We start from the raw sequence: 68,021 nt of genomic DNA, 5'->3' as shown, positions 1-68,021 counted from the left end.
GATTCCATTCAAGATTTTACTGATTTGGGATAATGCTCTGGGACACCCACCACACCTGGACGACATGCACCCTGATGTTAAGGTAGTGTACATTCCACCTAACACTACCTCTATCATCCAACCCATGGATCAAGGTGCTATTGCTGCCTTTAAAGCGTATTATTTACGCACGACCTTCGCTCAGGCTGTTGCTGCTACTGAAGGTGAGAAAACGCTCAGACAGTTTTGGAAGGAGTACAACATTTTGTCATGTATAAAGAATATTAGTACAGCATGGGATCAGGTTACAAAACATTGCATGAATGGAATATGGAAGAAAATCCTGAAAAGATATGTGCACAGTTTCAAAGGATTTAATGAAAATGAAGTTATTTCGGATATTAGTAACAAGATAGTGGAGTTAGGTAAACAGCTGGAGTTAGAAATTGATAATGAAGATGTTGGACAGTTAGTTGAGAGTGTAGCAGAAGAGCTCAGTAACGAGGATCTTATTGAACTAGATGCACAGAAAAATGCAGAGGAAGAAGAGAGACAAGATGTAGAAGAAGAACCTGCACCCCCCCAAAAAGTTTTCAGTGAAACAAATGGCAGAGGCATTTGCTACAATTAATAAAGCAACACAAATGTTTGATGGCATGGATCAAAATTATGAGCATTATGCCAAAGTTGACAGAACGATCCAAGATGCACTTGCTTGCTACAGAGAAATTTATAATGAAAAGTAAAAGCAAACTGTGCAGTCTAAATTGGACAACTATTTCAAGAAGTCCACCAGTGCTGTCTCCTCACGCCCGACCAGTGCTGCCTCTTCACTCCCTCAAGATGAACCAATACCTTCAACCAGCAAGTATTCACAGCACATAAACCTGTCTGAAGAAAGCGACATTGATGACCCACCCAGCCGTTTCCTCTTCTGCTTCTTCCAATTAATATAGTTTCCATGTATCCTGTAAATAGAAAATTATGGGGGCCCTGTTTGCATTCAGCTGACTACATTTAAGGTAAGTGCTCAGTCACACTGTATCCAGTCCTCATTATTAATTACTTTTACTGTACTGTATCCATTCCTCATTATTTATTACGTTTAGTGTACTGTATTTCATTGTAGATTTTAAATTTTTTTTTTTTTTTTTTTTTTATGTCGGACTTACGACCATGTCGGACTTACGACCTGGATTTGGGTCCCTAACCCCGTCGTAAGTCAGGGTCTAGCTGTATATGTTAAATGCCTTCCCGTGATTCTATTTTGTTGGACGCTTGTACACTATGAGTAAACAAGTTTGTGTCTGTGCTAATACTTTTTGGATGCTGCTTTTGGCGGTTAACTCTGTGTGTAATAAACAAGAAATACCACACCATGGAAATATAAGTCATCCCGGGTACCTGATTCTCTACCAGAACGTCGGCAACGAGAATGGGATCATAATGCAGAGCTGTACGAGTCATGACAAGTGACAATAATCATTGTTGGCAGGTATCTGATGAGGCTTGGGTCATACATAACAAAAATATATGTCAAATTCATTTAAAACTCATCAAAAACCATAGGAAAAACATATATCTAATATACAAAGAAAGAACGGTGCACTACTATAAATTGACCATACGGTCACCGGTCAATATTTAGAAAATGACACCAGGCAACTGAATATTGAGTCATATTTGGGGCAATAGAGAATAAATAAAAAAATTATTCTATAACATTTCTGTCAAAAAATTATAATTTTTGAATAAAAGTAAATAAAAAGGGAAAGTATAATTGACCAATCAGCATGAGTGTTGATGTGACATCATAGTCGTGCACGCCAATCAGCTTGAGTGCTGATGTGACATAGTCAGCATGTGAGCTAATCAGCATTTGCGGCCAGTTGGAAGTCGGCGTCTGTGCGAGATAGATGTACACTGGCTGGCTGCCACATTATTCAACGCATTTTGGACAATGAAGCAGCAGCTGTTTTCATTTTTTGGGGTCGCAGTGATTTTATTTCATATGTAAAGTGTCCGAGATGTAATTCAGTGTCAATATTGTGTAGATTGCCATGCACGGTACTGTGATAACAGAGACACTGACGGCCACTTCCTCACTGAAGTCGCATCACTCTATTCTCCTATATCTCTTACTTAAGGTAACTTTCTTACACACTAGGGGTTAGGTAGGTTAGTTGAGGTTAGGTTAGGTTTTTTTAGTTTTTTTAGGTTTTTACACTGTTTGACATTCCACTTTTTTTTTCCAATATCTCAACTACTGCTTATTGCCGACGGCAATGAAGGTCATATTTGTATTTAACACGATGATTTACACTATAAAGACCTTTTTTCAATATTCAGTAGCCTGGTGTAATTTTTTAAATACAGACCTCACCGGTCACCTCTTTTATAATACTTACTATAATGATAAGAACATCTGTGGAACAAATGAACAAAACCAAACACTCCTGGTGGTACTAGTGTTCTCACACATTACCGTAAATATATTAAAAACTAAGCATTAGCACAATAAATGTTACTCTTATATACCGTATATGGATTAATGTTTTTGCTAAAAATAACATACTGTGCTTAATGTAGTCAGAAACACTAGATGAGGAGGGTATCATTTCAGTTTTGTACAACCAGAGGAAGAATGGGTTAAGGACAAGTATTACTCCTAAGTTAGTTTTTAAATGGGTCATTTTTCATTAGCCACCCATCACCTTTTTAAGATTATTTTCTCTTACTATTTAACAGATCTCTTCGAGAAACGAAAGAATAAACTTGAATTTAGCAGCGCATTCCAAAAATAAACACAATATCCAGAATCATCTAAAATAGCAACACAACTGGAGAAAAAATATATTTTTCATGTGAAAATAGGTGATGGGTGGTTAACGAAACATTACCTTTAAATGCATAACAAGGTTAGTCATACATAAGACTAGTAGTTCACAGCCTCAGGTCGCGACCCAAATCAGGGTCGCGGGGTGTCCTCCGTAGGGTCACGAGGGGCCCTCAGACAATTTTAAAAATAAAGTACTTATCATAAAGTCAAACAAATTTTTGCTTAACATTCAAGCTATATATTACAGTATATGCCTGAGGGTCACGACTCTGCATTGTTGGGAAATTTAGGGTCGCAGCCAAAAAAGGTTGGGAACCACTGCATTAGACCATCAGCAAATAACGTAAAAAATTTGAGAGCCACGTCTCAGTGAATTTATAGTAATACACCGGTCTTTCTCTCGCTGTTATTAATTTTGTAATGTTTAAACAATTTTAAGACATTTTTATTGTATGATATTTACGCAGGAAATTAAGGATAACCGAGATATAAATTTTTCAATATTATTAGATTTGGTCAGTCACAAGTGTCGCCATGTGTTGTTTACATCTCATGGAGAAGATCTGACCCCCCCCCCCCTCACCCAGTACTCTTTATCTCCATCTTCGCTTTTTATTAACATCTACAGCGCATGTGCAGGGGGTGGTGTGGGAGTTTCTTATTAGCTATAACGATAGGAGACTTATTATTGAGCAAGAGCTGGTATTATCGCCTAGTATCGTACCCAAAGAATTTAACGAATATATGTTTATACTGACAAAACCGATTATTACTGTTTTTTGAAACAGCTCGTAAAATAATGAAATAAACAAAAATGAGAATCCTCATCCAAATGGATATAATCACGATGTTTCTGTTACTAGTATTTACCAGCTGTAGAATTTACTTTTTCGTTAGGGTTAGGAAGAAGAAGCGAAGTGCATCACGATGGATTCTGTGTTATTCCTTGTTCACGAACTCTTGAATTTAATACTGAAAGTTTTCATAATTTTTTATTTCATCTACAAATTATTTTTTACAAATTCACACTAAAAAATATTATTATTCAAATATGTTTTGTGTATGTATAACAGATATCTGCTAAGATTTTACCCTTATTTGCTGCTACCTCTCTTGTACCAGTACATTTGGCACTTCATATCAGGTTCTAGAGCTGTCTTTAAAGGAACTTAAATTGCAACAATGCGTGAGGTTGGAGCAGAGAGATTTAAATCTTCAAAAAACAGATATGGCTGAACAGGGTGAAAGAGCTGTGAGACACGTGCTCCAACCTGATCTTTCTTTCATTATGTGATGCAAGTATGAAACAAAACCTATAATAACTGGGAGGGAGCAGAGTCCACCCTCCCACCCATCCCCTGCTAGGGTTTAGGGGATTTATGGCTGGTTGGCATTTATTTAGATTTACTAAAAAAAAAAATCAAATTTTTTTCCACATTAAGATTGTTGCGGGAGTCTAAAAAAAAAAAACTAGTGATTTTATAAATGAATATCAAATTGTTAGAAAACTCATCAAATACCACAGGAAAACATGATTTTAACACTAAAAGAATAGACAGGTGTACTACTATAAATTGACCGGTTTGCTGTAGCTAACATAAATTAAAAAGACATTTGTATTATTAAATTGGTATCTCATATATACCCAAACACTTATCACTCTTAAAACCATGAATAAAAAATTAGAAGGACGGCTCAACAACACTTCACCATTACGATCTAAGGTAACAAGTCCTTCTTACTGTTATTGGGCAAGTCAAAGTTTGAGTCCATAAGCAGAACACGAACGTGAATCCCAGCAGTAAATCACCACTAATATGCCAGTAAAGGATCACAAAGCAGTATTGTACTTCACTCACTCGAGAATTAACAACACTTAATAATGAACTTGTAGTTATATAATTAGTGCGATGTTCTACCTAAGAAGAACAAGCAGGAGCAACTACGTCCAACTCTGTAACTCAACAGTCAACTTTAGTGTCCTTGTGGGCTCAGCCGGTAAGCGTTCCCTAGTCACACCCAGTAGGTCGAGGGTTCGATTCCTTGCTGGTGAGGTCGTTGATTATATGTTCAAAGTCCGCGTGTTATATGGACTAAAAATGAAGTATATATATGTACCTCGCGTTTCATACCAGCTGGATTCGGTAAAATGCTACTGACACCACATAAGGGCACGGCAGTTTCCCAATGAGGTTCACGGCGCCATCAGCTCGATGAACAGGCTTTGTGTGAAATATAACCGAGTCTAGAACTGCTTTTAGTGTCCTTGTGGCCTAGCCGGTAAGCGTTCCCTAGTCACACCCAGTAGGTCGAGGGTCTGATTCCTTGCTGGTGAGGTCGTTGATTATATGTTCAAAGTCCGCGTGTTATATGGACTAAAAATGAAGTATATATGTACCTCGCGTTTCATACCAGCTGGATTCGTAAATGCTACTGACACCACATAAGAGGCACGGCACTCCAATGAGGTTCACGGCGCCATCAGCTCGATGAACAGGCTTGTGTGAAATATAACCGAGTCTAGAACTGCTTTAGTGTCCTTGTGGCCTAGCCGGTAAGCGCTTCCTAGTCACACCCAGTAGGTCGAGGGTTCGATTCTTGCTGGTGAGGTCGTTGATTATATGTTCAAAGTCCGCGTGTTATATGGACTAAAAATGAAGTATATATATGTACCTCGCGTTTCATACCAGCTGGATTCGGTAAAATGCTACTGACACCACATAAGAGGCACGGGCAGTTTCATGAGGTTCACGGCGCCATCAGCTCGATGAACAGGCTTTGTGTGAAATATAACAGAGTCTAGAACTGCTTTTAGTGTCCTTGTGGCCTAGCCAGTGAAGCGTTCCTAGTCACACCCAGTAGGTCGAGGGTTCGATTCCTTGCTGGTGAGGTCGTTGATTATATGTTCAAAGTCCGCGTGTTATATGGACTAAAATGAATATATATATGCCTCGCGTTTCATACCAGCTGGATTCGGTAAAATGCTACGACACAAAAGAGGCACGGCATTTCAATGAGGTTCACGGCGCCATCAGCTCGATGAACAGGCTTTGTGTGAAATATAACAGAGTCTAGAACTGCTTTTAGTGTCCGTGGCCTAGCCGGTGCGTTCCTAGTCACACCCAGTAGGTCGAGGTTCGATTCCTGCTGGTGAGGTCGTTGATTATATGTTCAAAGTCCGCTGTTATATGGACTAAAATGAAGTATATATATGTACCGCGTTTCATACCAGCTGGATTCGGTAAATGCTACTGACACCATAAGAGGCACGGCAGTTTCCAATGAGGTTCACGGCCATCAGCTCGATGAACAGGCTTTGTGTGAAATATAACAGAGTCTAGAACTGCTTAGTGTCCTTGTGGCCTACGGTAAGCTTCCTAGTCACACCCAGTAGGTCGAGGTCGATTCCTTGCTGGTGAGGTCGTTGATTATATGTTCAAAGTCCGCGGTTATATGGACTAAAAATGAAGTATATATATGTACCTCGCGTTTCATACCAGCTGGATTCGGAAAATGCTACTGACACCACATAAGAGGCACGGGCAGTTTCAAAGAGGTTCACGGCGCCATCAGCTCGATGAACAGGCTTTGTGTGAAATATAACAGAGTCTAGAACTGCTTTTAGTGTCCTTGTGGCCTAGCCGGTAAGCATCCCTAGTCACACCCAGTAGGTCGAGGTTCGATTCCTTGCTGGTGAGGTCGTTGATTATAGGTTCAAAGTCCGCGTGTTATATGGACTAAAAATGAAGTATATATATGTACCTCGCGTTTCATACCAGCTGGATTCGGTAAAGCTACTGACACCACATAAGAGGAACGGGCAGTTCCCCAATGAGGTTCACATCAGCTCGATGAACAGGCTTTGTGTGAAATATAACAGAGTCTAGAACTGCTTTTAGTGTCCTTGTGGCCTAGCTGAAGCGTTCTAGTCACACCCAGTAGGTCGAGGGTTCGATTCCTTGCTGGTGAGGTCGTTGATTATATATATATATATATATATGCATATATATATATATATATACATATGCATATAAATTTTATACTGAATTGGTAATTATTAAAATAAACAGAAAGCTACAATGGTTTTTATTTTTAATAATTGTAACGGTTAAAAAGGTGAATCCCAGGCTTGACAGCCTACGGAAGGGCTATCAAAATGGTTATAGAATCGGTAGAAAGAATTCACAAGACTAATCCCTGCATTAGGAACCTTCAGTACAAAGACAGGTTAAAGCATCTTAATTTGCACGCCCTAGAGAGACGTAGACTGAGGGGCGATATGATCGAGGTGTATAAGGGAAGTCAAAGCTAAACAAAGGTGATATCACAAGTACACAAACTATCCAACCAGGAGCGAACTCACGGGCAGTTTCATTGAGTTTGCTGGCAAGCCACTGGCCTGATGAACAGGTCAGTGAAGAGCAACAGAGTTCAGAACTTTTAGTGTCCTTGTGGCCCAGCCAGCACCCTAGTCACACCTGCAGGGTCGAGGGTCTGATTCTCGTTAAGAGGTCGCTGATTATGTTCCAAAGTCCGCGTGTTATGGCGGACTAAAAAAACGAAGCGCATAGGCACCGCATATTGCGCATCAGCTGACTGCAAAATGCTACCGACACCACATAAGAGTACGGGCAGTTTCATTGAGGTTCACGAAACACAAGCTTCCGATGAACAGGCTGAAACAGGAACAGAGTTCAGAACTGCTTTAGTGTCCTTGTGCCCAGCCGGTAAGTTGCCCCAGTCACAATTTCAGCAGGTCGAGGGTCTGATTCCCTTGCCGGTGAGGTCGCTGATTATATGTTCAAAGTCCGCGTGTTATATGGATCAAAAATGAATTATATATATGTACCGCGTTTCATACCAGCTGATCGGTAAAAATGCCACCGACACTACATAAGAGGCACGGCAGTTTCATTGAGGTTCACTGCGCCATCAGCCTGATGAACAGGCTTTGTGTGTATAACAGAGTTCAGAACTGCTTAGTGTCTTGTGGCCCAGCTGGTGTTGCTCCTGTCACACCCAGTAGGTCGAGGTCTGATTCTTTGCTGGTGAGGTTGTTGATTATATGTTCAAACTGGCAACAGGCGGGACTAAAAATGAAGTTTACAGGCATACCTCGCGTTTCATACCAGCTGATTCAGCGTTACTGACACTACATAAGAGGCAAAAAGGCAGTTTATTGAGGTCTGACGGCGCCATCAGCCTGATGAACAGGTTTTGTGTGAAATATAATAGAGTTCAGAACTGCTTTTAGTGTCTCTGTGGCTCAGCCGCAGCCGCTCCCTTAGTTGCCACCCAGTAGGTCGAGGGTTCGATTCCTGCTGGTGAGGTTATTGATTATATGTTCAAAGTCCGCGTGTTATATGGACTAAAAAATGAAGTATATATATGTACTCGCGTTTCCATACTACGCTGGATTCCGGTAAAATGCCAACATACCACATAAGAGGCACAGGCAGTTTCATCGAGGTTCACGGCGCCATCAGCCCGATGAACAGGCTTTGTGTGAAATATAACAGAGTTCAGAAATGTTTTTTAGTGTCCCGTGGTGGCTCAGCCGGTAAGCGTTCTTTAGTCACACCTTGTAGCAGGTCGAGGGTTCGATTCCCTGCTGGTGAGGCCGTTGATTATATGTCTGTTCATGTGTAATATGGATTTCCAAAATGAAGTATATATATGCCCTGCTTCATACCAGTCACCCGGTAAAAATGCCACTGACACCAAGAAGCAAGAGGCACGGGCAGTTTCATTGAGGTTCACGGTGCCATCAGCTGATGAACAGGCTTGTGAAAGTTATAACAGAGTCTAGAACTGCTTTAGTGTCTCTTGTACGCAGCCGGTGTAAGCGTTCCCTAGTCATAGGTCGAGGTTCGATTCCTTGCTGGTGAGGTCGTTGATTATATGTTCAAAGTCCGCGTGTTATATGGACTAAAATGAAGTATATATATATATATATATATATATATATATATATATATATATATATATGCAAATATATCACTGTAGGTGCGCGTGATCCAGGTATATGCTGATAACCACAAGGAAACAAGAAAACAAGAAGTTCCCAAGCGCTTTCGTGTAATTCACATCTTCAGGGGTGAGTACAGACTAAGGAAAAAAACATAACAAGGCATATAAATATATACAGTAGAGGGTGAGATCAAGTCCACAATGGTCTGGTCACTAGGCAGTGACCCTACTAATCTTCAAAAGCACCGCAGCAGTCGGAAGTCAGGTCAGAGGGTAAGATGACCCAACCTTCTCACCTGGTTACAAATCTTCTTAATTACGAAATTATCCAGTTTGTACAGTACATACCATTACTCAAATTCATGTTGACGGATTCGGTATGTTTAATGAGACTGGATTCTAATGTTCCTACTGTCAATTGAATTACAAGGTAATATTGAGGAGGCATTATCCCAGTCAATGCAATGCTTATTATCCCTCAAATGAACAAACAGAGCATTGGATTCCTGGCCTGTCCTAACACTATATTTATGTTGTTTAAATCTAGTTACAAGATCTTTACCTGTCTGGCCTAAGTAAAACATATTACATTCCTTGCAAGGAACCTTATAAATGCAGCCACTTGTATTGTTGGGGGAGTTCTTGATTAACATTTGTTTAACAGTGCATGAGTTTTTAAATGCCACATTGACGTTCCAGGATTTTAGTTGTAAAGGAATTTGAGAGAAATTTTTGTGAAATGGTAATACTAAGAGATTCTTATGGTCATGGGTGGGCTTGGGATCGGTTCTATAAAAAGATTTCTTAGTAATGTTAAGGCATTTGTCTATGAAAGATCTAGGGTATTTAAGGTTCAAGCCAATATTATAGATATATTTATATTCCTCATCAATGAATTCCGGGCTGCAAATTATCAAAGCACGTAAAAACATTGATGAAAATACTGACTGTTTGACTCTATTATGGTGGGCAGAATAATAATGAATGTATGAACACACATTAGTAGGTTTCCTATAAATACTGAACTTAAAGGTGTTACCTATTCTGTGGATCAGACAGTATATGAAAGGCAATTTACAGTCATGCTCTAATTCCACAGTGAATTTGATCGAGGGGGCTAAGTTGTTAAGTTGTGGCAGGAAAGCTTTTAGGTCCTCATTACATGGCCAGAGACATAATACATCATCAACATATCTAAACCAGACTGCTGAAGGTGGTAAAATATTACTTAATAGTTTCTTTTCAAAGAATTCCATATATAGGTTGCTTAATACAGGTGAGAGTGGATTACCCATTGCCATACCAAATTTTTGAGCATAATATTCTCCATTGAATTCAAATTTACAATCCTTAATACATAGTTTGATGAGTTCGATGAAGTCGTCTTTCGAGACGGGCAATGAAATATTGTCCAGGGAATCTATGAGGAACTCCAGTAAATCATCAACTGGGACCTTTGTAAAGAGTGATGTTACATCAAAACTGACCAGTTTAAAATCATAATTAATGTGTAAGTTATTGAGTTTATCAACCAGATCCATATTATTCTTAATATTAGAGTTGGAATTGTTGCCAACTAGGGGATTTAGTAAAGAAACTAACCATTTAGATAATTTATAAGAGATTGACCCAACTGAGCTAATGATGGGTCTTGCTGGGTTATTAGGCTTGTGAGTCTTGATTAAACCGTACATGTAAGGCAGTGGAGGGAAGGATAAGGTAAAATGTTTAATGAGAGTAGCTTGGCCTCTCCATGGAGACTTCAGTTTTTTGTTGAACTGGGTGTTAACTGTGTTGAGAGGATTATTTATGAGCTTAGAATATGTTGCAGCATCACATGAAAGGCCATTCATTTTAGAAATATAATCATCTTTGTTTAAAATCACTACTGTGTTGGCTTTATCTGCTGTAGTAACATGTAGATCCTTATTTTTCTTAAGGGCTTGGATTGCTTTGGTGAATCTTTCTGGACAGTTTGTAATTAGAAGATTTGTAACCAGGTGAGAAGGTTGGGTCAACTTACACTCTGACCTGACTACCGACCATTGCGGTGCTTTTAAAGATTAGTAGGGTCATTACCTAATACCTGACCATTGTGGACCTGATCTCACCTCCTCTGTATATATACACCTTGTTTTTATCCTCTCCTAGTCTGCCTCACACAAGTGAATTACACAGCAAGAAACTTTTTGTTCTTTTCCTTGTGGTTATCATATATATATATATATATATATATATATATATATATATATATATATATATATATATATATATATATATATATATATATATATATATATATTTCATGTAAATCACAATAAAACGTGATAAGTAAATCTTGATAAAATCACACGGGAAAATGAAAAAATTACCTTAGCTTTCGTCTTTATTCCATTTCCCGTGTGATTTTATCAAATATATATATATATATATATATATATATATATATATATATATATATATATATATATATATATATATATATATATATATATATATATATTTCATTAGCCCAATAAAGCACGCGGACTTCCACATACAATCAACACCTCACCCCGCCAGGATTTGGTAAAACGTTACTCTGACCACCTAAGTGATACGGGTAGTCCCCATTAGAGGTTCACGGCGCCATAAGCTCGTTGAACAGGCTTTGTGTGAAATATAACAGAGTCTAGGTCTGCTTTTAGTATCCTGGTGGTCCAGAGGTAACGCTCCCTGGTCACAGTCGTGGGCCGTGGGTTCGAATCCTGGCGGGGTGAGGTGTTCTATATATATATATATATATATATATATATACAAGTAAATCGTATGTACAAACTGGATAATTTTGTGATTATGAATATTTGTAACCAGGTGAGAAGGTTGGGTCATCTTACCCTATGACCTGACTACGGACAGGTGCTGTGCTTAGAGATGGCATGGTCAATTTTTTTATTAAGAAGATTAGTAAGGGTTGCTTAGTGGCCAACGCCAAGCGGTATGCTTCCGAGGGGCTGTCTCCACTTTTCAGTCACTCACCTGTGGCGTCCCCCAAGGCACCAAGATGGGATCGTTTTGCTTCCTTATGCTTTCAATGATGCCCTAAAAGAAACCTCTTCTCGCTGGAAATATCTCGACGACTCTACCATTGGCATCAGTGTTAAGAACTCGGCTCCACCAGGATTTATTGAAGTCTCCAAAATTGGGCCACCAACAACCAGTCACCATCAACCATATTAAGGCCATGGTTATGCACATCAACCTCTCCTCCAACCTTGTCCCACCTCCCTCCATTACACACTCCAGGTTGTGGACTCCAGAAAGCTCCTCGGCGTCACTATAGATAATAAACTAAATTGGAAAATACACGTCAGTGCAGTTGTCAAAAATTCCAGTTTTCGTCTCCACATTCATACTTACCGAGCTCACCTATGCCTCCCCTGCCTGGTTTTCCTCCCTAACTGCAATACAACAGAAACACCTAGAAAAGGTGCAAAAGAGGGCATGCAAAATTATTCTCTCCCCCCCCCTACTCCACATATCAAGAAGTTCTCAACAAACTGGCCCTCACGGTTCTCTCTGATCATCATCACGACCTCATCTGCAAATTTGGTGAGAAGCTTCTGCACCATCTTCGATACCGGCTCCTACTCCCTCCCCCCCCACCCCCGCGATCCCTCGTCCGTGAATTTATGTTCGACACCACAACCGCATCCAGCCCATACAAGCACGTACTGATCGCGATATGAACAGCCTAGCCCCAACAATTATAAAAATTATCAACAACTCGTAATCAACCAGTGTAATCACTCCCAGCCAATCTCATCTTTTTGCACTGTCACTATGCTGAAATGCCCTGTAGTATAACCTTCTCCCCACTTAGTTATTATATATCATATTTGTAAATCAAGAGACCCATTCCCCAATTATGTAACTGTATATATTCAGCATTCCGGCTGCCATGCTCTTTCAATAAACCGTTAATTATGCTATTATTTATTATTATTACACACGTTACACTACACATACGTTACACTACACATACGTTACACTACACGTTTTGTCTCTTTTGAATAAGATTTTATGTAATTGCTCCTGCCTTATTTTGTGTTGTTGTCTTCTTGCGTTTTTGACAGATGATTAGGAAAACAAAGTTATTTTGACAGGAGACACCCTTGCCTTACACACCTCCCAGAGCACCATTCATATAATATCTTACAGAACAGTATAGTCATTTTGACCTTGAGTTTTTACAAGTAATTCACAGCATTACCGTGGCAGTAATTAGCACAAATAACCAACAATTACCCTGGAGGCAGGAGCTCACCATACCTTTGTTCCTTCATAACGGGAACAAGAGTCGTCCCTCGAGCCACAAAATTACCTGGGAAAATGTCACAGCCCTTAAATGTTGGTCCCGTCTCCCCCCCCCCCCCACACCATTCCTTATTTACCAAATGGACTGTGTAGGATCCCTCCATTGGTGTTGATAATTTTGTTAACGGCTATTTTAATTCCAGTACAATTCGTGATTCCGAAGGGTGGGCTGGTAGACCGTTCAATAGGCCTATCACTCTCTGTGTGAAATGAATAAAAGTATTGAGTATCGAGTGTCTTAATTTACTTATGTCTGTGACATAACGGTGAAGGAAAAACAATATTGGAAAAGAAGTGTGATGGCGTGACCCTGGAGGAGTGTGGTCAAGGGTACCGTTGGCTCGGGTAGACGAGCCACGGTACTGTATACCTATACCTTATTGTCAGTCTGTGGTAAACTAGTCAGTTAACAAAATTTATGTGTGTAGAATCTTTCTATACTTTACATCACGGATGTTGGTAAATATATATATTTTACTGTATGTTCTTAGTTGTGTTCTAAATTACTTGTTTTTATGAGAGCCTCATGGCACACACACTGTAAAGACTCAGACGATGAATTTTCCCATAACTAAGGATAACAGAAGGCAGTTTGCAACCATAATGTTTCTTTAATGCGATTTCGATATCTGTCGCAGCCTCTTTCTGCCATTTACAGATGTTCTCAAATATATAATTAAGGGAAGCAATAACCTACGAAGTTTAAAGAATCAAGACCAGACAAAGAGTGGTGTGAGTGTGGGGCCTGGGAGTCGGTTGCACCACGATACGTGGCCACAGTTTCCGCTCACCGTTCCAATAATCATGTCGATCTAACCAAGGTCTGTACCTGGGATCTAACCTCTTGGTCTACATCTCCGTGACCTCACTGTCACCGCACACTCATAGTTATAGCTGACTTGGATTACATTTCTTCTTTAATCAGGAGAAATATTATTGCAAAACAAATATATCCTCGACTAGGGGAACTTTTGGGATTCCAAGTACTGTACATTTGAGCTAATTTTCAGGTTTTTGTCCACAGTTGAGGCAATTATGGCAAATTTTCCTCTGACTATAAGGACTAAGAGGCATCTCATCACCAGGGTAACCTTGAGGCAACGAGGTATAGATGGAGCATGGTGAAAGAGGCACCGATGAGTGGAACCGCGTAAGGGTGATGATGGAGGCAGTACTAGCTTTTAGCTACAGAAGGCAGTTTACTTATAAGAACATAAGAAAATAAGGAGTCTGCAATAGGCCGGTTGGCCTGTGCATGGCAGCTCCTGTCGAGAGTTACTACCACTCTCTATCATCCATGAATCTATCTAGCCTCCTTTTGAAACTTTCCAGAGTTCTCGCACTTACTACAAAGTTGCTAAGCTTGTTCCACTCGTCCACCACCCTATTTGTGAACCAGTTTCTTCCTATCTCCCTCCTAAACCTAAACTTATCCAACTTGAATCCGTTGCTCCGAGTCCTATCCTGCTCGGATATTATAAGAACTTTATCTATATCCCCTTTATTGATTCCTTTCACCCACTTAAATACTTCTATCATATCTCCTCGCACTCTTCGTCTTTCTAGGGAATGCAAGTTAAGTTTCTTTAACCTATCCTGATATGGAAGGTTTCTAAGTCCCGGAATCATTTTTGTCATTCTTCGCTGCACTGACTCTAGTGAATTTATATCCATTCTATAATAGGGGCACCAGAACTGAACCGCATTACCGAGGTGCGGCTTGACTAGCGCAAGATAGTTGCAATAAGACCTCTGCACTTTTGTTACTTACACTTCTAGATATAAAACCCAATACTCTGTTTGCCTTATTTCGAACATTAACGCACTGTTTTCTAGTCCGTAGGTCCGGGCTTACAAGTACCCCTAGGTCTCTTTCACAAGTCGACTTCTCTAGGTTGATGTTGTTAAGGCTGTATACATTATAAGTATTTGTTCTTCCAATATTAAGTACGCTGCACTTGCTGGTGTTGAATTTCATTTGCCATTTTTCAGACCACCCCTGCAGTTTATTTAGATCCTCCTGTAATGTATTTGCATCCTGCCCTGAATTAATTTGCCGCCCTATTTTGGTGTCATCCGCAAACTTGCTTATGTCACTGCTGATCCCAGTATCTAGATCGTTTATGTAGATTATGAACAAGAGTGGGCCTAGTACTGACCCCTGGGGAACCCCACTGGTTACACGGCCCCACTCAGATTTAACACCATCTACGCTGACGCTGACCATGATCGATTCCTGATTTACCATGAGCCTTAATTTTTCTCAGAAGCCTCTGATGCGGTACTCTGTCAAATGCTTTGCTAAAGTCTAAGTAAATAACATCGTAATTTTCGTCATTATCTACTACCTCGAAGACTTTCCTAAAAAACGTTAGCAGATTTGTTAGACAAGATTTTCCCTTTGTAAACCCATGTTGAGAGTCGTAGATTAATTTGCTTTTCTCTAGATGCAATCGGATGCTATCTGCTATAATTGATTCAAAAAATTTCCCCAATACTGACGTCAAACTGATCGGCCGGTAATTTGACGCTGATGCTCTGTCTCCATTTTTGACCATGGGTACTACATTTGCCTGTTTCCACAAGTCTGGCACAACTCCACTGTCTAATGATTTTGTAAATAAGTTTAGTGAGGAACCTGGAGAGGCCCACCACTGCCTTCACTCGCCAGAGATAACAGTTTTAATCTCGCCCAGTAACCTGGAGAAAGAGAGAGACAGTGCCGGCAATGTCATTACTTACTCCTAAGACAGATAATGGAACCTCCTTAACATAACTCTTAAGCAAAGGATCTCATTTGTTTGCGACACCCATGGTGGAATCTTATATTTCAATATCTGTCTCAAGGTGTTAGCATTTTACTTTCTGCAATTATTTTATTCAGTGTAGTTTTATTTGAAATTTATGCTTATTTTGCAATACACTTCCTTTTGTTTTTGATGGAATTTAAGTAGAGAAGTGGTGTGTAGGTGTGTGGCAAAGCACAATATATTTTGCTTGGCGATATTCTTGCCATATTACCGTATTCAGCTCTCACGTTCATGGTTTATATAGTATTTATCCTGCACTTGACCGTGGAGACTGCATGTTCAGTGTTACGCAACCCCGGACTTAGCTGACAGTGATCTATCTTGGTTTAGAAGCATCTCACGAATTTGCAAACCGTGTATAATTCTATTCTCCTTGTCATAAAATACTCTGACGTAGTATACCCTTTACTTACAGCGACTGCGTCAACGGCTCCAGAGCAAATACATCATACAGAAAGCGGCACAACAGGAGGAACACAGCGAGAACATCACACATCAATAATAAGGCCAGCATACAGAGAGCTGCACAACAGAGCGATAACACAAGAACAACATCATGAGAGGCTGGACTCCTCTGGTGGCGCTAGTGTGGCTGCTACAGGTACTGGGCTCTTGCGCCATCGGCGGGTATCCAGGTGAGTCCTTCTTGTGTTATCCAGAGACCTGTCTACATCCTATATATCAGTCCACATTCCATACACCTGATTACACTCTATGCACCTTTGTATATCTCCCACACCTGTTTATACCCGATACGCATGTTTACATTATATACGCGCTACATACTTATATTCGATCCATACACCTGTCTATCCCAACAAACATTGTCACATCCCATACACCTGCCCAAGTCACCTACCAGTTGTGTAGCAACACCCACCTGTAAGCACGTAACAGTTGTGTAGTATCAAACACACACGTGTAAAACATAACTGTTGTGTAACAACACACACCTGTAAACATCTAACAATTGTGTAGCAACACACACCTGTTAACACCAAACAGTTGTGTTGCACCCCACACCTGTAAACGTCTAAGAGATGTGTAAAACCTCAAATACGTGAACACCAAACAGTTGTGTAGCAACCCCACACCTGAAAACACCTACGATGTGTGTAGCACCTGATATGTGTTAACACTGACTGTTGTGTACCAACATACACCTGTACACACCTAACAGTTGTGTAACAACAGACACCTGTATACACCTAACAGCTATATAGCAACACACACCTGTAAACACCTAACAGTTGTGTAACAACAGACACCTGTATACACCTAACAGCTGTGTAGCAACACACACCTGTAAACACCTAACAGTTGTGTAACAACAGACACCTGTATACACCTAACAGCTGTGTAGCAACACACACCCGTAAAAACCTAACAGTTGTGTAGCAACACACACCTATAAACACGTAACAGTTGTGTAGCACTTCACACCTGTAAACACCTAACAGATGTGTAGCACCTTATATGTGTTAACACCTAACGGTTGTGTACCAACACACACCTGTAAACACCTAACAGATGTGTAGCACCTAATATGTGTTAACACCTAACAGTTGTGTAGCACCACACACATGTAAACCCCGAATATTAAGTAGCAACACACACCTGTAAACACCTGACAGTTGTGTAGCACCACCTATGTAAGCACCTAAGAGATGTGTAGCACCACACACCTGTAAACACCTATCAGTTATGTAGCACAGCATATGTGTAAACACCTAACAGTTGTGTGTACCCACGCACCTGTAAACACCTAACAGTTGTGTAGCACCTTATATGTAAACGCCTAACATTTGTGTACCCACACACCTGTAAACACCTAACAGTTGTGTGTACCCACGCACCTGTAAACACCTAACAGTTGTGTAGCACCTTATATGTAAACGCCTAACATTTGTGTACCCACACACCTGTAAACACCTAACAGTTGTGTAGCACTTTATATGTAAACACCTAACATTTGTGTACCCACACACCTGTAAACACCTAACAGTTGTGTAGCACCTTATATGTAAACACCTAACATTTGTGTACCCACACACCTGTAAACACCTAACAGTTGTGTAGCACTTTATATGTAAACACCTAACATTTGTGTACCCACACACCTGTAAACACCTAACAGTTGTGTAGCACCTTATATGTAAACACCTAACATTTGTGTACCCACACACCTGTAAACACCTAACAGTTGTGGAGCACCAAACGCATTTAAACACCTAAGAGTAGTCTAGCACCTCCTATGTATTAACATCTAACAGTTGTGTACCACAACACCTGTAAACACCTAACAGTTATGTACCACAACACCTGTAAACACCTAACAGTTATGTACCACAACACCTGTAAACACCTAACAGTTATGTACCACAACACCTGTAAACACCTAACAGTTGTGTGACAAAACACCTGTAAGCTCCTAACAGTTGTGTCGCACCTCATATGTGTTAACATGTCCACATCTCCAGAGTAACAACTGTGTCTCCGACACTTCTTTAACTTTCATTGTTGCTCCTTACTTTCGTATTTCTTATTGACCTCATAATATTCACTCCACATACTGTTCCGTTGCTTCATATTCATATGATAATGTTGATTCAACATTTGCCTGTACATTCCCATTTTTCTTTCTGCCATAATAGTCCGGCAGTGTGAGGGGCCAATAGTCCGGCAGTGTGAGGGCCAATAGTCCGGCAGTGTGAGGGGCCAATATTCCGGCAGTGTGAGGGGCCAATAGTTCAGCAGTGTGAGGGGCCAATAGTCCGGCAGAATGAGGGGCCAATAGTACGGCAGTGTGAGGGGCCAATAGTCCGGCAGTGTGAGGGGCCAATAGTCCGGCAGTGTGAGGGGCCAATAGTCCGGCAGTGTGAGGGGCCAATAGTCCGGCAGTGTGAGGGGCCAAAAGAGAAAAAAACCTATATCAAATATTGATGTTCAGGTCAAATATCCACTAACACTGCCGGATTATAAGGTTCTCTCTCTCCACATATTTCCCATCGCAATTGTCACATTTTCTCCTGCAACTCTGTGATTCATTCACCACTCAATATTCTACCCACACACCCACTTCACAAGATCTGATATTCATCCTCCCCCATTCTATCCCTATTCGAGCTCACATTTATTTGTTGCTGTCTTCCTTCTCTACTTATTTTCATCACCTTAGTTCACAGTCAGTAACAAACTTCTCCTAGTTCATTCATTCATTCTTAAAAAAATATAACTTCTCCCGAGTCGCTCATTTGAGCAGTGTCATCTGTAAATAACACTTGTACAACATTTACTTCTTCACGTCACGTCCTCCTCAGGTACGTTCTACCAGATCATGCTACTCCTGAACAAGGACCGCAAGTACGGACGCACAGCCCCGTCTCCCAGCCGCCTGTGGGCCATCCTCGACCCTGCCGCCTCCCTTGGCTCCCTAAGTCACGAGCCTCTTAACTCCAATCGCATCGTCAGGAGCACACTTCTGAGGTACCTCGACCGGTTCACGCTTCTTAGCAGTGTGTGTGTGTGTGTGTGTGTGTGTGTCCTCTTCTGAACTCTTTCCTTAAGGTTCTTTGCAGTCAAGACATTCGAGAGATTTTTTGTATTCCACTTTTATACCAGCACCAGTAAATGTATTATAAATCGTCAACTGCACAACCACTAGCAAAGGTTTTGGGTTCAGTGAGAGTTGGACTGTCACCACAGTCACTGGAAATCAACCGATATAATGTTGCGAACAATAGTTCGGTCTATACTTAAGTGAATACAATTGTTGTTCAGGGGTGTCAGTGTGGTGTACACGTAGGTGTGGAAACGCAACTAATTTAACTAAATTTTGGTGTTCATTATCTGATCTTTAAGTCAAGAAAATGTACGGTAACTTTTGTCAGAAGCTGTGATTGCGCACAGTATATGGCTGCGGCCTACTGATCATATTTTAGAGTTTCCAAAGGGACAAATCTAAATTATTGTTGGTATTGTTTTTTCGAGTCTTTTGATATAATTGTACTTGAGGGTTTGGTCAGAGTACCGTAAAATATTGCTGTTTATGTAGAAAGTTTTCTCCTTACATGTGATATAGTTTATTTTCTGCGGAACAAAACTGAAACGTAATAGTATATTGTAAACGAGGATTATTACCTTATTAATTATACCGGTAGTATAGTTTGTATAACGTTAGAAAACAAATATATGAAGGAAAAAATAAATTTTTATATAATACAGTATTGTATAACATCTACAGTAAGTATCGAATAAATAAAATGACCTCAAAATAGTTATGAGTATCGTAGGTAGTAGGTAGTAGGCAGCTACCAAACAGGGAGGTACTACGGCCTGGGAAGATATTGGAAGCATAAAGTATGGCAGCAGGGTCTAATGGTAGACCCTGCTGCCATACGGCATCACGAAAATTTTGACCAAGTCCCAGGTTGCTGATCTGTCTTTCTGCCTTATTTACACACAGTTGTAGGGTCTTACTCTTGATGTGTTCTATTCTTTCTATTCTTTTATTCGCCTATGTAAGTTGATATTGATATTGAAGCGAGACCTTCTCGGATGGGTCCCACTGGTCGGGAAGGTTGTGGACCCCAAGGCCGACCTGATCATCATCAAGCTACTGGGGCCTCAATTGACGTCACCGCAGTTGCTGGAAGATCGTCTTTTTTCACACTTAATTTTTCCAACATTCGCGGCCTGAGATCCAATTTTCTTTCTGTGAAGCACCATCTATTAACCTCTTCCCCCGACCTCTTACTACTATCTGAACTTCAACTAATCAAAGCAGCGTCACCCAAACCTTTTCAAGTCTCCAACTTCAACCATTATACCTCCTTCCGTTCTAAGGGAGGTGTATGCGCCTACTGCAACACACGTACACCTATAGCTCGACTCTCGGATCCTGAATCTTCTCTTTATGATATCATCTGGCTCAAAATATCTCTAGCAACCATGCCTATTTTTCTTTGTTTCCTATACTGTTCTCCCAACTCTACCAACTATTTGCAGCTATTTGACTATCTCACTTCTTGCCATGAGTCGTTGCTATCCACACACCCCAACACCGAGATCCTCTACCTAGGGGATTTCAATGTACATCACAGAGAGTGGCTTTGCTCTGCAAGGGATGACCCAGGTGGAGCTGAGGCATTCTCTTTTTCCCTACTTAATGATCTGGAACAAATAATTAAACACTCTACACGTGTTCCAGATCGACACGATCAACTTACTAACATTCTTGATCTTTGTTTTACCTCTAACCCCTCACACTATTCATACTTAATTTCTGCCCCCTTAGGGTCTTCTGATCACAATATTATTTCTATTAAATTAAACTGGACACTGTATAATATGGACACGAAGTAGTACCTTAAGCTGTGTATTCTTATATTACTCTATTAATTATGTATAGTAAAGTATTACAGAACATGTATTAATCCTATGTAATATTTCCATTTATTATGCACCATGTTATGTATGTGAATTATCATATTTACATATTATGTATTCAGCTTGTGAATGCTGGCATCTGTACATGCCAGCGCGGAGTGATACAGAGAGTTGAGATCGCTAGTCCTTATGGTTTGGAAGTCGACTGTCTATTAGTTCCTCTGTATATCTCCCGTACGAGAATAAGAACCTATTTTCAAGATAACAAGTGTTTGTGTATACCCTCAGTAGTGTAGAACATTTTGGGGGTTGTTAGGTTCTGGATAATAAGTTCAATATACAGGAGAGAACATAAACACCTGTATAGATTTTGTAGGTTCGATTTACTGGATCAGAGATATGTACACAGAGGGAAGTAACGCTCCTCAGCTTGGCTGCTTGTCAACTGCTATAGACGACGTATGGCAAGTGAGACATTAGCAGCTTCCATACGTCGCCAGGCACATTAATTAAGCATGTGGGATATCTTAAATACATTGCCACACACTGCTAGCTAGGCTGAATAAATAGTACATAAATGGAGCACATACATATTATACATACATAATATATAATCCAACATACATAATATACATACACCTCCCTCCCCCCTATAAGCTCATAGCAAAGTCTTGAGCGGACCTTTTCTTTTGGATCCGTTCTGAGCGTCGAGGGACTTCATCACTGGGAAGGGTATGGGACTCAACACTGGTGGCGGGGCCAGCAGAAGGCATTGTTACGAGGTGGAGAAAACGGCGGTTCCTCCACCACACAAGACCACTGGGTAACCACACCTGGTAGTCCCGTGACCTACCGAGACCCATGACTACGCCTACTTTGTCCCAACGTAGGGAGGTCGGGTCCTGAACACGGACTTGGGTGCCGACACTCAACCTGGGGAGAGAACGGGCGTGGTCGTTGTAGCGGGCGACGACGTCCTGAGCACGTTCGGCGGCTCGGCGATCACAATCCTCTGTCTTGGCCTGCCACTCCTTGGAGAAGGATTGAGGGTGAGCAGGGACACAAAACCTGGGCAGGGGAGCGTCCGGTGTAGTTAGGTGTGTTGCGGAGTTCAAGAAGACCCCGGTCAAAGGCCTCGCAGTCAATATTCCCAGAAGGGGCCACCTTAAGGATGAGGTGCTTCAGGGATTTGACAGCAGCCTCAGCGTGGCCGTTGGACTGCGGGTAATGGGGCGATGACAACACATGCCGGACTCCCCATCGGTCAAGGAACACAGCAAAGTCCCGGCTTGTGAACTGAGGCCCTCCGTCGGTTCGCAGGCGTACAGGAACGCCCACGTCACGGAAGTAGTGGCGGAACTTGCTGATGGTGGCGGCAGACGTCGTGTCATTACCGCACTTGATGACAACCGGCCAACCAGAGAGACGGTCGACGATAACAAGGAAGGACTTTCCTGACACACAGAAAAAGTCGCCGACACAGACTCAAAGGGGCGGGTGGGGTTGTCGTCACTCATGAAGGGTTCCTGCTGCTGGCTGGGTTGTAATACTTGGCAGGGCTCACACGCACGGACAACATTGGAGATGTCGGAGTTGATGCCGGGCCAGAACACAGTCTGTCGTGCACGTCGTTTGGTGGCTTCAGCTCCACGGTGACTGTCGTGAAGGCGAGCCAAGACGTGGGGACGTGATGCAGCAGGGACAACTACACGTGCTCCGTACAGAACAAGGTCTCCGTCGCAGTAGAGTTCATTGCGGAGTTTCCAATACGGGAGCAGGGTGTTGTGAAGATCGTAGCGGTTGCTAGGAAATCCATTCCTCACACACTCGACAAGTTGGACGTAGGAAGGGTCATCTCGGGCCGCTGTTCGAAGGTCCTCCATTGCCTTGTCGTCATCTGGTGACAGGTCCGAACGAAGGGATTGGACGGCATGGAGAGTGACCACAGTCCTGACGGAAAGAGCTAGGTCGGCGTCGAGCACATGGTCTTCTGGAGTAGGGCGGCTGACAGGAGAGCGGGATAAGGCATCAGGGATGCAGAGCTCCTTACCAGCACGCCACACTGCTGTGAAGATGTACGCCGAGAGCTTCTCTTTCAGACGCTGGAGGCGAGGGTTCTCAACGGCGTCTAGCGTGTAGTGGTTGAGGATCGGGACAAGCGGGCGATGGTTGGTCACTAGGTGAAAGTGTTGCAGGCCTATGAGGTAAAACCTGCACTTGGACATCGCCCAAACCACAGCCAACAGCTCCAACTCAATAGTGGCGTAGCGCGTCTCAGTGTCAGAGAGGAAACGCGAGCCACACTGGACGAGCCGGAACTGCCCTCCACCATGATCCTGCAGTAGGGCGTATCCCACGCCATACAAGCGTGAGGCATCTGTCTGCAGAACTGTCGGCAAGGCTGGGTCAAACGTGGCGAGGACAGGTGGACGAGACAGGGCCTGTTTCACTTGCTGGAAGGCCTTGTCGTGGTCGGGGGTCCACAGGAATGTCCTCTTGGGGCTCATCAGGGGGCGAAGTGGTTGAGCAGCTGCGGAGATGTCCGACGAAAACTCTGCTAACTGGTTGACGAGACCGATGAAGGACCTCAAGTCGGTGAGGTTAGCAGGGGTGGGAAAATCCGTGATGGCGCGGACCTTTTCCGGGTCAGCTGCGATACCATTCCCTGAGAGGGTGTACCCACAAAAGTCAACTGAAGAGCTGGCCAGAACAAACTTGTCGGCATTTAGGGTAATGCAATGCTTCCGGCACCTGTTGAGTACCTCGTAGATACGGCAGAGGTGATCCATATAATCCTCGTTGTACACGAGTATGTCATCGACCACTTTCACGCAGTTTGCCAGACCTTGTAGAGCCATATCACCTCGAAGACAGAAAGCGTCTCCTGTAGCGGCGAATCCCATGGGGCCACGGCAATAACTGTAACGTCCATGCGGGGTGATGAAAGTTGTGAGTGGTCGGTCTTCTTCGGCAAGCTCTATCTGCCAGTATCCACACAAGGCGTCCATCGTCGTGAAGAAGCGCGCCTTCGGGTTCACACTGCGTATAGCTGCAAAGGGCGTGGGAGAAGGGTGCGCAGGACGAGACACCTGGCTGTTGAGCTTGGAGAGGTCAGTGGTGATCCGAACACCACTTTTAGGTTTCGCGACGACAACCATAGGGTGACACCATGGAGACGGGTCATCACCGGCTGGTGCAATGATTTCTTGGGCGACCATGGAGTCCAGCTCGTTTTTGACCGCCTCGCGGAAGGCCAGGGGAACCAGTCGAGGGGTGTAAATAGCGAAGGGCTTCGCGTCGTCCCTCAGGTGGATCCTCATGGGGGGACCTGCCATCTTCTTGAGAGGCTTGGATTCCAGAGCGGACTTGGTCACCAGAACGTCGCTGAATTCCTTCAGGAAGTACTTCCGAGCATCCGAAGGAGAGGTGTCACTGGCAAGAGGTAGGGGTAGGGCGGCAGCAAGGTCGTTGCTGCTCCGTTTTTGCACCCTGTTGGCGTGTTTTACCTCAAGAATAGGTTTGGGGAAGTCCTGGGAGATGATGGCCAACTCTTGACAATGTCTGTAGGACAGCAAAGGAGTCGGGACACCGTTATGCACATCAATCCAGGCTTGACACGACCTGTTGCCAAAGGTGACTTGTGCTTGGAGTGAACCCAGGGCCGGGGTCATCCGTGAACCACCTGCCATAAAGCGGAGATCCTTGGGGGGCGGTCCTAGATCACTTGGAGAGAGCCCCAAGCATTGCAAATGCTGGGGACCGATGACTGTAGCATCAGCGCTGGTGTCGGGCAACATCTGAAGACGGGATGACACACTGCGGTAGGTCACAATGACACTGATGTACTGGGGAACTTTGGTCCTGGGACGCGGGGGGCAGCACACATTCCTAATATGGCTCAAGCGTTGTCCAGGGTCCTCATGCTTCTGATTGGAAGACTGTGGGCGGCCCTCTCTGGTGGAAGGGCGCTGAAGCTTCCGCCGACGCTGTCCCTTGGGTTTGTTGGAAGGGCAACACTTGTCATAGTGGCCCAGACGACCGCACACATTGCACTGGACGTACTTGGCTGGGCACCGTACTGTGAGTGACCAGTGGCCCTTACGGTCACAACTGTTGCAGGTAGACTGAGCAGCTGGACACACCTGTGTTCCGTGCTGCTTACCACAGTTGTTACAAAATGAACCGGGCGTGGACGTGGTGGGCGAAGGCGTAGGAGCAGACTTCTTGTCCTTCTTGTACCGGGACACAGCGCGTACAGCTGTAGGGGGAGCTCGGATGGCAGAGGTGGCACACCTGGCAGCCTCATAGGAGCGACATATCGTCAACACATCCTTGAGAGAAGAGGAAGAGTCGAGGGAGGTGAGGCGTTGGACAAGTTCCTCGTCCTTAACACCCATCAGGATCACCTGCTTCAACTGGGTCTCCTCGCACTGCTGGTGGTGGCCTAGACATATATCTACCTCTTCCGAGGCTCTCTTAAGACGTACATAAAAGGCATCAAAAGACTCACCCTCCATCTGTCTGCAGCTAAACAATTCCCTCCTGCGCAGAGCTTCATTCTGCTGTCCTTTGATGTGCCGTTGTAGAATGTCCAGTACATCCTCTACAGACAGTGAAGAGGTTGGGGGTACCTGCAACGTATGTTCTAAGACACGCTGAATTTCCAAGGACAGGCACATACGCAGCTGGATGAGTTGTTTAGGCTGTGACAAACTCTGGAGATCCACCATTGTAGAATAATCAGTCCACCGTCGCCGCCATTCACGAAAAGTCTGGAAATTCACATCAGGCTTCAAGATGGGCGGTGTTTGAGCAGCTGCTTTAGGTGGGGCTGGGGGGCGTGAAGGAAGCATTGATGAGGTATCTGAACCAGTCAGTACCGAGGCAGTGTTAGAGCCAGGGGCTTGGTTAACAGTGAGGCGAGATATCAAGGCTTCGAACCGTGCACTGTCTTCCAATCTCCGTTGGTGGTCTCTCTCTGCCTCTGCTTGCCTTCTGTGTTCATCCGCCACACGTCTGTGAGCTTCATCCTTGCGCCTTTCATCTCTCATAAACTTCATTAAAGCAATTATCTCTGGAGACAACGCTGAATATTGAGGTGAAGGGCTGCGCGATGTTCTGGGAGCTGGAGCGTCGTGGCCGGCCTGGTCATCCATCTCTGCGGGACTATCATCCGCTTGACTCATCCAGACGGTGGGTCCACGGCTACGTAAGGCATGAGACATAACTACTTCATCTGTGTACTGTGTCTTAAATCAGTGTTGACCGGTCAGCCCGTCGTATCAACAAGATTTCAGACAAAAAAATTAATTAAATACACAGATAAGTAGATTATATATATAAAATATATATAATGGAGCCGCGCGGTCAGAGAATGTTAGTACATGTATGTGTGTGTGTGTGTCCCGGGCAGGCTAGAGCGTCTCGCCATGAGGGGCCTCGGGCTGTGAGGGAGGGGTGGAGACGGCGAGGAACGTCAGTCACCCTCTGGACGCGGTCAGAGAAGGGTGCACTGAACTCTACTCCCCACAAATGCCCAGAACATGCCGTATACCTTGGGAATCCTTTAAAACAAGGTCACACATGAATGGCACGAAACACACAATGCACTAAACACTTCACAGAAAATCACTGTCACTGACACTGCTCAAAGTTGCTAAATTCTTCGAGGACGGGTGGCAGGACGGGTGGCGTGGCGGTTGACACAGGGCGGGAGTCCATAAGCTGGCTTTCCACAAACTTTGCACTGTCACTCATAATTATCCAGTAAAACTACGCACTGCGCCATGTTAGGTTCTGGATAATAAGTTCAATATACAGGAGAGAACATAAACACCTGTATAGATTTTGTAGGTTCGATTTACTGGATCAGAGATATGTACACAGAGGGAAGTAACGCTCCTCAGCTTGGCTGCCTGTCAACTGCTATAGACGACGTATGGCAAGTGAGACATTAGCAGCTTCCATACGTCGCCAGGCACATTAATTAAGCATGTGGGATATCTTAAATACATTGCCACACACTGCTAGCTAGGCTGAATAAATAGTACATAAATGGAGCACATACATAATATACATACATAATATATAATCCAGCATACATAATATACATACAGGGGTATCAAAGACAAACATAGAGACACGACCTTCTCCTCCACCACCTTCTAAACGCTAACTATGGCACTATTCGAGGGCAAACTGGCAATCTTTGTGAGAATTCTTCTCTGACTTTCCTTGGGAGGAATGTTGCTTTTCCACTCGGGATGCCTCGGTATGTGTTGACAGCATTGCTGGGGTTCTACAGGGCGGTATGAGTGCATTTATCCCATCTTCTACATAAACTTTCACTTTACAATCATGGTTTGATCGCTCCTGCTCTCTTGCATGTCGGGAGAGAGATAGGTCGTATCAAGTTATGAAACTATCTCCTTCTCCTATTACCCACTCATCTTTCATTGCTTCTAGGAATCGTTGTAAGGCTATTATTAGGTAGGGACAAGCGGAATTTTATAAAAAGAAAGACCGCTGACCCGACTATCTCTTCTTCTAGTAAATCCTTCTGATCCTCAACCAATAACATCTGTAATAACCTCTGCACTCCCTCTTTTCCTCCTCTCTTCCGACCTGATAACTCTATAGACAACTCTCTCCCTGCTAAAGCCAATCTCTTTGGCACCTTATTCTCCTCTAACTCCACCTTAGACGATTCCAACTCTACCCCTCCTACCCCTGCTCCTACTGAAGCTATGCACTTTCCTATAATCTCAACTCGTAGGGTTGCTGGTGTGTTATCCTGGTTGGACGTGAGTAAGGCGCATGGACCGGACGGAATACCCTCTCGTGTTCTGAGGGAGTGTGCTGAAATTCTAGGGACTGTGCTTGCTCGCCTCTTTCGCCTTTCCCTCAAAACCCAAACTTTTCCTTCTTCTTGGTAGCATGACTCGGTTCAGCTCATCTCGAAGAAGGGTGACCATTCCAATCCCTCTAACTATCGCCCCATTGCCCTAACTTCATCCCTCTCTAAGATTTTCGAAACTATCTTAAGCTCTCATTTCTCCGTCACATTGAACGCCTTTCTCTTTTGTCGGATCTCCAGTATGGCTTTCGCCAGGCGAGATCTACTGCACCCATCTTTGGTCATCCTCTCTTAGGGATTATGGGGAAATTTTCGTTGTGGCCCTCGACATCTCCACAACATTTGACAGGGTGTGGCACAAGCCTTTTTTCTAAATTTCCCTCTTATGGTTTCTCTATTTTCTAGCTTCCTTGAGAACCGATCCATGACTGTTGTTGTAGAGGGATCGATCTCTCGTTCTTTCTCTATCAATAGTGGTGTCCCACAGAGTTCTATTCTTTCACCTACTCTCTTCCTTGTTTTATCAATAATTTACTTCACACAAAGACTAATTCTATCCATTCTTACGCTGATGATTCTACTCTTCACTCTTCTTCACATTTTCCCTTCCCCCTATTTCTAAAACTAGATCTGTTACTTTAGCTGATATTATTTCACTTATCAATGTGGATCTGTGCAGCATCTCCGAATGGGGAGGTAAGAGCTTTGTTAAATTCAGTAGTAATAAAACACCGTATTTCCAATTACACTTTTCAAATTAGATGATCTCACACCAATCACATTTCAGGACGCAATCTTTCTGCCAAATTCTAAAATAGATATGCTAGGCCTCACCATTTCCCCTAATATGTCATGGAAGCCACACATCCACAACATTGCTAAAGTTGCCTCCCGAAAGCTGAGAATGCTGTACAGATGCCGTAGCTACTTCACTCCTGAGCAGTTGCTTCAAGTTCATAAGGGATTCATTCGTCCTAACTTGGAGTACTGCTCTCATATCTGGTGTGGCTCTTCTTCTATCCCACTGTAAGATTGGGTGGAATCAAAGGCATTTCGTCGTATTAATTCGCCTCCTTAGTTGATAATCTTTCCTCTCTTTCTCTTCGCCGCAATGTTGCTTCACTTCTCTTTTACAGGTACTTTAACGGGTAATGTTCCGTGGATTTTGCATCCTGTGTACCGCTCGTTACACTCGTCTTGCCCGCGGTCCCCACCGTTTCTCTTTGGATGTCGGTCACACCAGAATAACCCGTTATAGTACATCCTTCTGTCCCCACACAGTCAAACTGTTGAATGCATTGCCTTCTTCTGTATTTCCATACTCATACAATCTGTCTCACTTTAAAAAGCTGGTTTTTCGGCATCTTCGTGGTGTAGATTAATATAGATTTTTTTTCTATTTATAATTTCTTCAGCAGAAACTCGGAACCCCGCCAGCTAGTGAATGAGCAGGAGGAGGATCTGAAAATGGACTCCCCTCCAGAGGATCTCAAATTGGAGGAGGCTCAGACAGAGGCTACAATGGAGAAGGCTCAGATACAGACAACAATGGAGGAGGCTCAGATGCAGTCAACAATGGAGGAGGCTCAGATGCAGTCAACAATGGAGGAAGCTCAGACGCCGGCAACATTGGAGGAGACTCAGACGCATACAACAAATGCCGAGGTACCACCTGCGGACACTGAAGGGGGAGGTGACACCAGGAATGAACCTACGGATGTCAGTGATGGTCCAGGTGGGTGCTGACATACTTAAGTGTTGTTGAGTCAGCAGGACTTTCTCTCTTTCTCGTATGTATATTCTCCACTGACTTTATATACAAGGTCAAAGGTTAGGTCGTGAAGAAATGCAAAACACCTTTGAGTATAAGGCCAAAGATCAGAAGGTAGGATAAGGTAAGTTGTGACCCAATATACTCCTTCATCACGTGATCCAGGATTCTCAAAGAATGATACACTTATATTCTTCTTTTTACTGGACATGAGATTGAGTACCTAATTATGTTATAGTTTCGGTGTAGTTACGGCTTCAGCTTAAGCCACAATGTGGGCCAGTGAGTTGCGTTCTCACATAAATTCGATACGAAAACCTTTGTGAATCCTGATCGTGGTCCTCATAATTATAAGGTTTATTTATATGCAAATGTTTTTCTTTTCAGTCCAATGTGGCGGTGACGTGCGGATGATTGACATTCCTTTCAACTTAACGGGACATAAAGGCTACAAGCAAGAAGAGTTGCTGGTGACGCCGGGTTGGGACGAGGGGGAGTACCCGGAGGACATCGAGTGTGTCTGGAACCTGAATGTGAGTTTTCTAGGACACCAGGGCACAACCTGTTCAACTGATCTGCTACATAACCTTTCACATTATTGCGTTAGTTCATTTCTAATAACTATCGTCACTGGTGGCAGTAATTGACAAGAGATGAGAAGAACAAGGAAAGAGAAATGGTGGTACAGCTGTAACTCAAGGGTTCGAGCCTCGGCCCGGACACACGTGAGAAGGGTATTATACCAGTGTGACCTTACTAAATATCACAGGTTCCCGGTCCCCAGTTTCCTCCTGTACTAACACTGGATACACCGCCCAAACAGCTAGTAAATTGATAAGTGGCGAAAATGAAAATGATAAATAAATGTTCGTATGAAGTTTTGGAATAAGTAGTGGGGTCATGGAAAGAACATTTAGGTTCAAATAAGTGTGAGGACTAAAGTTACTTTATCGAGCCTTGAACATCAGTGTCAGTAGAATAAATAAATAAACGTTGTTTATTAAAAGGGCATAAGGAAGAGAGTGACTGAAGGTAAGAATTAATAACTTTATACCCCAGAATATTTTTCAGCGATGCATAATGGAGACGGAAACAAAACTGTGAGCAAGCAGATCCCTAACTCCTTGTGAGGTTATACATGGCTCTGAAAAGGCTGAACACTTGGATGGGTGAGAACAAGGATGGCTGCAGAAAATAATGTGATTTATATATGTGTGAGTTAGCCTGGTATCCGGCCTTCTTGGCCAGTTGCCTGACAAGGATTTTCCCCAGGTTTTGTAAACAAGGGCGTGATTTCTCGTCTCAAATTTCAATAATTCCTTGTTTTCCCTTATTGCATATGTGATAACTCGTCACAGGGAAATCCTCCCAACATCTTCGGTGGCATCGGTAGGAATGGATTACTGTAACATCAGCGGGATGTTTCTTTTTAGAAGTGATAACGACCAAGATGAAAGCATCTATACTTATTGTTTCCCTCAGCCAAACAATTTTTACATCAATCTTGCTGCAGGAATATAGGATTTATTGTTCCCCAAATTCATAGAGCTGTATAGACTGGGGGTGGTGGGCAGTACAGTGAGGGGATAACTCTCCACCAGTACAGCCTCTTCCTTTACTAGTGCGTATCACATTACCGAAAATTCAGCGGCGATCGAGAGACGAAATGTTTTCAGTATAATTAATAACTAGTCACATCCCGAGCTTGATTCAGTGCCTGCTCACGTCATTAAATTTTAACATTTACACTGAAGTTTTATAGGAGTGAGATGAGTCATGGCATGGAAAATTAGAAACATCATCGAAAGTTGGCAGGGAGATCTTGATGCCAATGATTATTATTTTTTTTGACAATGGTAAAGTATAAATCCGAGTCAATAAAATCTTCTAAATACCTGAGTTTTTCTCGTGTCTCTGGCTGTGACTCCCTCACTACTACCTGCAATCATGCGTATATCGCGGCAACATGTACACAAAAGAATTAATTCAGTTTTTTCAAGGTTGTGTTAAAGTAAGTGGTCACGGCGACAACATTGATCACAATTAACTTAAAAGGGTTTATACTGCCTTTAACTGTGTTTTCGTCACTATTTGTGTCGTCAATGTTAAAGCTATCGTAAGTAATGAATTACCTTGAGTCTTGCTAGTGAACCACGTGCAGTCCCCTTCACTAGTGCATTTAAAGGGGCTCGTCAGATTTTGTGTTTGTGTGGCAGCGCTATCTTTGTTTACATTCAACAGAAGGAAACCCGCAATAGTAAACATATTATGGAATCAAATTAAAGCAATATTAAAAGAAAAAAAATTCTCAAAGATAAAAATTTATGGAATGTTTATATAACGAGCCTCTGTAAACGCACTAGTGAAGGGGACTGTACAGTTCGTAATGGTGCTCCTCCATCAGGTGGGTGTGGAGTGCCAGGCGGGTCTGCTGCTGTACAAGGTGATGGAAGGGGAGATAAGGGAAACTAACAGGTGCCTGAAGGACTACCTCGAGATTACTCAACCCAACGGCGTCTTTACCAAGTGAGTTTTCTTCCTGCCCTCCTCCCTGCATTCTTATCTACCTACCTTCCTAACTTCCTTCTACCTTCCTACGAACACTCGGAAACCATATTCTCTAGCCCACCTGGGTCGGTGCTGGAGGTTAGTACAGTGTCCTTTCTGGACGGGGGCCCACTCTAACTATCACGAGGCAACACACGCACGAACACACAGTCATAGTACGGCTGTATAGATGACATTATGTATAAATATTGTATATGGCATTTTATACTCTGCATTATCTTCATTATATATGAACACGAAGAAAAATTACCATAGGTTGTAGTTACGAAAGTATGAATGGAAATAAACACTTCCACACCACCCAGTGAGTCCACACAACGTTTACAGCGCTTCCACCACACCCCATCTATATTTTTTATTTCACATCATTCGCGTAACTATATGAAAAGTCGTGTTTAATTTAACTACTTTCAAAAACCTTAAATTACATGTGGATCAGTCACTCCTCATTTGACACACTTATAGTGTAATATTTTGACCATTCCACCTGGGCACATGGAGGCCCATGGTAACTCTCACGGGGCAACATACGCACGAACACAAGTTATGATATGAACCCTTCCAGGCGTCACTATCATTATCATGTTATGTTCATCGTGCTCTGTATCTTGGTAACTAGTCATAGTATCAATACATGACAGTGTTATTAGTATAATATTGTAACTTTTTACCTACAGTTACTGTTGTAACTCATGGACAGGAAGGATGCATAAATTGTAATATCAAGTGTATGGTTCGCTCAAAGCCACCCCAAGTCAGACAACGCGTCACACAAAGTTACACTGTGTGTGTGTGTGTGTGTGTGTGTGTGTGTTCTGTAACATTAAGCTTCATCCTTAGTAGGTAAGATGTTTCATAAAGAGGTTTCTCCTATTCGTCATTGTGAGCATCGTCCCAGAGCACATTGTTTCCATCAAAACCATGGTTCATCCTTATTTCCCTTCTTCCGTTTAACTATATCCATATAGCCAAGTGCTTGCTTTTCATTTCTTTATTTACCAAAATAATGTGGATCAGCTACTCGTTAATTAACACATACATGCACTTAGAGCATCAAGATTGTTTTGTAGGCATGACTATTGGTTAATTGAAACCCCAAAAATGTGGTTTTACGTCACTTCACATAAATATGCTTACAAAATCTATGCATTAATATGCATAACTCTTGGGAATCTGTCCAGACATTAAATATATGTTATATACTACAATAATCACATAGATATGTTTACAATGTTTATGCATAACAAATGTGAAAAATATTTTTGGGGTTTTAATTAACCAATAGTCATGCCTAAAAAACAATCTTGATGCTCTAAGTGCACAGTGTAGAGTGTGTTTTGGTGGTTGAGGTTCGCAGCGACATCAGAATCCTCCAAGCTGTACTGTACCCTCAGAATGGTAGCCAGAAAACTAGACATGAATGTGAGGAATTATATGGTTCACAAGAGAATGTTTTATCATCCTCCGTGATAATGGTCTTATCATAGGGTCTACTGCATGTAACCTTGGCTTAATCCCTACAATGGATGACATGATGGGAGTATGACTGACTTATGAGCGACACAATTAATATAAAAGTGTGTCACAACAAGAAGTAGGTCACAACACCGATAACTGTAACTTTCCACTGGCTATGAGGAAGCATGTTCAGAGCACGTGATAAAGTGTGTCCACGGGGAGCCGCGTCATATTGTGCTGAGCTAAGGCACTAAGTAGCCGTCTCTCTGGCCACCTAATGCGGGCAGTAGTTTGATATCCTTGACTAGAGGAAGACGTTATTGAGAGCCATCGTAGATGGTTCCGTCTTCCCTCGAGGGAGGACGACGTACATATTTCCGTTCTCCCTCGATGGGTTCCTACTCATGGCATTGTTACTCAACTCCTCACGCCAACCAGACGTATTTCGCAGGACTATTTAACATAGCCTCCGTCCTCCTCTTAACATTCATAGCTGCAGTGATAAGTTACGGTGATATACACTTGGAACTGAATCCTAGATATTTCTTGAATAAATGGATAACAGACAATTGGGTTTCGGTGCTAAAATCCGATATAATATATATGTTCGGGCCTTATTAACCCAGACGGAATCAGCCGTAAAAAGGCCTAGAACAGTACTGTACCACGACCACCAACATATTACTGTACTGTACCCCGACCACCACCATGTTACTGTACCCCGACCACCACCATGTTACTGTACCCCGACCACCACCATGTTACTGTACTGTACCCCGACCACCACCATGTTACTGTACTGTACCCCGACCACCACCATGTTACTGCACACCGACCACCACCATGTTACTGTACTGTACACCGACCACCACCATGTTACTGTACTGTACCCCAACCACCACTATTACCACTTCACTGTAACACTGTACTGATGACAACCACGTCACTGTAACACTGTACCAACCACCACTGTAACTGTAACACTGTAATGACCACCATGACGGCCCTATGACGCTGTAATGACCACCATGTTACTGTAACACTGCACTAACCATCACCAACACCACCATTACTTCACTTTAACACTGTACTAACCATCACCATGTTACTGTAATACTATACTAGGAACTATCTCGGCACTGTAACACCGTACGAACTGGTGGTGACCAGTTCACTGTAACACTGTACTAACCACCACCACTACTTCACTGTAACACTGTAATGACCACCACCACGGCACTGTAACACTGTACTGACCACCATTACGGAACTGTAACACTGTACTAATCATCACCACGGCACTGTAACTCTTTATTAAACACCAGGTCACTGTAAAACTGTACTGGCCATCACCACGGCACTGTAATACTGCACTAACTTTCACGTCACTGTAACACTGTACTAATCAGCACCATCGCATTGTAACACTGCACTGACATTCACCACGACACTGTGGCACAGTTGTAACCACCACGTCGCTGTGACACTGTACTGACCTTCACCACGCCAATGTAACACAGTACTAACCACCACCACGTTACTGTAACATTGTACTAACCACTAACACGGCACTGTAACACTGTACTAACTACCATTACGGAACTGTAACACTATTCTAAGCACCACCATGGCACTGTAACACTGTGCTGACCAGCACTACCGCATTGTAACACTGTACTGATCACCACCACGGCACTGTAACATTGTACTAACCACCACCACGGTACTGTAACACTGTACTGACCACCACCACGGCACTGTAACATTGTACTAGCCACCATCACGGCACTGTAACACTGTACTGGCCACCACTACGTCACTGGAACACTGTACTGACCACCACTACGTCACGTCACTGTAACATTGTACTAACGACTACCACAGTAATGTAACATTGTACTGATCATCAGGTACTGTGGCCCTTTAGTGAATAAGGGGAAACACGTGTCAGGGACGGACGCCTGGAGTTCAGCTCAGCTACGCACTACAACAGTTCGCTTTACCTCCCAGAAGCGTAAAGATTCCCTTCAAGACGCTGGTACACCAACAGGATTCAAAATGATGGTCACATGTAAGTTGAATTGTGCAGAGAGAGAGAGAGAGAGAGAGAGAGAGAGAGAGAGAGAGAGAGAGAGAGAGAGAGAGAGAGAGAGAGAGAGAGAGAGAGAGAACATAAGAACATAAGAAAATAAGGAGTCTGCAATAGGCCGGTTGGCCTGTGCATGGCAGCTCCTGTCGAGAGTTACTACCACTCTCTATCATCCATGAATCTATCTAGCCTCCTTTTGAAACTTTCCAGAGTTCCCGCACTTACTATAAAGTTGCTAAGCTTGTTCCACTCGTCCACCACCCTATTTGTGAACCAGTTTCTTCCTATCTCCCTCCTAAACCTAAACTTATCCAACTTGAATCCGTTGCTCCGAGTCCTATCCTGCTCGGATATTATAAGAACTTTATCTATCCCCTTTATTGATTCCTTTCACCCACTTAAATACTTCTATCATATCTCCCCGCACTCTTCGTCTTTCTAGGGAATGCAAGTTAAGTTTCTTTAACCAATCCTGATATGGAAGGTTTCTAAGTCCCGGAATCATTTTTGTCATTCTTCGCTGCACCGACTCTAGTGAATTTATATCCATTCTATAATAGGGGCACCAGAACTGAACTGCATAATCGAGGTGCGGCCTGACTAGCGCAAGATATAGTTGCAATAAGACCTCTGCACTCTTGTTACTTACACTTCTAGATATAAAACCCAATACTCTGTTTGCCTTATTTCGAACATTAACGCACTGTTTTCTAGGCCGTAGGTCCGGGCTTACAAGTACCCCTAGGTCTCTTTCACAAGTCGACTTCTCTAGGTTGATGTTGTTAAGGCTGTGTACATTATAAGTATTTGTTCTTCCAATATTAAGTACGCTGCACTTGCTGGTGTTGAATTTCATTTGCCATTTCTCAGACCACCCCTGCAGTTTATTTAGATCCTCCTGTAATGCATTTGCATCCTGACCTGAATTAATTTGCCGCCCTATTTTGGTGTCATCCGCAAACTTGCTTATGTCACTGCTGATCCCAGTATCTAGATCGTTTATGTAGATTATGAACAAGAGTGGGCCTAGTACTGACCCCTGGGGAACCCCACTGGTTACACGGCCCCACTCAGATTTAACACCATCTACGCTGACCCTCTCATGCTCTATCGGTGAGCCATGATTTTATCCTAATTTAAAACTTTCCCCTCGATACCATGAGCCTTAATTTTTCTCAGAAGCCTCTGATGCGGTACTCTGTCAAATGCTTTGCTAAAGTCTAAGTAAATAGCATCGTAATTTTCACATTCAATACCTCGAAGACTTTCCTAAAAACGTTAGCAGATTTGTTAGACAAGATTTTCCTTTGTAAACCCATGTTGAGAGTCGAGATTAATTTGCTTTTCTCTAGATGCGATCGGATGCTATCTGCTATAATTGATTCAAGAAATTTCCCCACTACTGACGTCAAACTGATCGGCCGGTAATTTGACGCTGATGCTCTGTCTCCCTTTTTGAATATGGGTACTACATTTGCCTGTTTCCACAAGTCTGGCACAACTCCAGTGTCTAATGATTTTGAAAATAAGTTTACGAGGGGTCCGCTAATCTGTTCCCTACACTCTTTCAAGACTCGAGAGAAAATTTCATCCGGCCCTGGGGATTTTGTTTTCTTTAGTTTATTTATCTTCTTAAGAACATCCTCTTTTCTGATAGTGATATTCTTTAATTTCTCTTCTTCCTTTCCCTTAAATATCAGTTCCACCTCTGGAATTTCATCTCAAATTTCTTCTGTGAAAACTGATAAGAAGTAGCTGTTCAATGCTTTGCTTATTTCTTCACTGCCATTTATCACTTCTCCCCTCCCTGACTTTAAAGGCCCAACTTTGTCCTTGACCTTTGTCCTATATACCTGGAAAAATCCCTTGGGATTCGCCTTGGATTCTCTTGCTATTTTGATTTCATAGTCTCTCTTTGCTTTCCTTACATTTTTCTTAACATTCCAAATGCCCTCAAAGGAAGTTTTCGTTGATTCACTGTTATATACCTGACAGTTCATCCAGCAAACAAATCACCACAGGAGTCTCTGCTTTGGATAAAGCTATCAATACAGCAATTCCAAGCGAGTATTTAATTGGCTGCTTGGTGCATACTTCGAAGTTTTAATATATTTTAGTAGAGAAAACTGCCCATTAAATCGAAATTTTTTTTTAATCTAATTCCTGTATTTTATCTGATGAATTGTTCTTACTAATTCCGGCATTTGTATATCCCAGGTAGACGCAGGGCCGGTATTTATAAAACCTTTCAGACCTAATATTTAATCTCAGAATTGAAAATTTATTTCTAATGTTAGGATTTGCTCCGAGAGTAAACCATAATGACTTTTATGCCTTAAGGATACTCTTAGAGTAGATGCAGCACATAAAATATATATATATATATATATATATATATATATATATATATATATATATATATATATATATATATATATATATATATATATATATATATATATATATATATATATATATATATATATATATATATATATATATATGCTGATAACCACAAGGAAAGAAGAATACACGAAGTTCCCAAGCGCTTTCGTGTAATTCACTGCTTTCAGATGCTGTTCATGTTAGGAATAATAATCATCCCATTGCTTGGGAAAAAAGCTTAGAAGTATTTAAATCATCTTGTGTCACAGAAAGACTTCTGGTTGAAGCTAGTTTGATTAAGGAATTAAAATCAATAAACCTTAGTGATGGTCAGTTCAAAACTGATAATATGTTACATAAATTTATTTGTCAGTGGCCCAAGGTTAGGAATGCTTTGAAAACATTTGATCTAGATGTATGATAGTTATTTAGTGGGTCTTGAATAAAGACGAAAGCTAAGGTGCTCCGTTGTTTCCCTTTTCCCGTGTGATTTTATCAAGATTTATCTTATCCACGTTTTCATTGTGGATCTACATGAAATATATCTATATCTATATCTATATATATATATATATATATATATATATATATATATATATATATATATATATATATATATATATATATATATATATATATATATATATATATATATATATATATAATCAACGATCTCACTATCCAGGACTCGAACCCTAGAGCTTATGCGTGTAACCAGGGACCGACCAATCCACAAGGACACTAAAAGCAGTCCTAGACTATGTTATATTTCACACAAAGCCTGTTCATCGAGCTGATGGTGCCGTGAACCTCCCATTGGGGATTGCCCTGGTCACACGCATAAGGTCTAGGGTTCGAGTCCTGGCTGGTGAGGTCGTTGATTTTATGTTCAAGTCCGCGTGTTATATGGACTAAAATTAAGTATATATATATCTCACCTTCTTGCTCCCACAGACTATTGCTGGATGTACAAGGAGCGCCTTCCCTCTACTACTAACCAGGTAGCCAGCAGTACGGAATCTGGTGAGGGCTCTGGTATTGGTAACAAGGACGATGGTACAAGCAGTGTGAACTCTGGTACAGGAAGTGTGAACTCTGGTACAGGAAGTGTGAACTCTGGTACAGGAAGTGTGAACCCTGGTACAGGAAGTGTGAACTTTGGTACAGGAAGTGTGAACTCTGGTACAGAAAGTGTGAACTCTGATACAAGAAGTGTGAACTCTGGTATAGAAAGTGTGAACTCTGGTACAGGAAGTGTGAACTCTGGTACAGGAAGTGAGAACTCTGGTACAGGAAGTGTAAACTCTGGTACAGGAAGTGTGAACCCTGGTACAGGAAGTGTGAACTCTGGTATAGGAAGTGTAAACTCTGGTACAGGAAGTGTAAACTCTGGTACAGGAAATGTGAACTCTGGTATAGGAGGTGTGAACTCTGGTACAGAAAGTGTGAACTCTGGTACAGGAAGTGTGAACTCTGGTACAGAAAGTGTGAACTCTGGTATAGGAAGTGTGAACTCTGGTACAGGAAGTGTGAACTCTGGTACAGGAAGTGAGAACTCTGGTACAGGAAGTGTGAACCTTGGCAGGAAGTGTAAACCTGGTACAGGAAGTGTGAACCCTGGTACAGTGTGAACTCTGGTACAGGAAGTGTGAACTCTGGTACAGAAAGTGTGAACTCTGGTATAGGAAGTGTGAACTCTTGGTACAGGAAGTGTGAACTCTGGTACAGAAGTGAACTCTGGTACAGGAAGTGTGAACTCTGGTACAGGAAGTGTAAACTCTGGTACAGGAAGTGTGAACCCTGGTACAGAAAGTGTGAACTCTGGTACAGAAAGTGTGAACTCTGGTATAGGAAGTGTGAACTCTGGTACAGGAAGTGTGAACTCTGGTACAGAAAGTGTGAACTCTGGTATAGGAAGTGTGAACTCTGGTACAGGAAGTGTGAACTCTGGTACAGGAAGTGTGAACTCTGGTACAGGAAGTGAGAACTCTGGTACAGGAAGTGTAAACTCTGGTACAGGAAGTGTGAACTCTGGTATAGGAGGTGTGAACTCTGGTACAGGAAGTGTAAACTCTGGTACAGGAAGTGTGAACCCTGGTACAGGAAGTGTGAACTTTGGTACAGGAAGTGTGAACTCTGGTACAGAAAGTGTGAACTCTGGTATAGGAAGTGTGAACTCTGGTACAGGAAGTGTGAACTCTGGTACAGGAAGTGAGAACTCTGGTACAGAAAGTGTGAACTCTGGTATAGGAAGTGTGAACTCTGGTACAGGAAGTGTGAACTCTGGTACAAGAAGTGTAAACTCTGGTACAGGAAGTGTGAACTCTGGTACAGGAAGTGTGTAAACCTGGTACAGGAAGTGTGAACCTGTACACAGAAGTAAACCTGGTACAGGAAGTGTAAACTCTGCACAGAAAGTGTGAACCTGGTATAGGAAGTGTGAACTCTGGCACAGGGGAAGTGTGAACTCTAAACAGGAAGAAACCCCAGCAGGAAGTGGAACTGGTACAGAAAGTGTGAACTCTTGGCACAGGAAGTGAACCTGGTGCCAGAAAGTGAACTCTGGTATAGGAAGTGTGAACTCTGGTACAGGAAGTGTGAACTCTGGTACAAGAAGTGTAAACTCTGGTACAGGAAGTGTGAACTCTGGTATAGGAGGTGTGAACTCTGGTACAGGAAATGTGAACTCTGGTACAGAAAGTGTGAACTCTGGTACAGGAAGTGTGAACTCTGGTACAGAAAGTGTGAACTCTGGTATAGGAAGTGTGAACTCTGGTACAGGAAGTGTGAACTCTGGTACAAGAAGTGTAAACTCTGGTACAGGAAGTGTGAACTCTGGTACAGGAAGTGTAAACTCTGGTACAGGAAGTGTGAACTCTGGTACAGGAAGTGTAAACTCTGGTACAGGAAGTGTAAACTCTGGTACAGGAAGTGTGAACTCTGGTACAGGAAGTGTAAACTCTGGTACAGGAAGTGTAAACTCTGGTACAGAAAGTGTGAACTCTGGTACAGGAAGTGAGAAAGTTTTTACCGATGGTGACAACCCGAGCAATGGTGGTGCGAATGTTGATTTTACTGCTCTAGTCTCAGACGCTGTTGGTGAGAACGTTGGTAGTCGGAGTGTCATGAATCTTAAATGATGAGGAGGGATGGGTGCAGTCACCTCCCTCCCTCCTCTTGATGGCGCCATCCTAGAGATCACCAACCACCGTCACCTCACAGTAAACCCTGGAGACAGAGATCCTCAAACAGCAAACCCTGGAGACAGAGATCCTCAAACAGTGAACCCTGGAGACAGAGATCCTCAAACAGCAAACCCTGGAGACAGAGATCCTCAAACAGCAAACCCTGGAGACAGAGATCCTCAAACAGTGAACCCTGGAGACAGAGATCCTCAAACAGCAAACCCTGGAGACAGAGATCCTCAAACAGTGAACCCTGGAGACAGAGATCCTCAAACAGTGAACCCTGGAGACAGAGATCCTCAAACAGTGAACCCTGGAGACAGAGATCCTCAAACAGTGAACCCTGCAATACTGTCATCCCACGTCTTAAGACGAAAACTCTAGATAATGAACCCCCGCGTTAATTAGCTCTCGCCTTAAATATTGAATCCCCATCACCAGACAGTGAACCCCATCACCAATGGGCACCATCACCAGACAGTGAACCCCATCACCAGACAGTGAACCCCACACCAGGAACCCCATCACTAGATGACCCCATCACCAGACAGTGAACCCCTTCACCAGACAATGACCCCATCACCAGACAGTGAACCCACATAGTGATCCCATCCCAGGCAGTGAACCCCATCACCAGGCAATACCCCATCACGAGACAGTGAACCCCATCACCAGACAGTGAACCCCACCACCTGATAGTGAATCCCCATCACCAGGCAGTGAACCCCATCACCAGACAATGAACCCCCATCACCAGACAGTGAACCCCATCACCAGACAGTGACCCCCCTGTGTGAATCCCTACCGGCCATAGACCCCATCACCAGAGAACCCTTAGAAGTGAACCCCACCACCAGATAGTGAATCCACATCACCAGACAGTGAACCCCATTACCAGACAGTGAACCCCATCACCAGACAGTGAATCCTCATCACCAGGCAGTGAACCCATCACCAGACAGTGACACCACTAGAAAGTGAACCCCACCACCAGATAGTGAATCCACATCACCAGACAGTGAACCTCCATTACCAGACAGTGACCCCATTCAGACAGTGAACCCCATCACCAAACAATGAATCCCATCACAGACAGTGAACCCCATCACCAGACAGTGAAACCCCACCACCAGACAGTGAACCCCACCACCAGATAGTGAATCCCATCAACATGAACCATCACCAGACAGTGAACCCCATCACCAGACAGTGAACCCCATCACCAGACAGTGAACCCCCATCACCAAACAGTGAACCCCCATCACCAGACAAGTGAACCCCATCACCAGACAGTGAACCCCATCACAGACATAATCCCAGACAGTGAACCCCATCACCAGACAGTGAACCCCATCACCAGACATTGAAACCATCACCAGACAGTGAACCCCACCACAGATAGTGGATCATCACCAGGCAGTGAACCCTATCACTAAAAAGTGAACCCCCATCACCAGACAGTGAACCCCATCACCAGACAGTGAACCCCACCACCAGATAGTGAATCCACATCACCAGACAGTGAACCCTATCACTAGAAAGTGAACCCCATCACCAAACAGTGAACCCCATCACCAGACAGTGAACCCCACCACCAGACAATGAACCCCATCACCAGACAGTGAACCCCATCACCAGACAGTGAACCCCACCACCTGATAGTGAATCCCCATCACCAGGCAGTGAACCCCATCACAAGACAATGAACCCCATCACCAGACAGTGAACCCCATCACCAGACAGTAAACCCACCACCAGATAGTGAATCCCCATCACCAGGCAGTGAACCCCAATCACCAGACAGTTAATCCCCATCACCAGGCAGTGAACCTCCATCACCAGGCAGTGAACCCCTATGACTAGAAAGTGAACCCCCATCACCTAACAATGAATCTCATCACCAGACAGTGAACCCCATCACCAGACAGTGAACCCCACCACCAGACAGTGAACCCCACCACCAGGCAGTGATCCCATCACCAGGCAGTGAATCCATCACCAGGCAGTGAACCCTATGACTAGAAAGTGAACCCCATCACCAAACACTGAATCCTCATCACCAGACAGAGAAACCCCACCACCAGACAGTGAACCCCACCACCAGATAGTGAATCCACATCACCAGACAGTGAACCTCCATTACCAGACAGTGAACCCCCATCACCAAACAATGAATACTCATCACCAGACAGTGAACCCCATCACCAGACAGTGAAACCCCACAGACAGTGAACCCCACCACCAGATAGTGAATCCACCAGACAGTGCTCCCCCATCAAGGACAGTGAACCCATCACCAGACAGTGAACCTCCATCACCAGACAGTGAACCCCATCACCAGACAGTGAACCCACATCACCAGACAGTGAACCTCCATTTCCAGACAGTGAACCCCATCACCAGACAATGGACCCCATCACCAGACAGTGAACCCCATCACCAGACAGTGAACCCCACCACCAGATAGTGAATCCCCATCACCAGGCAGTGAACCCCTATCACTAGAAAGTGAACCCTCATCACCAAACAGTGAATCCCCATCACCAGACAGTGAACCCCATCACCAGACAGTGAAACCCCACCACCAGACAGTGAACCCCACCACCAGATAGTGAATCCCCATCACCAGGCAGTGAACCCTATCACTGAGTGAACCCTCATCACCAAACAGTGAATCCCCATCACCAGACAGTGAACCCCATCACCAGACAGTGAACCCCACCACCAGATAGTGAACCCCATCACCAGGCAGTGAACCCTATCACTAGGTGAACCCCCATCACCAGACAGTGAACCCCATCACCAGGCAGTGAACCCCTATGACTAGAAAGTGAACCCCACCACCAGATAGTGAATCCACATCACCAGACAGTGAACTCCATTACCAGACAGGAACCCCATTACCAGACAGTGAACCCCATCACCAGACAGTGAACCCTCATCAAACAATGAATCCTCATCAAGACAGTGAACCCCATCACCAGACAGTGAAACCCCACCACCAGACAGTGAACCCCATCACCAGGCAGAACCCCTATGACTAGAAAGTGAACCCCACCACCAGATAGTGAATCCACATCACCAGACAGTGAACCTCCATTACCAGACAGTGAACCCCATTACCAGACAGTGAACCCCATCACCAGACAGTGAACCCCCATCACCAAACAATGAATCTCTCATACCAGACAGTGAACCCCATCACCAGACAAGGAAACCCCACCACCAGACAGTGAACCCCACCACCAGATAGTGAATCCACATCACCAGTCAGTGAACCCATTACCAGACAGTGAACCCCATCACCAGACAATGAACCCCATCACCAGACAGTGAACCTCCATCACCAGACAATGAACCCCATCACCAGACAGTGAACCCCATCACCAGACAGTGAACCCCATCACCAGACAGTGAACCCCATCACCAGACAGTGAACCCCACACATAGTGAACCCCATCGCCAGACAGTGAAACCATCACCAGACAGTGAACCCCACCACCAGATAGTGAATCGCCATCACCAGGCAGTGAACCCCATCACCAAAAAGTGAACCCCATCACCAGACAGTGAACCCCATCACCAGACAGTGAACCCCACCACCAGATAGTGAATCGCCATCACCAGGCAGTGAACCCTATCACCAAAAGTGAACCCCATCACCAGGCAGTGAACCCTATCACCAAACAGTGAACCCCATCACCAGACAGTGAACCCCATCACCAGACAGTGAACCCCACCACCAGATAGTGAATCCCCATCACCAGGCAGTGAACCCCATCACCAGAGAATGAACCCCCATCACCAGACAGTGAACTCATCACCAGACAGTGAACCCCACCACCTGATAGTGAATCCCCATCACCAGACAGTGAACCCCATCACCAGACAGTGAACCCCACCACTGATAGTGAATCCCCATCACCAGGCAGTGAACCCCTATGACTAGAAAGTGAACCCCCATCACCAAACAATGAATCCTCATCACCAGACAGTGAACCCCATCACCAGACAGTGAACCCCACCACCAGACAGTGAACCCCACCACCAGGCAGTGAATCCCCATCACCAGGCAGTGAACCTCCATCACCAGGCAGTGAACCCCTATGACTAGAAGGTGAACCCCCATCACCAAACACTGAATCCTCATCACCTGACAGTGAACCCCACACCAGACAGTGAACCCCACCACCAGATAGTGACCATCACCAGACAGTGAACTCCATTACCAGACAGTGAACCCCCATCACCAAACAATGAATCTCATCACCAGACAGTGAACCCCATCACCAGACAGTGAAACCCCACCACCAGACAGTGAACCCCACCACCAGATAGTAATCTATACCAGACAGTGCTCCATCAGGGACAGTGAACCCCATCACCAGACAGTGAACCTCCATCACCAGACAGTGAACCCCATCACCAGACAGTGAACCCACATCACCAGACAGTGAACCTCCATTTCCAGACAGTGAACCCCATCACCAGACAATGGACCCCATCACCAGACAGTGAACCCCATCACCAGACAGTGAACCCACCACCAGATAGTGAATCCCCATCACCAGGCAGAACCCCTATCACTAGAAAGTGAACCCCTATCACCAAACAGTGAATCCCCATCACCAGACAGTGAACCCCATCACCAGACAGTGAACCCCACCACCAGATAGTGAACCCCCATCACCAGGCAGTGAACCCCTATCACTAGAAAGTGAACCCCCATCACCAGACAGTGAACCCCATCACCAGACAGTGTATACCTTGAGGCCTCCCACCACCAGTACTAGGAGAACACATGAGCCACTAGTATAGGTTGTGGTGCCGTTTAAAGCACGTAGCCCACATTTACATAAAAAAAAATGAAAGTCGTCCAGAAGGCTTCATGTCTGTTGACTGTTGTGGTAAAACTCTTGATTTTTAGTCATATTTAAGAAACTAGAGTATTTTTTCCTTACTGTTAATATATACAGTATACTGTAGATATAGCAATGTATACACAATTTGATACAGTCATTCGACGCACCGACCAAATCCATGTTTTGTCAATGCTTCTCTTGGGTGACATTTTTCTGTAATCTTTTTAAAGTAACTTTTACATTAATGTAAAGGACACTGAAGTAGCTTGTACTCCACGAAAGTTTTCTACTTGACAAACTCCAAGTCATAAGGAAGAAAACAACCTGTGTTTTTATTGATACCGCCGGAGTTTGCTTATTAAAACCGCTGGAGTTTGTTTATTGAAGCCGCTGGAGTTTATTAACGCCGATGGTGTTTCCTGATGCCGCTGCTGTGTATTGACACCGTTGGTGTTTATTGACCCTGTTGATATTTATTGATGCTGTTGGTATTTATTGACACCACTGATGTTTATTGACACCAGTGGTGTTTATTGATGCTCTTGATGTTTATTGACACTGCCGGTGTTTATTGACACCACTGGTGTTTATTGACACCGTTGGTGTTTATTGACGCTGTTGATGTTTATTGACACTGCTGCTGTTTATTGATGCTCTTGATGATTATTGACCCTGCCGGTGTTTATTGACACCACTAGTGTTTATTGATGCTGTTGATGTTTATTGACACTGCTGGTGTTTATTGACACCACTGGTGTTTATTGACACTGTTGATGTTTTTTGACAGTGCTGGTGTTTATTGACACCGTTGATGTTTATTGACACTGCTGGTGTTTATTGACACCGTTGATGTTTATTGACGCCGTTGGTGTTTATTGACACCGTTGATGTTATTGGCACCGCTGGTGTTTATTGACACCGTTGATGTTTATTAACGCTGTTGGTGTTTATTGACACCGCTGGTGTTTATTGCTGCTGTTGATGTTTATTGACACTGCCGGTGTTTTTTGACGCGGTTCATGTTTATTGACTCTGCCGGTGTTTATTGACACCACTGGTGTTTATTGACACCGTTGGTGTTTATTGACACTGTTGATGTTCATTGACACTGCTGGTGTTTATTGACACCACTGGTGTTTATTGACACCACTGGTGTTTATTGACACTGCTGGTGTTTATTGACACCACTGGTGTTTATTGACACTGTTGATGTTTATTGACACTGCTGGTGTTTATTGACACCACTGGTGTTTATTGACACCACTGGTGTTTATTGACACTGTTGATGTTTTTTGACAGTGCTGGTGTTTATTGACACCGTTGATGTTTATTGACACTGCTGGTGTTTATTGACACCGTTGATGTTTATTGACGCCGTTGGTGTTTATTGACACCGTTGATGTTATTGGCACCGCTGGTGTTTATTGACACCGTTGATGTTTATTAACGCTGTTGGTGTTTATTGACACCGCTGGTGTTTATTGCTGCTGTTGATGTTTATTGACACTGCCGGTGTTTTTTGACGCGGTTCATGTTTATTGACTCTGCCGGTGTTTATTGACACCACTGGTGTTTATTGACACCGTTGGTGTTTATTGACACTGTTGATGTTCATTGACACTGCTGGTGTTTATTGACACCACTGGTGTTTATTGACACCACTGGTGTTTATTGACACTGCTGGTGTTTATTGACACCACTGGTGTTTATTGACACTGTTGATGTTTATTGACACTGCTGGTGTTTATTGACACCACTGGTGTTTATTGACACCACTGGTGTTTATTGACACTGTTGATGTTTATTGACACTGCTCGTGTTTATTGACACCACTAGTGTTTATTGACACTGTTGATGTTCATTGACACTGCTGGTGTTTATTGACACCACTGGTGTTTATTGACACTGTTGATGTTTATTGACACTGCTGGTGTTTATTGACACCACTGGTGTTTATTGACGCTGTTGATGTTTATTGACACTACTGGTGTTTATTGACACCACTGGTGTTTATTGACACTGCTGGTGTTTATTGACACTACTGGTGTTTATTGACACCACTGGTGTTTATTGACACAGTTGATGTTTATTGACGCCGTTGGTGTTTATTGACACCGTTGATGTTTTTTGACACTGCTGGTGTTTATTGACACCGTTGATGTTTATTGACACTGCTGGTGTTTATTGACACCGTTGATGTTTATTGACGCCGTTGGTGTTTATTGACACCGTTGATGTTATTGGCACCGCTGGTGTTTATTGACACCGTTGATGTTTATTAACGCTGTTGGTGTTTATTGACACCGCTGGTGTTTATTGCTGCTGTTGATGTTTATTGACACTGCCGGTGTTTATTGATGCTGTTGATGTTACTTTATTGATGTGACGAGTGTTTATTGATGCTGCTACTGTTTATTGACGCCTTTGGTGTTTATTGATGCTGTTGGTATTACTTTATTGACGTTACGAGTGTTTATTGATGCTGCTGCTGTTTATTGATGCCTTTGGTGTTTATTGACTCCCTGGTGTTTATTGATGTTGCTGGTATCTATTGACACAGCTGGTGTTAGATTATTGAAGCTTTTGATGTTTATTGATGCCGCTGGTGTTTATTGACCCAGCTGGTGTTAATTTATTGATGGCGCTCTTGTTTATTGATGCCACTGGTGTTTATTGACGCAGATGGTGATTACAATGACAGAGGGTTTTCATTAAAGCCTATTGTAAGCTTACCTGTGTACATAGGGAGTAAAGCAACAATCATGTTGTGGTTAAGGTAAGCATTGTGTAGTGAAGTATATAGTAGGGCAGGGACTTCTAATATATACTTCACATTGTAGCAGCGTACATGTGGGCAGTGTACTATGACAGCATATATGTAGAGGATGTGTAACTCTAGGTAGCGTCATATCATGTGGCAGCTGTGGGTAAGTGACATACTTGTGAGAATTAAATGAAGGGCGGCGGCGGGCACATGGGTGTGGTAGTAATGTGACACAAGGGCATTTTGCTGGTCCTGCGTACCAGTCCTCCTAAAGTCGCTCATAATGTATAATGTCATATGCATTTTTTGTAGTTTTTAATAAATACTTATGAAAATCCTACATTATTTTTATTAAAATGATCTCGAATACATCACCCTATAGCGAGCAACCTTGTGTTTGTGTAACGTCACTCACTCTCTAGATTTTCTGAAATTAATACGTAGAATAATTTTCCCATAGATGGCTATGAGAGAAAACGTCTGTTTTGATGGACCTTCAGAACAGCTTCAACATCTTTGTGTTTACATTTGCTTCCTTACATCTCGTATAGGGGAAGTTATTACTACGAATTTCTGAACAAAATGTGACCGAGGAACCACTAATGACTTCTGAATCACTTACCGTATCATTATTCTAAAATTGATTTGCTTCTTTTTCCTTTCTCTGATAGATACATCTGTTCCTTTTCTTTGTTGCCAGCCTTAATTTTCCATTATAAAGAACGTGCCTCACGAGCTTGGTGCCACCACAGAAAGACTATCAGTAAGGTTAATCCATCAACCAAAAAGAAAATCTAATTGTATTTATTCATATACTCTTAAATAAGAACTACAATACATGCCCTTATTCATTTATATAACTCTGGATCACAATTTCTTTAAATACTTATTGTTTGTGCTAAAAACATTAACATATTGCAGTTTTCTCACGCTGAACAACTGACATTACAGTATTGGTGACCATCAAACACTGTCATTCATCCTCTCTGTGTTTACAGTGGTCTCTGATGTAGGCATATTTTCTTTGTTATACATTTTCTAAAATGAATATCATGTTTCTTTTCTTATCTACTTGGCGGAATCCGTTAACCCCCTCTCTCTCTAGTGAACAGACATACACAACGACTTATTTCTTTTCATACCGCCAGTATCTCTCTTCTTCCGCATCTTATGACTCAAATTTGTGCTTCTTTTTTTAACTTACCCTTCTCTTTCTCTCTCTTTATACATTATTGAACTATCTCTCTCTTCTGCTTTAAACCTCATAAATGTTAGTATTGGCTATTTGTGGAGTCCTAAGACAGAAGACAACATCAAGTCACAGGTAAAGGATTGGTTGATATTATTCTACATAGTTGATCACTATCAGTTTCCATTGTCCCAGAGACCACAAGAAAAAGAACATTCATGTGTGTATTTCGGCTCAAAGGACAACTTTACGAATGCCTTCAATTTGGGTCTCTGCATAACACTACTATTTGTGTTTTGTTAACAAAATGCACCTGGTTACATACTGTATTCATCCCCATGTGGGGTTAAAATGAGGCAAGCGGCAAGCTGCGGGTATCTATGGCATAAGGCAAACATTTATATCGAGTCTGCCGGAGTAGCTGAGCAAAACAACGCGCTAGGATGCCTGCTGCTATAACCCACCATTGGCGCCTTCTCTTGATACCGCTTTAGCAGGGTATGCAAAAAGAGCAAGGCATCCTCTGGGTGATACTGCCTGTACCACTGGTGAGGAGACATCATTGCGCGCTGTCATTGTCATCGTCGTGGCCGCAAGAACCTCTACATGGCGACACGGCGGAGACGGTGGGTGACAGGATCTAACTCGGCTCCTAACATGGCTGCCAGGGAGTACACGTCACGCTGCTGGAAAGAGAACAACGTATAGAGTAGAGGAAGTGTTGATATTTTGGTCCGGGACTCACCCGCCTAAAACAATTTACCTGTTTCTGTCTGCATCAGTTTGTATATCTCGTTTAAGTAAGATTACAAATATAATCATGCTTACGTAAATGTAATTATGTTTTCATTGCATCGATCATGACAATATATGCACAATATGCTCGACTGAGTGTTAGCGTCATAGACTGCATATGCTTAATTATTTGATTTATAACTTTGGTGATGTGCTCACTGCAGAATGCGTATTATGAACGAAACAGTGAACTCCTCTAGACAATACTTATAATCTATCATTACAATAGTTACCAAAGTAAAAATCTAGCTAAAAATACATCCACAAAAAACAAGACCACAAATGATCTACAGTACATCGTGTTTCTTCTCATATTTTCCATCAACCTACAACCTGCAGCTCTTTAAAGGTAGGTTTTATAGCCACTTCTTATCCAAGTGAACACAGATTTTCAGCTTACTAATCCATGATGAAAGAGGCGAGCCTAGCATGAATATAAATCACTGTCAGTAACATTGCATTACAGAAGATAGTACAGACCCTTTCACTAGTGAGTTTACATATAAACATTCCACAAATCATTATCTTTGAGATATTTGTTTTAATATAATTTTAATTTGATTCCATAGTATGTTTACTATTGCGAGTTACCGTCTGTCGAATGTAAACAAACACAGGGCTGCCACACTGCACAAAACCTGACGACCCCCTGTAAACGCACTAGTGAAGGGGACTGTACCTCACGATGTACAGTCCCCTTCACTAGTGAGTGTCCACCCCCCACTAATCCATCACAGTGTTAAAAACTTATCATTTTATCACTACACAAACACGTTCAAACTGGTAACCATGCCCTCCATCCACCACTGCCGTCATCCATTCATGTGTTGTTATCCTAATCTAAAGTCCCCAAATCATAATCTGATCTGGCTTAAGCTTTCACTTTTCCGGGACACCTTCTTTAGTTGTTTTATCTATCACATCTTAAACATTAATTCAGATCACTTTCATCTCTTAATTTCTAAAATTGAAAGTATTCTCACTATTAATCACTTTGATGAAATTATTATCCTTGGTTATTGCAAGGGCCACAATCATACTCTAGTTAACTTTTTTTTTTAGGGGTAGGGAAGTCAAAAAGGCACAAGCTTTTCCGTCATAAATAAGGTTACCCAGTTATTCATAGACCCACCCCGTGTATCTCTGACCGACCTGGTAATAAAGTGAGAACTCTAGTTTTATTTCTTACTTCGCATCCAAGCCCTTCCACTGTTACCTTCTCTCTGATTGGTTCTTCTAGTCGCTGTGATATTTCTGCATCTTGCTCTTTGTGTTTCTTCCTTAAAGCATCTCCTCCCCAGACAGGCTCTACTTTCCATTATGATGGAGCTGACTAGATGGTTCACCAAGTATTGATCTTGATCATGTAACTCTATATTCCATTTTGTACTGGATCAACCTTCCCTGGGAAAGGGCTACCGAGCTGAGACAAGCCTCATACATAAACTGGTAAGACAACTCAAACAAAGAAATTTGTAACATACACCTACTCTTCGTAGCCATTTCGAACACAGACGCTGTTAATAAAATAAAGATATATATTTTTTAGTTCAAAACACAATTTCTTCATGGTTCGATGGTATCTCTATGTTACAAGTAAACTAACTAGCTTTCAGCTACTGCCGCTGGTTTGCCCTCGTGGTGAACAGGGAGGCAACCTTGCGTAAGTCTTCCCCTGCTAGTACACAGCCTCTTCACCATCATGACTCCTGTTGTGACTTCTCGTGGCAACACGCAGTAACGGTGTGCCTTGTGGGCAGCAGTGGGCCCAAGAGAGACGGCTACGGGAGCAAACCACCTCACGAAAAATCTGCAGTGGAGTCCCGCATCAGGCAGACATGCTTACAGAGCTCCCTTAAGAACCCAACGGCGGTATAAGGGAAGAAGTGGCCAACATGGGAACCCAACGGAAGAAGGCAATGCATGATGGGCAGGCAACTAAGGCGAAACCCAACAAACTGGGCTATCGGCAGTCCATTGCAACTCTCTCCCAAGTCGTTGCAACTACTCGCACAACTGGATCAGGAAAGGGGAGAGCCAAGATGTGTGGATGCAGCCTATGCTCCGGCCTCACCACATAAATCAACTCACGCACAACCATCATCCATCATCCAGCTCATCATACTTCTCATCATCATCAAACACCTACCCCCCCCCAAAAGTCCTATGGCGACGGACGAGTGGAGACAGAGACAGGCAAAGATGGCTGTCGGGAGTCTCTAGTCACAACTCTGCATATGGGTGGCATAGATAAGATGGTCGTTTATGCACTGGAATCCAGGCAGCAGTGCAATCGTGTCCTGTCTGTGCGACTGAGCAGCCCTTACCAGGAACCACTCTGCTCACCTCACATGTGGAGGGGGCTAGAAAAGGTGCCCTAAACATAGCTTGCCTAAAGAACCAACCTGATTGAGCAACAGCATTCAGTAAGGTAATCCTTAAGCTGTCGAAAACATAATCATAATCACAGATCAAAGCAAAAACAAACTAAACAACCTCTTATGGTCGCTGCATGGAATGTCAGGACCCTTCTACTGTCGATGCTGGAACAAATGAGCGTCCTGAAAGAAGAAACGCCCTTGTGGGAAAAGAGCCCTCTAGGGATAACATCGACATAGCAGCCATTAGTGAGTCTTGGCTCCTAGACGAGTGTCGGCTCACCCAACGCGGTCCAGCTATACCTTCTCCTGGAAGAGAAAGCCGGTTGTAGAGAGAAACCGCATTAACGAGGTTGGATTTGCCATTCGCCATTCCATCTTATATTGGCTAACTGAAATGCCTGTTGCGATAAACGAGCGCCTCATGACGCTCCGAGTCCCACTGAATCACTCAAGTCATGCCTCACTATCACCAATACCTTGTTTAGTGCATGGCGACAAGTTCAAGGGTTCTTGGCAACACCCACGATCCAAACATTGGCATCTCATTGACTATATCATTAGAAAGAGATTGCCAGGATGTATTCATCACCCAAGCTATGCGTGGCTCAGACCACTGTGATACAGATCATCGGCTCGTCAGAGCCAAACTCCCCCTTAATGTTGCCTCAAAACGACGAAGGCAACAAGCCTCCAGAAGAGGCTTTAACACCAAGGGATTGGAGGATCCAGCAGTAGCACATGCCTTCAGAGAGCAGCTCAACGATGGGATGATAAAAAACCTAACAACAAATAACCAAAATTACTGTGTTAAATAGGGTCCCATCAAAGCTGTCATCACAAAACCCTGCAACGAGACACTCGGTTAGATCAAAAGAAAACACTAGGATTGGTTTGACGAGAATGACAAAGAAATCGAAGTTTTCTTCAATAGTAAACGTGCTGCACTCACTGACTGTCAGAACAACCCTAAGTTTCGGGCCAGGGCTGATACCTTCCACGAGGAGAAAGCTGCGGTCCAGCGCGAATTTTGCAAACTAATGAACGAATGGTGGAAAAATAAAGTGTGTGAAATGCAAAAAATTGCAGATCAACACAAGATGCGTGAATTTTTCAATTCTGCTAAAGCAATCTATGGTCTAATTTACTTATGGCGTGGCTCCCCTCCACTCATCCGATGGTAACTTCTTTATTAAAGACGAAGAAGCCATCCGTCAGCGCTGCTCAACTGAAACACCAATGCGGATGTACCGACTGCCCAGCAGGCCCCTCAGCACCCAGAGCTGACCAACCTCAGCTATCCTCCATCCCTGAATGAGGTAGCTACTGCCATTAAGCAGATGAAAAATAACAAAGCCTTATGGAATGCCAGCCGAGGTGTATAAAACAGGTGGATCTCTGCTTACCAACCGCCTCCACTCACTCCTGGAGAGTGTATGGGAGAAGGGAGCAAATCCCCAAGGGAGACCGGTCGGGCTGTGTCAACTACTGCAGGATCTCACTGCTGTCTGTAGCTGGCACGATTATCGACTGAGTCCTCCTAAATATACTTCTTCCTAAGGCGGAAAACTTCCTCCAAGAATCTTAATGAGGCTTTAGAGTTTAGACCATCATATGGCACCACTGAAATAATCTTTGCTGCCCACTAGATGCGGGAAAAGTGCAGAAAACAGCGTCGTGACCTGTACATGGCCTTCATCAACCTAACCAAGGCCTACGGCTCGGTCAACATGGAAGCCCTCTGGCGAACTCTCAGGCGCTTTGGCTGTCTACCAAAATTCATTGCCATTGAAAGGTAACCCTGCGATGGCATAAACGGCAGTGTCCTACAAAATGGTACCCAGTCGAAGTTCTGTCCCATCCAAACCGGGGTAAAACAAGGATGTGAACTGGGACCAACTCTCTTTTCTATTTTCTTGGCTGCCTTCCTTATTTGTGCCAGTGACAATTTATCCTTCAGGGGGGACATCTAATACCAGATGAGGGGACTTTTCAACATAAGATGACTCCAGGCAGGAACAAAAGTGTCGGCCACTTCCATGCAGACAATCTCACACTCGTCGCTCACACTTAACGTGACCTACAAATCCTGAACACCTATGCAGATGTGTATGCACACTTCGGCCTTAGGGAGAATGCATTTAAAACTCAGATTATCTTTCAGCTTGCCCCTGGTTCAACTACATCTCCACCATCCATCCAGCTCTCTCTCTAATGTTACCCACTTCCAGTACCTTTGCTACCACCTGTCCACCATCGCGGACATTGATGTGGAGATTCAACTTCGAATCAGTTGCGTATTTCAACATATTGGCATATCTTATCATAGTAAACAAAGATGTACAAATCCATTGAAAGAAACGACGAGAAGTCTTCACAAAGCTACAAATAGCTGGATTGAAAGTGAAACTTTCCAAATGTGAATTTCTTAAATCTAGAATCCAATTTATAGGACACGTAGTGGATGGCAAAAGGTATACACACAGTAGATTGTAAGGTAAAGGAGGTGAAGCAGTTTCCTTATCCCAAGAATGCAGATCAACTTCGTAGTTTCCTGGGATTATCAGGATACTACCATTCTTTCATGGAATTATCAGGATACTACCTTTCATTCATTGAAGGCTATGCCAAATTTGCCCTACCACTGACTAGACTCCTCAAAAAGGACGTAGATTATAAGTGGAACAAAGAATAAGAGGACAGTTTTAATGCCCTTAAGAGCGCCTTAACGAACGCTCCGGTGTTACCCTTACCGGACTACACCAAACCATTTACCATGTGCACCGATGCCTCCGGCCTAGGGCTAGGGGTTGTGCTCATGCAAACTGATCATCAAAGAAAGTGGCGCATAATAGCATACTCCATTCACACCCTCAACGATGCAGAAACACGTTATTCAGCTACTCACTTAGAAGCATTAGCTGTTGTGTGGGCTCTCAAACATTTTCGGGATCTCATTTTTGGATATCTGATCACAGTCCACACAGATCATGTAGCCGTGATAGAACTATTTCATGGGAAGAACTGGTTTCTGACCATACAGGAGTTCACGCCCGACTTCTTCGTATTTACCTGGTCGTGCGAACGTGGTAGCTGATTCGCTATCCAGACACATAGCTCCTGTCACGCCACTACCCACATTCACCCTATCATAGTTAAGGGCGGAACAACAACAGGAGCCACTGCAGTCCAAGGTAATCTATGCCTTATAATCGAGAGATGAGGTAAATTTGTCAAAACTACCTCTACCATTCTCACAGTTTGAGTTACGGCACGACACACTGTATCACTCAGTAAAAACACAAAAATAGTCAATCTCTCATATTGTTATTCCTACATTACTAAAGGAAAACATTTTCACCCTCTTCCATGATGCACCCCAAGCTGGGTATCCGGGGCGAGACAGATGTCTAACAGAAATTAGACGAAAATATTATTGGAATCTATGAGGACCGATATCGAGCATCACATTGCTAAGTGTTTATCTTGTGAAAAACACAAGGGAACAACGATGGAACCCCCTCCAATTTTAGAATACCCGACGCAGGAACGTCCATGGGATACAGTTGCGATCGATTTATTGCAACTACCAAAAAGCCGTCAAGGCTCTAGTTACATACTTGTGTGCGTTGACCACTTCTCCAGATTCGTGGTACTAGCACCATTGCAGAATAAGTCTGCTGAAGCAGTGGCTCGTGTTAGTCACTCATCTCATCCGTCCTTTTTATACACCTAGAGTGATATTCTCAGATAACGGGGCAGAATTTAAGAATCAACTCTTAACAGCCATTTGTCAACAATACGACATCATACAAACCTTCACAACCGCCTACCATCCATCCTCAAATGGGTTGGTCAAGCTTACAAATCGAAAAATTCTTGAGATTCTCCGACACTTGGTGAACTCAATGCACAGTTCCTAGGAGGACTGGCTTCCACAAGTAGCAGCATCCATCTATGGATCTATCAATAGTTTTACAGGCAAATCGCCATACTACATAATTTATGATACCGATAAATGCTTGCACTATGATCAACTAGCAGGAACCCCACAACCTGTGTACAACGTGGATAACTATGCCAAGAAGCAAATCACTGTTTTCACAAGCATCCATGGGAAAATACGAAAACATTTGGCAGCCTTACGGATCGCCGGTCAAGACTTTCGCCTAAATTCACAGGTCCATACCTGATTAAAGTAAAAGAACATGGAAACATAATCCAAGTAGTTGAGCTAACAAACGTCACAGACATAGAAGGTTATCGTATAGCACCATACTATTAAGAGCTCAGCAGTAATGAATTTCTACTGAATGTCAATTTCAGCAGCCTTCATATTGTATCTGATAAGCTTAAACTTCTGTCTCGTATTAATGAAACACAGTTTCCTTCATTACAGGATTCTCTTCCTTTTTATTTATCTCCCAGAGTAATCCTCCCTGGTTTCACCATACCTGCCATTATATTTGTCATTTCCTTGACTGATATGATATTTTGTTACAGGAAAATGTCCTCTAGGTACACAATAGTTTCCAAGAAACTTTCTGAAAGGCATTGAAAAGCATGCGCATGATGCAACAGTTTAGCTAAAGCACACTTTATTGTAATACGGTTAGGTATACCTAGGATTTAAACCGTGAGGATTCGTTTGGTGGTTGCCGACATGTGTAACAGCACCTTTGCTTTATATAAATACACCCAAATGAATAACGCCTTGTTATTCACCAAGTTACTCACCAGGTTATTCACCAAGTGATTCACCATGTTTTTCATGACTCTAAATCACTTGGCTTGCATCTCTCTTAAGGGTGAAGCCAGAGTCAGCTGGTTCAGTAAACATCGCTCGCTTGCTACCACTCTCTCACACCCCAGAGAGGGCAGTTCACTCCATATCACTTCCCTGGAGAGAATTCACAATATATTCTTTCACATTATATCTGTATATATACCTGCTTTCAGCAATAAAACAGAAAATGCCAAGAAGTGTTTACCTCAAGCCCTGCCACTTAAGAGTTCCAGAACTTAATTAAAACAATTAGTGTGATACCAAAACAGCTATCACAGTCATACTCGAATCCGAGTGACAGCAAAGTATTAGTAGTAAGATGTTAATTTAACATACTTCATAGAATTGTAAAAATTATGTCATCAAAACGGCCGCCATGCTGACCCTCTAAGATTTGTGTTATTTAGTAAGTGTGATAGCCAATTTTTTTGTTTTGAGGGTCAAGGATTAAGAATATGATAATAGAAGTGTAATCTGACCATGTATTAATCAGAAAAACCTACAATTAAAGTCAACTGCTCATTCCGATCACACAAATAGGTTACATCGGTATACAGATGAACGTGTAATTTAACATACATAAACAAATTCAGTCAGTTGTTATGTTCCCAGCCTCCTTTTATAAGACCGCCCCATACTTTTTAGCATCAAATAAAGTCAACTGGCTCATTCAGACCACATATATACATTACAGAAGAATGTATAATATAGAATAGATTTACAACTTTAGTTAGTTATATTCCCAGTCCCCTTTTTATAGACTGCCTAAAACTTTTTAGTACAATCACAACTTTGCCTGGTAATTTGCTCTTGCGTAATGTAACATGAAAGCTGCCTTGGTGGGTGGAAAATTCCTTTTCCTCTTTCCGGAATCAGTCGAGGCTTGTTTTGATAACACCAGCCTTGCAGTCAGGAGCAGAGTAAAGACGGCAGACAAACTCTTCCACATTTTCCGGTGAGCCATCACGCCCAACACTCTTCTTGAGGTGATGATGTTCACCGAATACCTTTTAGCAAGTCTTCTTGCCAAACCCAGCTAAGGAAGATTTTCTATCTGGTCCAGTCAGTGCATGGAACCCAGCGCGTTATCCTTTACAGTGTTTGACAACTTCTTTGCTATCTCAAGCACTGGATAACAACGCGATCATGGGCAATTCCACTGATCATCCACACATTAGCCTCTCGAAATAAGTGGAGAAAGAGAAGGAAGACGTCTGTATCTCTGCGAAATACCATTATGTACTGATATCCTGCTCTTGTAACTTCGAGTTCGTGGGGATTGATGCGGGTATCCGCTTCTTCAGGAGTGACAAAGCATCCACCTACAGCCAATTCACTTCCACTGGTTACCTTCTGGTGTCGTCTCATCGGGTCATTGGACAGGAATGTAGCAAGATCTGCTTTGTTCTCGGGCAAAGATATGAACTGCGCCCATACCTGTGATAAAGTAACCTTACCATACGAATTGGTTTCTTGGTCTTCTGACTTCACTTTACTCTTATTTGGTTTTTAAAAGAACTGGAACCAAGATACCTGTCAAAGATGACGTCTACTCTGGTAACACCTCGACTGAAGTGTGCAAAAAGTGACTTAGCAAAAGTGTCCAAATGACTTACATTGGTGGGTTCCCTAAGCTTTGAATCAGTGCCATCCCATCAGTAAGTACACATGTGCCAATCATACGGCTGGTTACATGGCATGACATTGGTATGGCCTCTACCTGTGTTTCGGCACTAAGGATGCCTAGCAGATCAGTTTTCTTATTGGATTTTAATGTCTTGTCAGTCCTTGCGAGAGATATTGGCAATGCTGAGAGTTCGTGCTTGAGAATATGTGACATGTCTACCACTCGTCCACTTTCTTGAGCATTAACGTCTTTAAAAGGCGCCTGTCAGCTTTAATGACTTTCTTTGCACTTGTAATAGTGTTCACCATACAGCCATATAGCCTTGCAAAGGTTTTAGAATTTCATTTTGTACGTGGGTGAAAGAAAGGCACCGTTATCTCAATTAAGCGAGTTTCCACATGTTAGGTCACTTGGTAAATTCCACGTGACTGCTTTCAGTAATTTATTTGCGTCTCATCAGTTGCTACGTTATTCGTGGTCAAGGAAATCAGTGGTCTGTCAAAGGCCGTAATTCCACTACTCTCATTGTAAACTGGAAAGATGCCAAACATTTTGACGTCTGCTGCATCACGGTTTACCTTAGTTGGAAAACCATCTTTCCGAGTGGATATTATTCATCAACTTCAAGGCCGAGCAGATTTTTTTTGTAGCTTCTGATACGAGAGATCTCTTACCCCATGTGACACCAAACCCATCACGTAATGTGTCTGTCCTTGTAATCCCAATAACATATTACTGAATGTAACACATCTTGCACAACAGACAGTATCATACTTTAGCTCTAGCACAAATATTTGGCAAATCGGCATTTCTAAAGTTCAGATGGATACCGATATGATTTACAGAATAAAACCACATACTTCATTATCACCAGAAACTAAGAAAACCTACAGAATTCTACATAATTTATGTAATTGTTGTTGTGAAAAAGAGTAGAAAACAAAAATTTATCCTTGATAAGGTCCGGTGCGGCCACCATTTTGTTTAAAAATTTTGAACACAAATATGGCAACAAACAAACTGACTTCCACCCAGGTGACATTGCCCTCTATATGTAGAATATGTATAGTTAGTTTGTTTACCTGTAACAAAGAGATGCCATCGAGTGAAACGATAGCCCATGTTGGCTGGCTGAATATTTGCCAGAAATTCAAGTTTTGATATTTTTACCGATATAGAAATTTCTGTTCTTTTCAGTCTGGACCCAAACCAAGTCCCACCCCTCATGTTTGAAATATGTGCACCTGACCTAACTTCTGTTCTTACACTCACTTTCACCCCCGGCGTAACCTGAGGTGTGTTCTAGACAACTCCGTTAAATCTTACCTTGTTGCTGTTAATATATTCTGTATCTAAAGCTGCTGATAAAGTATGGCATCAGAATCTCGCTAAACTTCCTTCTTTTGTCTTCCTAATTCTTTAATCTCTGATTACATTTTTCTATCACCACAATATATATTGGTCACACTCACACCATTTTCTCACCAATGCTGGAGAGTCTCAGGGCTCTCTTCTTGCACTTCCCCTTGCCTTACTTTATATTAATGATTTCCACTCCATTCTTCCCATCACCACACACCCCTTTGCTGATGACACAAACTTGCACAAAAATCTGTCTTACAATTCCAATGCTCAAGTTTAGTCGAGTCCCCCATAAAAAACAAATTTGCTTAACAAAGGGGATATTGGTCGCCAGAATGGCGACCAGTCTAGCTTGAATATAATCCATCGGTTAAATTGACCTTCATAAACTATAGTGTCCAAAATACCTCCTTTAATCTATTACAGAATCAATAAAGAGCTGAGATTATCAAAAAGTAAACTGAAGACCTATCCAAATGGCTCACTCAACAAGCTGCTGGATGGTCAGTGGTCTCAGGCAGTAATGACGGAGTTGATACTACACATTCTTTGATCTTCAGTTATAATAAAAAAAATTAAGTGTGAATGTTTTTAATCGGAGCTCAAGGAGTCAAGGTCTGCCATAAATATGTTGTAACTCACATTCAAGGCTTGTGGAGGATGTGGGCGTGGCTTATTAGCCCTGAAAGCGGACCTCTTGAATCCTGGAACTGAGGACAGGCTGTAGCCACCTGAACGCCGATACATTTGACGTCCGGCTGGTACAATCACTGGCGGAACACACGGGGAGATAACCAGTGACACTTGACATACATATGGCCTTCAACTTGTACAATAAATTAAATAAATCAGAAATGATGTTACGATAATAGCTATGAGGATTGTTACAAATACTCTTTATACCATAAAGTTAGACTAAGCACAAGATAAACATGAAGTTACAATGCGGAAAAGAGCACCATAAAGCTAGCAAGGACAAGTGAGGACAGGAGCATTACGAAGTTACAGTGCGTGCCGCCAAGAGCACCATGAAGTCAGTGAGGACAAGAATACCACGAAGTTCGAGCGGGGACAAGAGCGTCACGAAGTTAGAGTTAGGACAAGAGCATCGCGAAGTTACTGTGAGGACAAGAGCATCACGAGGTTACAGTGAGGACAAGAGCATCACGAAGTTACAGTGAGCACAAGCGCACCATGAATATAACAGTGAATACAAATGCAATGTGAAATAAAGAGTGAAGCTAGCACCATGAAATTATTGAAAGGGCAAGAGAACCACGGCGTTAGAGTGAGGACAAAAGCACCATATATTTAGAGTGAGGAGACGAGCACCATGAATTTAGTGAGAACAAAAGCACCACGAAGTTAGAGTCAGGAAAGGAGCACCGTGAAGTTAGAAGTAAGGACAAGGGCACCCTGAAGTTAGTCAGGACAGGAGCACCATGAAGTTAGTGAGTACATGAGCACCATGAAGTTAAGAATGAGAACAAGATCACCATGATGTTAAGAGTGAGGACAAGAGAACAACGAAGATAAGAGTGAGGACAAGAGCAACGTGAAGTTAGAGTGAAGTTAAATGAACCAAGTTTGAGTGAGGGCAAGAGTACCATGCAGCTAAGAGTGAAGATATGAGCACCATGAAGATAGTAAGCACAACAGTACCATAAAGTTACAGTGAGGATAAGTGCACCATAAGTTAGAGTGAGGACAAATGCACCATCAAGTTAGGGTGAGGAAAAGTGCACCATCATGTTACAGTGAGGACAGGAGCACCATGAAGTTAGCGAGGACAAGAGATCCAGAAAGCTAAGAGTTAGAAAAGATCATCTTGAAGTTAAGAGTGAGGATAGGATCACCATGAAGACAAAACCACCATGGAGTTAGAGTAAGGTTAACAGCGCCATTAAGTTAGCGTGAAGTCAGGAGCACCATGAAGTTAGAGTGAGGACAAAGGCACCATGAAATTATGGAGTGGACAAGTGCACAATGAATATAGAGTGAGGGTGAGCTCACTATGAAGTTAGTGATGACATGAGCACAATGAAGTAAAGAGGACAAAAGCACAAAGAGAACAATGATGTTAGAGTGAGGAGAAGAGCACCATGAATTAGGGTGTATCGAGGAGCACCAGGAAGTTAAGAGTGAGAACAATAACACCATGAATTTAGAGAAAGGACAAAAACACCATGAAGTTACAAAGAGGACAAGAGCCCCAAGAAGATGAGTGAGGAATAGAATACGATGAAGTTAGAGTGACCAAAATAACTCCATAAAGTTCCATGCAGTTAAGTGTGGGGTTAAATGAAGGTAGAGTGAGGACAAAAACACCATGAAGTTAGCATGAAGAAAAGAGAACCTAGAAATTAGTGAGGACAAGAGCCCCATGAAACTAGAGTAAGGACAAAAACACCATGAGTTAGAGAGAGGACAGGAGCAACATAGTGTTGGAGTGAGGAAAAGAGCACCATGAAGTTAGTGTGAGGACAAAAGCACCATGAAGTAAGAGTGAAGAGGAGAAGAACTCCATCAGTTTAGAGTGAGGACAAAAGCACCATGAAGTTATAGTGAAGACAAGAGCACCATGAAGTTATTGTGAGGACAAGAGAACCATGAAGTTAGAGTGAAGAAAAGAGCTCCATGAAGTTAGTGTGAGGACAATACATCCATGAAGTTAAGAGTGAAGACAAGAACACCATGAATTTAGGGTGAGGAAAAGAGCACCGTGAAGTTAAGGGTGAGGACAAGAGCATCATAAAGTTAAGAAAGAGAACTAGAGCACCCTGAGTTTAGAGTGAGGAAAAGCTCACCTTGAAGTTAGTGATGACAAGAGCGCTATGAAGTTTTGAGTGAGGTTAGTAACACCAATAGCAGCACGAAGAAAGAGGAAGGAAAAGACCTCAATGAAGTTAGAGTGAGGACAAGAGCACCATGAACTTAGAGTGGGGAAAAGTACACCATGAAGTTAGAATGAGAAGAGCACTATGAAATATGAGTAAAGACGAATGGATCATGAAGTTAGAGTGGGGCAGGAGCACCATAACATTAAGAGTGATGACAAGAGCAACCATGAAGGTATGAATGAGGATAGGATCGCCATGAAGTTAGAGTGTGGACAAGATCATCATGAATTTTGAGAGAAGACAAATAGCACCATGATGAGAGTGAAAATAAATACACCATGAAGTAAGAGTAAGGGAAATTAAGACCATGAATTTAGATTGGGAATAAGAGCACCATAAAATTATAGTGAGGAAAAGTGTTCCATGAAGTTAGAGTTAGGATAAGAATAAAATGAAGTTTGAGTGATAACAAGAGCAGCATAAAGAAAGAGTGAGGAAAAGAGCACCATGAATTTTTACTGAGGACAAGAGCTCCATGAAGTTTGAATAAGAATAAGAGCCCCATGAAGTTAGAGTGAGGACAAGACCACCATGAAGGTAGAATGAGGAGGTGTGCACCATGAGGTTAGATAGAGGCGAAGAGCATCATGAAGTTAGAGTGAGAAAACCACCATGAAATTTGAGTAAACACGAATGCATCATGAAGTTATAGCGATTACAAGAGCACGATGAATTCAGGGTGAGAACAGGACCACCGTGAATTTATGATAGAGAACAAAAGCACCATGAAGTTCGAGTGAGGACTAGGTCACTATGAAGTTAGGGTGAGGACAAGAGCACCATGAAGTTAGAAATGAAGGTAAGAACGCAATGAATATAGAGTGAGGACAAGAACACTATGAAGTTAGAGTGAGGAGACGAGCATCATGAAGTTGGAATGATAACAAGAACTCCATGAAGCTAGAGAGTGGATAAGCGCACCATGAAGATAAAGTAGGGGACATTAACACCATGAAATTAGAGTGGGAACAAAGGCACCATGTGGTTAGAAGGAGGCAAAGAGGATCATGAAGTTAAGAGTGAGGAAATTAGTTAAGAATAATGGCAAGAGTACCATAAAGTAGGAGTGAGGACAATAGCACTTTGTTGTTAGAATGAGGACAAGAACACTTTGAAGTTATGAGAAGGACAAGAGCACGATGATGTTAGCGAGGACACGAGCACTATGAAGTTAAGAGTGAGGACAAGAGGCCCATAAAGTTAAGAGTGAGGACAAAAACACCATGAAGTTAGAGTGCTGCCAAGAGAACCATGGAGTTAAGAGTGAGGAAAACACACCATGACGTTAAAGTGAGGACACGAATACAGTGAAATTGGAGGAGAGGAACACCATGAATTTAGAATACGGACAAAAGCACCATGAAGTTAAGAGTGAGGACACGAGCACGATGAAATTTATTGGAACCAAGAGCACAATGAAGTTAGAGTGAATAGAGCACCATGAAATTTTAATAAAGACGAATGCATCTTGAATTTAGCGTGAGGACAAGAGCACCATGAATTTAGGGCGAGGACAAGAGTAACATGAAAAAACAGTGAGGACTAGAGCACCATATAGAGCGAGGACTAGAGCACTATGAAATTAGATTGGGACTAAAAACACCATGAAGTTAATAGTGAAAACAAGAGTACTATGCAGTTAGAGTGAGGATATGAACACCACAAAGTTAAAATGAGGAGAAGAGCACCATGAAGTTAGTGTGAGGAGTGAGGAGACGAGCACCATGAAGTTAGTGTGAGGAGTGAGGACAAGAGCTCCATGAAATAAGATTGAGGACAAGAGCATAATGAATTAAAGGAAGTAAAAGAGTACCATGAAGATAGAATGAGGTCAAAAGCACCATGAAGTTAGACAGAGGACAAGTGCACCATGTAATTTGACTGTACACATAATTAATGCACCATGAAGTTGGAGTGGGGATAAGAGTACCATGAAGTTAGTGTGACAATATCAGTTTGAGGAGAGGAAATCTGTGACGACGTTAGTACGATGATAGCAGCACTATGGCATTAGTGTGAAAAGAAGAAGAAACTAAGTGTCACGATGAGCGAATGATGATTTTGGTGTTGTGACGAGAACTTTGACAGTGTGAGAGCAAAAACAATAAAATGTAAGAACGAGATAATAACAACATTAGTGTGAGGACAAGAGCATGATACGTTAGTGTAGGAACAGAAGCATGGTAACGTTAGTGTAAGAACAGAAGCATGGTAACGTTAGTGTAAGAGCAGAAGCATGGTAACGTTAGTGTAAGAACAGAAGCATGGTAACGTTAGTGTAGGAACAGAAGCATGGTAACGTTAGTGTAAGAACAGAAGCATGGTAACGTTAGTGTAAGAACAGAAGCATGGTAACGTTAGTGTAAGAACAGAAGCATGGTAACGTTAGTGTAAGAACAGAAGCATGGTAACGTTAGTGTAAGAACAGAAGCATGGTAACGTTAGTGTAAGAACAGAAGCATGGTAACGTTAGTGTAAGAACAGAAGCATGGTAACGTTAGTGTAAGAACAGAAGCATGGTAACGTTAGTGTAAGAACAGAAGCATGGTAACGTTAGTGTAAGAACAGAAGCATGGTAACGTTAGTGTGGAACAGAAGCATGGTAACGTTAGTGCAGAACAGAAGCATGGTAACGTTAGTGTAAGAACAGAAGCATGGTAACGTTAGTGTAAGAACAGAAGCATGGTAACGTTAGTGTAAGAACAGAAGCATGGTAACGTTAGTGTAAGAACAGAAGCATGGTAACGTTAGTGTAAGAACAGAAGCATGGTAACGTTAGTGTAAGAACAGAAGCATGGTAACGTTAGTGTAAGAACAGAAGCATGGTAACGTTAGTGTAAGAACAGAAGCATGGTAACGTTAGTGTAAGAACAGAAGCATGGTAACGTTAGTGTAAGAGCAGAAGCATGGTAACGGTAGTGTAAGAGCAGAAGCATGGTAACGTTAGTGTAAGAACAGAAGCATGGTAACGTTAGTGTAAGAACAGAAGCATGGTAACGTTAGTGTAAGAACAGAAGCATGGTAACGTTAGTGTAAGAACAGAAGCATGGTAACGTTAGTGTAAGAACAGAAGCATGGTAACGTTTGTGTAAGAACAGAAGCATGGTAACGTTAGTGTAAGAACAGAAGCATGGTAACGTTAGTGTAAGAACAAACATGGTAACGTTAGTGTAAGAACAGAAACATGGTAACGTTGGTGTAGGAACAGAGAAGCATGGTAACGTTGGTGTAGAGCAAACGTGGTAACGTTGGTGTAAGAGCAGAAGCATGGTAACGTTAGTGTAAGAACAGAAACATGGTAACAGTGTAGAACAGAAGCATGTTAACGTTAGTGTAGAACAGAAACATGGTACCGTTGGTGTAGAACAGAAGCATGGTAACGTTGGTGTAAGAACAGAAGCATGGTAACGCGTTGGTGTAAGGCAGAAGCATGGTAACGTTAGTGTAGAACAAAACATGAAAGTAACGTTGGTGTATGAGCAGAAGCATGGTAGCAACGTTGAAATGACAGGAACCAAGAAGCATGTGGTAACGTTAGTGTAGGCAAGCATGGTAACGTTAGTGTAAGAACAGAAGCATGGTAACGTTAGTGTAAGAACAGAAGCATGGTAACGTTAGTGTAAGAGCAGAAGCATGGTAACGTTAGTGTAAGAACAGAAGAATGGTAACGTTAGTGTAAGAGCAGAAGCATGGTAACGTTAGTG

General features: G+C 42.8%; 2 protein-coding genes across 2 annotated transcripts; both read left to right on the top strand.

Moving 5' to 3' along the window:
* The first annotated feature begins 16,373 nt into the window (after positions 1-16,373).
* Positions 16,374-40,814, top strand: LOC121880296 (autotransporter adhesin BpaC-like). Its single transcript, XM_042387453.1, has 8 exons — positions 16,374-16,589; positions 19,275-19,440; positions 29,614-29,933; positions 30,357-30,502; positions 32,374-32,495; positions 35,906-36,066; positions 39,424-40,089; positions 40,177-40,814. The coding sequence occupies exons 1-8, from the start codon at positions 16,511-16,513 to the stop codon at positions 40,812-40,814; spliced, it is 2,298 nt and encodes a 765-aa protein (XP_042243387.1). The 5' UTR covers positions 16,374-16,510.
* An 804-nt stretch (positions 40,815-41,618) lies between these two features.
* LOC121880295 (translation initiation factor IF-2-like) lies at positions 41,619-42,038 on the top strand. The gene has a single exon (XM_042387451.1). It carries the CDS (start codon positions 41,619-41,621, stop codon positions 42,036-42,038), a length of 420 nt encoding a protein of 139 aa, XP_042243385.1.
* The last annotated feature ends 25,983 nt before the right edge of the window (positions 42,039-68,021 follow it).

The sequence above is a fragment of the Homarus americanus genome, unplaced genomic scaffold, assembly GCF_018991925.1.
Source record: "Homarus americanus isolate GMGI-L3 unplaced genomic scaffold, GMGI_Hamer_2.0 scaffold20930, whole genome shotgun sequence".
NCBI classification, from domain to species: domain Eukaryota; kingdom Metazoa; phylum Arthropoda; class Malacostraca; order Decapoda; family Nephropidae; genus Homarus; species Homarus americanus.
Note: the sequence above shows the minus strand (reverse complement) of the source record. Positions and strands in the feature narration are given on the sequence as shown.

Bases quoted from the DNA above. Each gene is read 5' to 3' on its own strand.
- LOC121880295 (XM_042387451.1), top strand. From the start codon at position 41,619: ATGGGTGCAGTCACCTCCCTCCCTCCTCTTGATGGCGCCATCCTAGAG.
- LOC121880296 (XM_042387453.1), top strand. From the start codon at position 16,511: ATGAGAGGCTGGACTCCTCTGGTGGCGCTAGTGTGGCTGCTACAGGTA. The intron at 30,503-32,373 runs GTGAGTTTTCTA...CTCCTCCATCAG, and splicing joins AGTGTGTCTGGAACCTGAAT to GTGGGTGTGGAGTGCCAGGC. The intron at 40,090-40,176 runs GTACAGTGTGAA...CTCTTGGTACAG, and splicing joins TACAGGAAGTGTGAACCCTG to GAAGTGTGAACTCTGGTACA.